Here is a 54,013-nt window from a genome sequence, read left to right on the forward strand (position 1 = left end):
CAGTGTGGGGTTACACTGCCCGCCTGACTTGCTGTCACCTCCTGTCCTCACTCAGGGTTTTCCTCCCTTTTGTAGGTCTCAGATCAGCTCCCCCAGCATCCCAGCTCCAGCTGCTTTGGCTGCTAGTGGCGCCCCTGTTTCTGACTGTCAGTACCCAGGGTGGTCTCCTACAGGCCATCCCTGTCCCCACTATCCCAGCCTCCTCCCCTGGGAACGCCCCTCCAGGCTTCATTTCCCCACATCTCTCTCTTGGGGCCCCTGCCTCCGGCCGCCCAGACAGCATGAGTGATAACAGAAACCCAGGCGCAAGCTGCTCACCACCACGGATCTCCCTAGGTTCACTTGCGGGGTGGGTGACAGGCTGCGTTTGAGGGTCAGGACCCCCTGGGTATGAACTTGCACTGACCATGGGCATTCTACTCCTAGCTGCCACCAGCTCTCCAGGGACCATGGTCTCAAGCCCCCATGTCACGCCCCTCCTATCTGTCCCAGCAGGTGGTAACTCAGTCCCCCTTATCAGGCACAGGGACAGCTGTCTGCAGGCCCTGGGGAAATCAAAGGCGGGGTACAGGCAGGGGAGGAGAGAGAACTTCCCGCTTTCTCCCAGAGACTGAGAAGGCTACAGAGGCCCAGACCTTTCAAGTTGCTTTCTTCTAGCTGCCAAAGTGATCTGTGGCTGGAGGGCAGAGGCACCGGGGGACAAAGCTGTGGCTTCCCTCCACTCTGGGGTCAGGGCCAGTCTGTGCAAAAGTCAACAGCCCCCCAAGCATTCCCACAGCCCCCCTATGGGCAGCAGAGAGGCGGAACCCTTCCTCGGCCGGAACTCCAGCAAGCGGTGAGTCCTCTGTGCATCCCCAGCCCTGACCCTGCCTGTGCCCGGCATGGTTTCACTTTTGCAAACATTTGTTTGTGCCCTTCGAGAGGAAACCATCTCAGCCTGCCGAGGGAAGCCTCCTTACGGGTGAGCGAACTTTCTGACCGACAGTAGTCATTTCTCGCAGTGAAGCCGGGGTACTTGGTTCTCTCTGACTGCTTGTTTCTCAGCTGCCGGGTTTTTTTTTTTTTTTTTTCCAGTGGGCGGGTCTTGTTTCTCTACCAAAAACGACTGTCAGCAATGACAGTTTCAGGCTGCGGGTTGTTGTCCCCTAACATCTAAGTCACTGCTCTGGGGACTGGGGGATGTGTTAAAGAAATGTTGATTTCCTCTTGGTAGACTCAGGGCTCTGAATAAAAGGAAGCATAGGGTGATTTCATGGTGTGAAAATAACCCTTGGGGTATAAGCGGGGGACCAAGCCTCTCTGAGGTTTCCTCTGGACCCAGGCAGCTGTCGTGCAGAAAAGAGCCTCTTATTTCTCCCACAGGTCAGCCTGCGGCAGATGGCTAATTACACGGCTGCGCCCGAGGATGAGTACGATGTCCTCATAGATGGGGACCTGGGTGTCGAGGAGGGGGACCTATGCGCCAGGTCTTCAGCCACCGTCCTGTCGGCCCAGCAGGTGGGCCAGGTCTGCGCTGCCCTGTTCACTGTGGGCCTCCTGGTCAACCTCTTAATTCTGCTCATCCTGGTCAAATGCAAAGGACTCAAACATGTGGAAAACATCTACTTCCTCTGCGTGGCCCTTGCCAACCTGTGCTTCCTGCTCCCCCTGCCATTCTGGGCTCCCGCTGCCCAGCACAGGGAAGGCCTGGGCCGTGCCGCTTGCACAGTTCTGGTGGGGCTGCACTCCTTGGGGCTGCACGGGGAAGCTCTGTTCAACGTGCTCCTGACCCTGCACGCGTCCCAGGTGAGAGAGCTGGCCTGGGCCTGCAGAACAGTGACCAGCGGCGTCGTTACAACACTGATAATGTGGCTGGTGGCCTTTCTGGTCACTTTGCCTGAGACAGTGTTTAATCTGCTGCTGCCGCAAGGCCGGAGTTCCAGGTGCTCCTTCAGCAGCCCTCACTTCCTGCTGGTGGAGGAGCCTTCCTGGAAGTATTTCCTGACCCTGAAGGTGAACCTCCTGGTGCTTGTGTTGCCACTGTCTGTTCTGCTATGCGGCTGCCTTCGAGCAAGGAGCAGGGAGGAGCCACCAGGGAAGTTCCGGCTGGTCTGTGGCATGGTCTCTGTCTTCCTTTTGATGTGGGCACCCTACAACATCGTGCTTCTCCTGTCTGCTTTAAAAGAGCGCCTATCCCTGCATGCCTGTGAGAGCAGTGGCAAACTGGACGCCAGTATTCAGATCACCAAGATCATCGCCACCACCCACTGCTGGGTCAACCTCCCTCTGTACTTGTGGCTTGACCAGACATTTCGGGGACACCTCTGTGACCTGTGCCGGTGTGGCAGGAGCCCGTCCCAGCCTGATGTCAGAGAAGCTACACAGGGCGCCGTGACGGGCAGCTGGGACCAGTCTACTCAACTCTAACACTGCATCAAGGACAGGATGAATAAACACAGACCTGGGTCTCTTTGCATGGTTGGTAGTAGCCTTTTATTACCTTTGTGTGTAAAATGGGATACAGGAAGAGCAGAGCTGGAGGAGCACACATGTGTGCCAGGCTCGCCACAAACCTGAGTGCCTTTGCTCTTGTGACTGGTCCATGGTATGGGTGGGTGCAGTCTCCCTCCTCTGAGCAGGAAACTGAGGCTCAGAGCCGCGTCTGAGGTTGCAAAACTAGAAAAGGAGCAGGATTGAGATGCAAAGCCAGGTATCATTTGCAGCAGAGCCCAGACTTTATTTAGCCGACCACCCTCAGCTTCCCAAAGCTGTCCAACAGAATGCACAAAATAAACTGTGCTTTAAGCAAACCAGTTTGACCATGCTCTGTATTAGAAGCAAGGGATAGGACAGCAGTTTTTCAGGCTCTTTTCCTTGCAGTGATAAGGATTGGCTAGCAGGAGGCTATGGAACTTAAAGGTGAGGTAGCTGGTTTTGTGCAAGTCCTGGAAGCTCCCCTGGCTGCTCGACACACCTTGGTTCACATGTGCAGCAAGCTGTGAGCCTCTCGAGGTTTCTGTGCATGCTCCGACTTTCTCACAAAGGCCACGGGATTATAGAAAGTCTATCAGCAGTAAACGAAAAATTATGTTTAAAAACACCTGATAAAGAGAACGCTTTGACCTTTTCAGTGTTGCATACCACAGGCCACACCTAGGGCTGGCCCACAGCCGATGTCCCACTTCCGTTCTGCAGCTGACTTCTAGACCACCCAGGCTCAGCCTCCACATCGATAGGCCAGCCCTTCAGCAGGGCCACATCCCCTGAGACCTGCAGGGGCGGCTCATCCTTGATCCTAAAGCGACTTCCTGTCCGTGACATTCAGATGCAGCCAGAGTCTCACTCACTGATCCCTAGAGAATCTCAGCCTGGTCCTTCATCGGTTTGAGACCTCCATAGGGGTACTCATGGCTGCATCCTACAGAGAGCTACAGCCCAGGGTGGAGATTTGCTTTCAGTTAATGAAATAAGGTGGAGAAAACCTTGCTTTCCAAACCTCAGAATTCCCCCACAAGCCACCTGGTCCCCACAGTGCGCCGTGTGTCAGATGAAACGGTTGAGACCCCTGCTTGGATGGTGGCTGAGACCCTCTGCTAGGGTTATTTCCAAAAGATGGAAAATATTAACAAAAGATGAGAAATATAAAATAAAAAGCGGCCTTTATTCTGAGAACACGGAGAGAGATGACTGGCACCCCCACTGCTGGCGTCCGGCGATCTCTCCGGCAGACACCTGGCGTGGGGGCATGTAAATAGCCTCGGTTTGGGGTGGAACCTAAGGCGGGCATTAGGGATACACAGGTAGCCCATTGGTCCTAGGTTTGGCACCATATGTAAATTTCCAGGGGCGGGAAGATGGCGTCACAGGTAACTTCCTAGGGGCAGGGGAGATGGGGCTTCCTGCTTCCGGTTGCGGTTTTCCTGGCTACAGTGTCCTATCTGGGCCAAAACCCTTTCACCCTCAAGGCACAAGCTGGAGAAAGGAGAGGCTCCGGCCTCCATCCCACACCAGCAGAGCTCACAGGGCCTGCCCATCACAGCCCTACATCAAAGCACAGATTGGGGGTCCAGGAAGGGTCCTGGTGGGACCCAAGGGTGGGAGACTGGTGGAGGGAAGCAGAGATGACACTGGAAGCAGTGCCCATGGGAGGGAAGGCAGGGAGAGGATGGAGTGACTCCCACAGGGGTCCAGTGTCCACTGAGGGCACTGATCACACCAGGCTCACTCACTCATGGCTATAACAGGGCAGGCAGGCTTGCCCGGACACACCACAGTGAGCAGAGGCATACAACGGGATACAACGGGAGACATTTGGGGTGCTGCCCCCATTCCAGGAGTGAAAGCGGGCCACCACTGTAGGAAAGCAGAGGGAGGGAGAGAGTGGGGGAGGGAGGGAGATGGAGGGAGGTGGAGAGGAAGGGAGAACACTTTGCCCCCAAGGATGTGGCACAATGAGCAGTCTCGCTCCACTGCTGGGGCGGGAAATGATGCAACTGGGAAAGTTTGGCAGTTTCTTAAGACACTACGCTGATGCCCACTCCCCTCCCCAGTGTTTACCCAAGGAAAATGGAAGCATAGGACCGTACAGAGATTCCTCCACGGCTGTCCACGACACCTGTCTTTCTACAGCAGCCACTGGAAACAATCCATCTGGGCCTCAGTGGGTGACAAGCAGCGGTGTAACCACGCAGCAGAATACTACACATCAGCCAAAAAGGAGTAACCTCCTGATTCCAACAACCACAGGCATGAAATCTCAGAAGCCTGAGTAAAGGGAGCTAGATTCCCTTTAAACGGACACTTAGGCTCAGTCGTGCATGCCTGTAATCCCGGTACTTGGAAGGCTGAAGCAGGAGGATTGCTTGAGTTTGAGGTCAGCCTGAGCTACACAGTAAAACTCAGTCTCAAAATAAAACAAAACACTACAAAATATTATTTACCTTATGGTCAATTAAGAAATGCAAACTAATTGATGTTTGCTGAGGGTGTTGGCATGGAAATGTGGGTTCATGGAATTGTGGGTTCATGGTGGGTGTGTTTACTATCCGGACCTTTGGTGCTAGTTTCATTGGCCTGTACATAAGTCAGGAACTTGTTAAATGGAGCTGTGAAATCCCAGATGTATTCTGATGAAGCCATCACTAAACAGCCTTGCAGCAACCTCTGGGCTGCATTAAAAGATTCGAGCTGTCTCGAGCGGTTGCTGAGGAGGCCCGGGCCAGGGTCTCTGCTACACCCCAAGCCACGTGACCACATGGTACTCAGGACATGCAGAGACCCCTTTCGCACCTCTGCCCTGGTCAGGGAGGGGCACTGCCAGGGAGACCCCATGATGACCACAGCCTCAACCCAAATGCCTTTAAATGGCAAATTAAAACACCATAAAAGTCAGCTGAAACCATCCCAGCAGGTAGAGGAGGAGATTAGGAAAGCGCAAGGAGAGATGGGGGAAGAAGAAAGATGACAGAAGCAGCCCAGGCTGTCCCTCCACTTCTAGGACAGTGGCGGTGAACCTACAGCACACATTGCAGTGGGCGCACAGAGCCCTCTGCGGGTGCTCGAGCCAAACCACCCCGGCATCACCCCAGCGGCCAGCTGAGCACTCGGGTTCAGGCCCAGGGCCGGCACTTACTGAAGTCAAGTGGGCTTTGGGGTGCAGTGTGGGCCCAGGGCCTCGAAAAGATTCACCGTCACTGTCCCAGGATGTGTAGGGCTGAAATCTCAGAGGAAGTGACTGCATCTTCCCACTCTCAGGGACACAGTGTGAGCTCAGAGAACCGCCTAAGCGGAATTTGCAGCATGAAAAAGTAGTGTGGAGAGAGGAAAGGCACAGAGACTCCCCAAACAGAGCACACCCGGACCAGACAGGAATAATCTACCCCAGCCTTCCTCCCCTCTCACAGCAAGGCGCCAGACAGTTCCCTAAAGATAAAAATAGCAAGCTTGTCCACTTTCCCCAGACACTGCTGAGAAGAATAACCAAGAGTGGAAAACAGAAGAAAGATAACCAGAAAAGCTGCTGGATTTGATTTTTACCCGCAGGCAAATTTCCAGTACAAAAAAAAAAGCTCCTATTACATCAAGGGAATTCTTTTTGTTCTTTTTTTTTTTTTTTTTGAGACAGAGTTTCATTATGCAGTCCAGGCTGGCCTTGAATTCACTCTGTAGTCCAGGCTGGCCTCAAACTCACAGCAACCTCCTGCCTCACCCTCCTGAGTGCAGGGATTACAGGCGTGAACCACCACACCCACCTAGACCAAGGGAATTCTTGGTGGGAACATTCAAGAGAAAGATCAAAAATCTCATGAGCTCAGCTCTCGTGTGTCAGTGGTCACACAGGGAAACCGCCTTCTGCAGTGAGTGGAGGGCACTGTGATTTCAAGTTGAGGAGAACGACAGGGTGCCCAGATAAATTCCAATTTCAGCAAAGTAGTAAATTCCTTTGGAGTACGAGTGTCCCATACACGACAGTTATTAGAGTATTTATTGTTTATTTAGCACTCAAACTTAACAGGCCATCCTGTGTTTTTCATGGCCAAATCTGGCAACTGTAATTCCAAATTTGCTCATTGTAATTCCTGTAATTTGCTCATTTTTTGAAAAATGCATCTTTTTTTGACCACCAGGCCTAGGGGACAGACAAGTGACTCTCGATCCCTTTCAACAGGTAGTGAACAGTGCCACATTGCGACAGGAGCCACCCCGTCCAGCCTCTCCTCATCCCGCCATCCTGCATTGTCACGATGGGGTAACTGTCCCCTGAGAACCCCCTTTCCTCCCAGGCAGCCCCTGCAGAGTTTGGAAAGAGGCCCTTTACCCTCGACCCCCAGAGAGTGAGACCCAGGGTCCTGCGGACCTGTGGGCCGTTTTCCCCAGTATGTTGACTGTGTTCTTTCACGTTCAGAAAGATTCCTTCCCAGCTGTGTGTCGCGTGTGCTGATGGTTTAGCCACAGTGGGCTCGGAAGATCCCTGGACAAACCTTGGCATATCTCCCAGACCTGGAAGGCATCTTGGATGCCCACACCCAAAACTCTCAGGGTCCCACCTGCACTCTCTGAGCCATGAGGGGACCAAGCAGAGCTCATGGGACTAGTACCCACTGCCAAAACATGGACTCCAAATGGTGCACCTGCCTGGAACTGCAGCCACAGAGGGTCGGGGTCCCCACCTCTCCCCTGAGCTCGCCTTTGGAGCAGCCAAAGCCAGCGGGTCTTAGAGAATTCAGGACACTTGTGGGACCTGGAAAACTGAATCACAAAGGGCTACCCCAGCAGCTGCAGACTCAGGCAGGGGTTCACAGCCAGGGCTGTCATGGCTTCCGCTGGCACCTGCTGTGCACTGAGTAGGGGCTTTGCTGTTTCTCTCTAATCCTACTGGCAAAAGGCACTGGAAGCAGTGGACACGCTGGACAGCAGCCTCAGTGTCAGATGCCTGGGGTGGGGGACAGCAGGCCTTCTGCCCCACCAAGCGACTCCCAGATGGGAGGGCGCTCCTAGAAAGGGCTCCCCGGTGCCCTCTGGATCTGGTCGTCCCTCTGGGCTACTTTACTCGGTTTTGTGTTCATGTCCAGTACCCACGGTCAACCTAGTGTTGTGTACAGTGCCTTCTAAAACTACAAGCAGCCTCATGGCATAAACCCTTCAGTGGAAGCCCATTTCACAGGCTGAGATGGCGCTTGCTGGCCCGACCACGGGCACCCCCTTCTGTACGGTATCTGCCATAGAAACAACTGTGACTTTTAACCTCCTCTCTTGGTGCCAGGCAGGAAGATGCCCTTGGTTTGTGGATCCGTCACATCCCGAGGGAGCAGTTTGTACACCCCGGGGCGTTTCACTGGGGACAGTGGGTCACGGTGTTTTCTACGCTTGAAATTTGAGGGCGGAAGAGGTTTTCCATGTGTGGGCTTGGTAGAGTCTTATTCAACATACTGGAAATCAAAGAGAAATTTTAGATGCTTACTTTATAAATTTTTTAAAACAATGAGTCTACTGTATGCTAATGTAAATAACATGTTTCTCTGGAAAAAAGAATGAGTGTTTTCCAAAAGAAAAAAAACTAGCAACAAGAAGAACTGATTTACAATGTTTTGCAAATTCCTTTCACGTCTGGCTTCATGAAGGCAGCTGATTCTCCACCTCCTTGTGCATCCACGCTGTGGGGATAAGAAATGTCTAACTGTTTCTGGAAAGTGTCACTCAAGGGCAGTGAGCAGAGTAACTTCCTGGTAACTTTATGCAAATCCTTTGGACTCGGACCCATCACAACCACCGCACCTGCTGGGCAGCCCAGGATATGATGCACCAGGGTGAGAGGAAAGTTCTAGACCAATTGAGTATCTCTGTGGAAAAACATGAAGGTTGACCTTTGCTTTGGGTCACCCATGGAGGCCTCTGCCCCAACATGATGTAGACTGGAAGAAACCAGGACACAAGGGTCTGTGCCCTTGTCACCCACCAGCTGAGGGTTCTCTTGCCCAGTTAAGATGGGAATCACCAGTGGGCAAAGTGCAGCTTCCATGCTGTTAGTGGCTCCAGGCTTGGACAGCCAGGGGCTCCTGCCCCTTAGCCTGAGAGCTCTGAGCAGCCCCAGGCAGGCTGTCGGCCCCTCGGCAGTCCAGGCTCAGAGCCCAGTTGGCCACGGCTCCCCAGCAGCCCCTGCTGCCTCTGTGGCACCCACTGCAGGTGGTCACCCATGTCCACTTATCAGCAGCAGTTGATTCATCTTATCTGTGCCATTAGTGCTGCTGGTCTCTGCCACCGGTCCCTGACAGTCTCTGCTGGTCTCTGGGACTCCTCAGGGCTCACAGTCTCACTAATGTGACTTGCTCTACCCATGCTTCCAGGGGCGAGGGTCACCTGCAGCTGTATAGGACTACAAGGGTGAGGCTTTATTTGGACAGCAGCTGCAGCGCCAGGGCATTAAGACACCGCAGGGACCTGCCTGAGAGCCTCCTCAGAGCTGGCAGAGGGGAGCAGGTCGGGACAGCCACCAGCAGGGGCATCAGGATGGAGTCAACACGGCCAGGTCCTCATTTCAGGCCGGCTGCAGCCAAGGTGGAATCACAGCCCAGAGCTCACAGTGCACTGAGGCCGTCACAGCACCCGGGAGGGCCCGCAAGGGCTGCAGGAGGAGTGGCTGCTGGAACGGCAGCTACCACGTCTCCAAATCGTAGGGCTGAAGTCACAACCATGGCTGCTTTTGAGGCGTCTTTAGTGGGGTTGGCTGTTTAGAGAATCGGGGATATCAGAGGCAGGTCCCAGCAGCTCCCCCATCTTTGTCCTGTCCAGTCAAGTTACCCCACAAGTCAGCCTTCCTTAGACACACACAGAATTCACCAGTCTGCTTGCTGGTCCACCTCAAGTCAAGTGGACATCACAAGTAACCACCATAGGGTGTGTGCATGTGTGCCCGCATGTGTGAAACCAGCCACACTGTCCAGCAGGCCGCACTGCCAGATGGTGGCTGCCCCTTCAGGGCAGGGCACCTCCTGGCACTTGGGGCCTGTGCAGAGCCCTGGTGGACCACTCGGCCACCCTCTGACTGGCCTGGGCCGGGGCCTGTTTACCCCAGGCAACTGCACTATCCTGACCTGCATGGGGCAAACATGGGCCTGGGAAGGCATGCTGCTCCCATGAGGGAAGCTGAGGGCAAGGACAGAGCATTTCGAGCCTGCGCGTTATCGCGTGGACAGTGTTAACCTTCAAAACCAAGTAATCTGGCTCTCCTTATCAGCTTCCTGCACTGAGCCTTTGGCTCTTCTACCCACTACTCCTGCCCACCTTGGGAACACACACGTATGCAGACACCTACATGTGCACACATGTGGAGGAGCTGCTTGTCACACCACACATGTGTGTGCATGATCTGGAGCTCACACATACCCACAGGCACAGATGTGGGCACACACACTGGTACATACACCCCCAGACAATCACTGGAGCAAACCAGATGCCTGTGGAGAAAATGTCCCCAACACCAGGACACTGGGCATCCAGCCCAGGGCGAAGAAGAAAGGAAGCACTGGACATGAAGGGCTGGACCCGAGCCCCAGGAGGAAAGGACCCAAGGCCACATCTGACCAGATTTCAGCACAACAATCTAGGAAAAAGGCACAAACAGGGAGAGCAAGCCAACAGTATTTCTCACTTTGGTTAGAAAGTTTATTTCTTCCTAAAACAGCAGCAGGGAGCTGTGAGAGCAGAGGGGCCGGAAACCTCCATCTTGGTGGGGAGGACATGGGCTCAGCATGCAGGGTTGCAGGGTGGGGGAAAGCAGGGGACAGTGGGCATCTCCTTGAGGTTCACTGGCTGAGGAAATCGCAGGCCTCCAGGAGTGCTGTGGACGCAATGCAGCAGACATTCAGAGACTGAATTGCTTTGTTTTGGTTTTGTGTTGTGTTTGAGCAGGGTCTCACTATGTAGTCCAGGCTGGCCTTGAACTCACTATGCAGCCCAGACTGGCCTCAACTCACAGCTATCCTCCTGTTTCAGCCTCCCGGGGGCTGGGATGACAGGCGTGCATCATCATACCCAGGTAAAAAACTAATTCTTTTTTTAAATCCATGTTTTACCCTAGTAAATCCAGGAGTGCACTTAAACTCGTCCTTGCTGCCCTCCCCACACTGGAAGTCAGGGCTGCCCTGCCCACATGCTCCCTACTCCCCCCTCTCCTAGCCTGCAGGGCCCCAGAACACAGGTGCCTCTGTTCCGTCCAGGCCAGGGTGGTCTCTTACATGGGCCTGAGGAACAGAACTGCCCATGCCCCTGTTCCTCAGAGGTTCAGCTGTTGCCCACTGCGTCCACCTCTGCAGTCCTGCCTTCTGGAATGCAAGCAATTCAAGGCCTGCCCGCCTACATCCTTCTCTGCAGAGCGTTGCTGAGCACCTGCTGTGAGGGTGACTCCCGGGCTGAGAGCTGGGGACAAGGGACAGACAGACCTGCGCTCCAGGGCACAGTCCTTGCAATCCAGAGGCCCAAGAATCAGCCCACAGCTGTGGTTCTTTGTGTGGGCACCACCTGCGTGCCAGTGACCTGAGATATGGCTATCACCGCGGCAACCTTGACATCTGGAGCCTGATCATAGCTCTTTTCAAGGGTAGAGGGGGTGATGGCCCCGCATTCCTTAGGAAGCATCCTACCCTGACCCCTGCAGCATCTCCGAAATTATGATAACCAAAGATGCTTCTGGACATTGTCACATGTCCCCTGGGGACAGATGACCCTGAGCTGCGAACAGGGGGAAGCGATGCCCAAGCCTGGAGACAGACCCCAACACCTCCACCTCCCTGAGGGAGGGACAGGAGTGGAGATCCGGGTGACTATCATGCCCGAGGGGCATGGGTGGTGTACGCTCACAGGTGAGACCCGCCACCAGTAGCCTTTCGACACTCGGGGAAGTCTCCTAAATATTTTAAAGGGTTAAATGGTGATCCAGGCCTTTCTTTCTCTAGGTTTTTGAGACTGGGCTCTCCTGAGATGCCCTCTGCCCTAGCTTCTCAGCAACGCCACCCTGTGTCCACTCACGGGAAGGGGAGCAGCGCTTCAGGTTGGTGATGGCCGCCAGGTACTCCCGCCCTAGGTACTCCTCGTAGGTCGTTTTTCCATGCAGTCTGGCCAGGCACTCGGTGTTGTCGTTGAACAGAAGGTTTTTGGTTTCAGACTGAAACAGGCAGAACTCTCCTGGGCACCTGGATCCGTTTCTTCCAAACCGAGTCTGGGTGAAATGGCAGAGGGTCAAGGAGTGGCCAAGGAGGACGGCGGCATGGGTGCATGGGGATTTCCTCCATCCTGGACCAGCCCTGAGAACACTGCAGTCCGGAGTCTCCCCAGAGCGCCCCCAGGCAGCACCAGACATCCCTGTCCCCCACTTGCCTTCCTTCCTGTCCCACAGAACCTCTTGCAGACAGCTGCATGACACCTGAGGGTTTTTGAGGACTGCTCCCCCAGAACAGATCCCGGGGGTAGCCTAACATTCCAGCCATGGGGGAGGTGATCTGCACAGGAAACCCCCATCCCCCACCAACCGGAAGATGACCAGGCAGGTCCTGGGAGGCCCTCCGCCTCCTGGAGCAAAGAGCCTTCTCCACACCCTGGCCGCTGTGACAATGAGGACGCAGTGTCATCACAGAGCAACTGAGGGGCCAGTGCAGAACCCCAGGTTTTAAGGGGACTTCAGGATTCCCTCCAAGTCGCAAAGATACAGCCCTATATCTACAGGCTGATCCTGGGCTTTGCTTTGTGAGGGAGTTTTGTCCAGAACCGGTTCTGCTGGGCCAGGAAGCATCCAAAACACAAACTGGTCCTTACTGGAGCCTGCGGGGGGGGGGGGGGGGCCGGGGGGGGGGGGCACCCCCTCTGTCTACAGCAACAGGAGGGACGCACTGGTTCTGGGCCACCAGGGGTGCAGGAGCACAGAAGTCATGTGAGTCCAGAGGCCATGGGGGCCCCCACAGCGGGCAGCAGACACTGACCCCACCAGCACCAGCTAGATGCCCCCGAAGGAGCCCCTGCAGTCGGGAAAGAGCCAGGGCCCAGGGGTCTGTACCTGCTGGTTGAGCAGCACCTCTTCCAGGAGTTTGGCCTTATCTTTCCGAGACACCACGGCGTGGTTCGGGGCCATGGCCAGGTGGCAGCTCCGGGCCTCCGTCACAGGCTTCCGGGTGCCATCGAGGCACAGCAGCTGGAAGTCCTCCAGTTTCAAGTTCTGGGCCCAGGACTCAGTGTTCTTCCCTGGGGGGACAAACAGGAGGCATCAGCCCCAGCCGCCCTGCATGGCCAAGGGGACTTTTCAGGGTGCGCTTGTCATTTAGCAAGAAAAGAGGGTGACAGTCATGTAAGGACATACCTCAGAAGCACATCACTATGAGAAGAAGCCGGTCACAAAAGACCGACAATTCTGGTCCCATCTGCATGACCAGGCTAACCCTCGGAGAGAGCACGCAGAGGGTCCCAGAGCTCCAGGAGTGGCATGGGTTGGGGTGACTGCTGCCCAAGCTCTTTCTGGGGTACTCAAGTGTTCTGGGGGGATCTGTTAGTGGATGCACAACTCCAAGTTTCCTGGAGACCATTAAGTTTTACACCTCAAATAGCTGGGATGGGTGGGTTCTATAGTATGCAAATTGTATCTCAATAAAGCTTTTCAAATTCTTTATTTTTTGAGATACCGTCTTGCTATGTAGTTCAGGCTGGTCCTGAACTCTGTGAGGCCCAAATCGGCCTCAAATTTAGTAGGCACCTCCTGCCTCAGTCTCTTGAGTGCTGAGATTACAGGTGTGCACCACCACATACAGCAAAGCTTTGAGTCTTTAAAAAAAAAACTATTCATCTATGCCATATTTCTAGTGAGTTCTAGAAAAAGAAAACAAGTTGAGTATGCTTTACCCAAAACGCTGGAACCAGAAGTGCTTTGGATTTTGGATTTTTTCCCATATTTCAGAATATTTGTACCTTCATTATAGATTCACTTAGTCTTTTCTGCGCAGTGTATGCAAGGAACCTGCAGTGAATTTGGGGTGATATTTCTAGTGACATGTGACTGACTCATCTTGGGGGCCAGGAATGAGGTTTTCTGTGGCATTTTGTCATTCTGGAAATTTTCCAATTCCAGATTTTCTGGGGTATGTTTTGTTTTGGTTTTGTCTTTTAGAGATAGGGTCTCATTGTGCAAATCAGGCTGGCCTTGAGCTCACTTTGTAGCCCAGGCTCATCTCAAACTTCAAGGATCCTCCTGCCTCAGCCTCCTGAGTGCCAAGATTGCAGGTGTGTGCCACCACACCCAGCTCCAATTTCAGACTTTTGAATCAGGTGTTACAGCCTGTGGCTGGCTTATGTTCAAGGAGAACTTGCTCTCTCCTCTCCTTTCCTTGCTCTTACTGTAACCACAGAAAGGACAGGAACTTCCACAGGTAGCACATGTGCCTGGTCAATTCTGATCAAACACCCTTGTAAGTAGCAGAGGAACTGAAAATTCAACTGGACACCATCCAATCCCTAGAGACCCGTGGCTGGCTGCTGTCAATTCCAAGTGCAGGCAGACACGACTGTGCGCCAGGCCGGGTCCCTGATTAGGGGCCCTGGTCCCTCCCCCTGCATCCCTGCAGCCTCCTCTTGGTTCCTCTGTGTGAGGCTGAGATCTCTCCACACCCTGAAGTCCTCGCCCTCCCCCAAAGCCGCGAGGACACCAGCGGAGTAGGAGTCTGCACTTGGGCTGAAGGGAGCCTCAACTTCCTTCTTTCAAAAGGGAAATTTTGTTTGCATTGTTTGGATTTCCGGTATCATCTACTCTTAGCTTCCTCCCAGCACATGTGATCTGATGTAAGCACAAGATGGATTTCTGCACGTGACCGCACAAAGCCAGGGTGTGTGTGTGTGTGTGTGTGTGTGTGTGTGTGTGTGTGTGAATTCAGCTTCATAAACCACTGTGGCACCCACAGACATTATGTTATCATGCCACCTCCCAAGGTTAAACTCCTGGCTTCATTCAAAAGTCAGAAACTGTTAGGACCCTTCCAGATGTAAACCTGGAGACCAAAGCGCTGGGGACGCGTTTCACCTACCGTCTGTGTTCTGCAAGACAGTGGAGTCTTTCAAGAAGGCCACCTCCCCAGCCCTCTCTGCCAGGCACCTAAAATGTTTTGGAAAACAAACACATCACAAGAGAAAAGAAGCTATTAGAGCTTTCACGGATATTCACACATACATTCCAAAAACTGAAACATGGAAGCAAACATACAAAAGATGACAATATTTCCAGGAATCTGCGGTTTTAAATGGAAGATTGAATGCATCTGTGTGCCCACCCTTGGTCCCCACAAGCGGCCTGCCAGGACTTGCCTTCCCAGGGAACAGAGAGTGAGTCTTTTCTGATCACCCAAGGAAAAAGTCCATAGATGCTAAACTTTTGGGGTTCACAATAAAATGACATAAAGCGGCCCTCACTGAGGCCCAGTACTACCAAGACCTGGCAACTGGTATCAAACCAATGGTCAGCCCAGGGTCTCCACGTTTTCATTTTAAACTAATCTAATGTCCTACTCTTGAATATGGACAAAGAGCCAGAGACCAGCTGACATTTGAAGAAAGACCATACAAAGTAGAGATCAAATCACTATATTCAGGACACAAAGACAAGATAAGGGAGAGAAGAGAGCTAAGAAAAAAGCTATAATTAATATTATTAAAAATAAAAAAGAAGATACAGCATTCACAAAACAAGAACAGGAAGCGCTAAAAGAGAATAGTCAAGATACAAGAGTTATTAGAAAAATGTTTTTAAATCTTTAGAATTCTTTAAGGTGATAAAAAGATTAGACTGAGAAAATAAGCCAGAAATTAGAATATAAAGAACAAACAATAAAAAGCAAATGAAGAAGCCAGGTGATGATCCAAGAGAATACACAATTTAAAAATTAAAATTTGAGGAGAAATTAGAGGAAGAGAAAGATGGAAACTGTCACAGAAGTAATAAAGTTTCCCGGGACTAAATCACTTGTGCTCAGCTGAAAACGCTCATCACACGCCCCATCCAATAAATTGGAAGCAGTCTCACTAAGTATCATTGTGAAGTTTCAGAACACCAGAGGTTTTTAAAAAAACATTGTTACAAAGCTCAAAAACTTTTCAAGACAAAGAAAATACCATGTAAAAGAATCATCAAGCAAGATGGTAACATTTTTCTCAAAAGAAATTCTAGGAAATACGAGACAATGGGTTACATCATTTTGATTTTACCGTATTTCTGTCTTGGCCTTTCCGTGCTGTGTTCTGGCTCATTTCCTAATGCCCCTCCTCGTTGGTTACACTGGTCAGCTGCAGTTAATTTCAACTGCCGCTTTTCCCTCTGTAGAAGACCTAATTGTTCACCAGTAAAATACTCATCTGCTGCTGTCTGCTGGACTTCTGCAGTTGCCAGCCTCGCTGGTTATTGTCTTGCAGCTGTACTGTCCACTATCACTGACAGTGCCCGAGGCGGGTTCTAGAGAAGTCACTAGTTTGACACTACTTTAAAAAATATTTACGAGTTGGGGGCTCCTGCCCGCTCCTAGGGGACACGAGGTTGAGTCCCAAATCTATTCCAGGACTGGTTATGGTCCCCTTTCCCAGCAGACGTGTTCCTTGCCATTTCCCACAAATTCAGGCAAACCCCACAGCCACCAGGGGTGGACACAGAAGCCACTCTGGCCACAGCTTTTAGGGACCAGGTTGTTGGAACAAGGACACATCTCAGGACCAAGTGCTCGTCCTCTGGGTTTTACCCTAAATGACCCCTTACCACTTTACCACTTACCCCGAGCTCCTAGGGACGCCTGTGTACAGAGTGTGTGGGGGGCAAGGCTTGGGAGGGTTTATGCCTGTCTGCGGTGCCAGAGTTTGGTCAGAACAGCCCCAAACTGCCTTTTCCAGATAAAAAAATCTTGTCAAAATTCCTAGCTTAGACTTCGTCGTTCACCCCAGCTATGAATCACTGGAAAGGAGGTTTGAAGACGCGCAAAGACATATTTCAGAACAAAGCAGCACCCCCTGCCCTCCCTTGAGAGCTGCAGAGAGCTGTGCACTTGCAATAAACCCAAGAAAGCTAAAGAAATAAAATCCAGGAACGGGCTGCCTGATGTGAAGTAAGAGATGGGAAGCCCAAAAGACGGCCACGGGGCGTCCCAGGACTACAGACACGCAGGTGGCCCGGCAGCTCCAAACCCTGGCTGCCGCTGAAGGACGGAGGTCCCAGGAGCGGCACTTCAGGAAAAGAAGAAACCAGACAGCGCCCCCTGTGCCTACGCAGTCTGCATGGTCGGGAGCCGCAAGCTACCGGCAGCAGGAAGCTGTGAATGTGTGAATTTTAAAAAGCACAGAAAATGAAGCAAATTTGCCAGGCTTGGTGGCACATGCCTGTAACTCTAGCACTGAGGAGGCTGAGGCAGGAGGATCTTGTAAGTTCAAGGCCAGCCTGGGTTATAAAGTCAGCTCAAGGCCAGCCAGAATTGCATAGTGAGACCCTGTCTCAAAAAAACCAAAAAAAGAAAAGAAAGAGAAAAACAAAATGAAGCAAATTTAAAAAGACATCTGTCATCTCCAGAGTAAACAAAAAATATGCACAATAAACCTACTCTTACCAAGCCACGTGTTGGTAAGAGGCTGTAAGAACGTAATGACGGACGTGTCCAGTGTCTGGTGAGCCCAGCGGCTGTGGGCAAAGCAGAGGCGCCTTTGCTCTCCGCTGTCCGAGGCCAGCAGGAAACAGCAGAAAGTCAGGAACCAAGATCCAGCCCTACCATGACTGGTGAGAAATCAAAGGATGAGGAAGACCCCTAGTTCAACTTTCAGTTATTGTAATGAACTCATCCGGTCCAGATTCCAGATAGCACTGGAACAAAGACGAAGCGGAGTTTTCTGGTGTAAACCGAAACGCCGCTGTGCAGAGTCTCCGGGAGGTGATGCCCCTGATGTCGGGAGTGGGATGGGGCTCACACGATGCCTTGGAGATCTCATCGGCCTGGTGTCTGGATCTAGGCCTCAGATATTTTAGTACACGAAACTAAGCACATTTTTGTCTGTTTGATTTTTATGACTCGCTCAAAATCGAGCAAGAACTAGTCTTGGAAAAGTTCCAAGGCACCAGCTGGACCGTGCACCGCGGTCCTCAGCCCCATGGCGCCACCTGGTGGCGAATGGGGAGAGAGCCCCGGGGAAGTCCCGGACAATGCCCCGCCCAGATGCAGGAAATTACACACGCAGGCTGTGGCTAGGAGCTGTGAATGGTGCCTCAGCTATCATTTATGAATTCTGCAAACTTTTTTGTGTTGGAAGTACTGGGATCAAACCCAGGGTCACTCTATCATATAGCTACATCCCCAGGCCTTTTTTTAAAAAAAAAACATTTTTTAAAAATTTTGAGACATAGTCTAAGTTATCCAGGCTGACCTCCAACTGGCAATCCTCCTGTCTCAGCCTCCTGAGAGGCTGGGATGAAAACATTTGGATAAGGCAGGGGAGCCCTCAGTGCTGGCCCTGACCCGGCTGTGCCAGGACACTCCTGGCATCTGAGACCCAACCTGTGGAGGCCCAAGACTCACCGGAAGGCGCCCGTGTAGCCGAAGTAGCGCTCCTGGCTGTTGGGCACACACTTCTTCTCCCCCTTGTCATTGCCCACGCACAGAGCACACAGGCGGGACGTGGGGTTGGCGCCCGGGGCACAGCTCTGACTGAAGAATTCATCTGCGGGGGAAGCAGGCAGTCAGCATGGCTACCTTAGTTCTCTCCCCCGATGCCGCGGCTGGGTCACTGGGGCCCAGGTCAGACAGCGCAGGCTGTCACAGAGGAGGACCGGCTGCCACGGACCAAGCCCACCAGAAGTCAGCAGTGCACCAGGCAGACTGCACACGGGGACCCCTTCCCCGTCTCCAGGGAGGCAGAGGCAGGCTGCACCTCCAGCTCTAACGTGGGGCATGCAGTGACTTGGTGTGGAATGACACCTCCCAGACATGGCACAGTTGTCCAGCCGGCTCTGGCTCCCCTTCCCTGAGGGAGGAGGATGCCTCCGTCTACACCCAGGCTCCACTCTTTGGAGGGGTGAGGGTGGCTCTGTGCCTTGCTGCTGACCCTCATCTGAACACTGCCCTCGTGCTGTTCAACCCAGGGGAGCAGGAGGCAAAGGGGACAAGAGAGCCCTGGGCACGAGTCACCCTTTGTCAGACCCCTGCAGCCCCTGAGGACAGCTCAGAGTCACCACCAGGGTGACAAGAGCAGCAACCACATGGCCGGCCGTACTGGGGAGTGACAGATGCCCCAGCCAGGACCAAAGCCTCGGTGACACTGCAGCCGGAGCCCCACTCCAGGAGACACCCTCCCAAGAGCACAGCCCCAGTGAGACTGCACCAGGCCTCTGCAGGCAGGCATGGCCAGCACTAGCCGTGGTGAGTGGGGCATGCAGGGACAGAGGCCAGCGGAGGGCAGGTGGGTAAGCAGTTGGTTCTATCCCATGGGGCAGGGTCTGTGATGAATTTGGTTCTGGAGCTCCAAGAGGTAAAAGGACTGGGTTTGTCCAGTACAGGAACACATTCTTTTGGGGCAGAGGGGTAGACCCATATTCTAATGGATGGGTGTGTGTGTGCCTGTGTGTGTGTGTGTGTGTGTGTGTGTGTCCCTGGGCATTGAACCCAGGGGTCCACACATGCTAGGCAATCCTTTTGGCACTGATCCACATCTCCAGCCCTTTTTGTTTTGAGACAGATACTTGCTCAGTTTCTTGGGCTGGCTTTGAATTTACAATCCTGTTTCAGCCTCCTGAGCAGCTGCGATCACAGAGATGCACCACCAGACCTGACTTGAGAACCCTGCCTTTATCTCCATTGGGTGGACAGGACCTGGAAACTGTCCAGCAGAAAGCCTTCTACTTTGTCTTGCCTGTGGGGCATATTTGGACAGGATTTTCTTCTGCCCAAAGACATTGCAAACCCCCATCCCCACCCGCCCGCAGGACCCCGTACCGAATCTGCAGGAGCGGGTCTGGTTCAAGATCAGGCCCATGGGGATGACCCAGCCTGCGGTCCTGTCCACGCCTGTGTGGCAGGACTTCCTGCCTCTCAGAGAGTTCCAGGTGAGGCTGGTGTCTGAGGTCCGAACCGCTGCCACAGCGAGGTATCCTGGCACACAGAAGACAGAGTGACCTTAGCCCCCGGGTGGCCTAGCAGCAGATTCCAGGGCACTGTTCATCAGCCAGGCCATGTCAACAGGCATCACCAGGGGACAGTTCCTCTGGTGACTCTGGCCATTGCTAAGCAGACCCCTAGTGCAAGCAGCTGCTCTATGTCAAGGGCAGGTGTGGGCTGGGCTGGTCGGTGACTGCCTTTCTGGTTTCCAGGGCCAGGTCTCTTTCTAGCAGCTTGCTTTATTTTTAATTCCCGCCACCACCTTGTCCTCTGGCAAAAGAACTTATTCCTGGCCCTGAATGCACTTCGTTCCACCTCACCTTCCGGCGGTCTGTTCACGCAGTCAGAGCCTGGTTTCTCCTGGGACCCTGAAAGAACCAAGACAAGCAAAGCATCGCTGGACACCAATTCACCGAGCAGCCGCAGCCCGGAGAGCCCCAGGATGCAGGGTCAGATACAGACCAACCCAACCTTCCGCCGCAGATCCTGAGGCAGAAGCCAACACACATCTCCATCACGACAGGGAGCAAGACAAGCCCTGGCCACAATCACCACCCACTGGCCAATCCCCGTCCGCAGGGACCTGGGGGGATAATTACGGTAGAGTCACACACAGAATCCTGCATGGCAGCAGGACTAACCAGGGGCGCCGTGTGCTGCACGACTCCTGCACTAAGCAAAAGCACAGGCAGAACCAGTGCGTGCGGCTGGAAGTCAAGAGCGTCACAGCCTTGGCTGGGGACAGCAAGACAGCAGGTGCTTCTGAGGCCTGCTGCGTCCCCATCGGGGCCCTGGAGTGCAGGGCACTGAGCCGGCTGCTCACATGCTCTTACTCATGTGCACAGCCACACCTATTAATATTTTTCAATTAGGAGAGGAAATCAGATGTCTACTGGACAGACCGGAAGCAGCTACCATCTGCTGCCTTGGTTTCCGATACGGATGCAAGAAAGGGACATCCCTGTCCCCGATCGCGCTCGGGCTGGGGCAGCTGAGACTGAGTAAGGGAAGACTCGAGGAACACAGAGAATGTCCTTGCCTCATGAAGAATCTGCCCTGCTCCAAAGAGCCTAAAAGTTAGGTCTTGGAGGGAAGCGTTGGAGGATAACCCTGAGCGACCTCTTCCGGGCGATTAAAATCTTTAAAAGCTTAAAGCAAAACATAAAAAGCAAGTCTGTGACTGTCAGGAGGGAGAGACAGAGACAGACACAGACCCACGAGGGCGAAGGAGGAGACATGAGCCAATCCTTGGATGCCAGCACACTGGGCTGCTCAGGCAGAAGAGCCCTTTTGTGCCTTCCCCGCCCACAGTCCCACCCAAAGGTGTCCACACGTCCTTCCTCCCCCTACCCCCGGGCCGGTGAGTGCCCACTCCTCCCCACACCCAGAGAGACTCCAGCTCCACTCACTCTGGTTCTCCGCCAGGACGGGCACCAGGCCGCACCTGCCAGCGCTGTAGATGAACCCTCCATCCAGGCTCATGGCATCCGCCTCACCTTTCTGCAGAGACAGAGCTGATTCAGCAGCTGTGCACAGCCCCAGGGCCGGCTTCTCCCCCTGAACACTTAGAGGGAATAAATGACTTGTGCCCACTGTCCCACTGCCAGCCTGCTTGCCTGGGCACTGCCAGCTCAGTTGGAACAACCAGGCAGCTCCCCCAGGGCTCTCACCCTCTGTCCTCTGAGTGAATCCCTTTCCACACTGGGAACTCTGGACACCGAGGTGGGGACCCAGCTACACCCGCATCAACACCCATCAGGCACCAGGATGGCAGAGCTCTCTGTCTACAGCCACTGAGAAATGGCTTCAGGGTCTCCACCTCAGGAGCCCATCGCAGTGACAGAAGCCGATGTAAAGGGGCAGGGTGACCACAACTAACCAGAACCCTCCACAGGGACGTTCTGGGCTGGGGACATGGCTCAGCGGCATAAGCACCTGCCTAGAAAACGCAAGGTCCTGAGTCCAATCCCCATACAAAATAAATAAATAAAAGATGTTCTGAAGTCACTGCTGGGAAAACGTTTCTGCCGAACATGTGTTCTCATGGGAAACACACATGACAGGCTTGCTGTCTAGAGACAAAAACTCAGAACTACACTAAAGGATGCAATCCCAGGACCATAAGCACACAGCAGTACGTGTACAAGGAATCCTGGGGTGCAAAATCACCAAACGGCACACCTGTGACCCCAGCACGCCTCCAGGCTGGGATAGTCTGAGCCCAGCATGGACAGTTAACACTAACCCTAAACATGAGTTAAAATCAAAATTTAGAAATGGCTGGGGATGGAAGTCGGTGCAAAGGCCCTGAGTTCGATTCCCAATCCTGAGAAAGAAAGAAAGAAAGAAAGAAAGAAAGAAAGAAAGAAAGAAAGAAAGAAAAGAGACTTTAATCATAGCTTTCTCGGTATTAAACTGGGTTTTTGGTTAGTGTGAGTGCCTGTGTAGAGTGTGTATGTTTCTATGGCCCAGATTATATACATAATCCTGATGAGTTCTTCTGGTACAAGGAGTGAAACCTCCACAATAAGCCACTTTTCCCACCTAACTGTGCCCCCTGGACAACATGCAGACTGCCCTGGGCCGATGTCCACCCCGTTCCCAGGGAGCCCCGCCCCCACCCCACGCGCCGGCACCCACCATGGTGAGCGTGATGCAGTCCTCCGTGGTGCGCGCCGCAACGCAGGTCACTTTGCCGCCACTGACGCCGCTCCAGCGGTCACACTTGCGCTTCTCCTCGGGGCCAATCGCGCACCACACGACACGTGAGTAACGGGCAGCCACATCGGCCTCCGCTGCAGAGAGGGTCAGTGGTGGGCATCGCCCCCTCCTCCCCCCCTCCTCCCTCCCTCCTCCCTCCTCTGTTCACTTCTCAGCTCTCCACCCTGCTCTGCCCCAAGAGCCTGCCTCAGTTTCTCCTCCTCCTCCTTTCCACAGCTTCTAACCCATCCCCCCATCCCCAAGGGCTCAAAGCCCAGCATCCTTACAGACTGGTGGGTGAGGGGACCTTGAATCCAGCCCTGACCTCCCCAGGCTTGCAGTCACCACCATGGGCGACAGTGGCCTCCGGTCACCCTGGCTGCTCCATAACCCACCCCACCCCCTAGCCAGGAAGCCTCAGGCTGAGCCAGGCTCCTGTGGCCTCGGTCCCTGGCCAAGGTCAGGAGCTGCCTCTCCAGCCCCGGAGTCCACCCTGATCCCATGTCTCACTTAACAGGAGGCCAGTCCCACCCAGGGGCACTGGGCAGCATGAATCCAGGGGCTGGGGGTTTTGGACACTCTCCTGGTGGCCCTGCCTCTGCTGATGAGGATGGAGGAGACCACAGTGACCATGGCGGGCAGGGTCACCCTACCCGGAGCGCACACTTACTTTCCTGCATGTTCCGGATGGAGGAGAGGTAGCCGAAGCCCAGGTACAGCCCCGCATCTACCCTCTTGGGGACCCTCACGAAGCCCAATGCAGAGTCCTTGAACAGCAGGTCCCTCTTCCCCCGGGGCGAGCCGAAGAGCTGGAACCCCGAGGACTTGCCCTTGCCGAACTTTTCCTAAGGAGAGGAAAATGGAGTTGTGAAGTCTGCAGGGAAGTTGTGAAGCTGGTAGGGAGAACACCAAACCCCAGGTCAGAAAACCAGCATCTGAAATCTCCGAACAATTCTGAGGACCCAGACCTGGGCCGGAAGCCTCCAGGGCTGGACTCCCACCATCCCAGGGGCACGAGCTAGGTGCCCCAGCCTCTGGGAAGTGCCTTAGTATCCTGGGGGAATGCCATGCCCCCACCCCCGCCTCCACTGCAGCCGTGAGCCTCCGGGGTCAGCAAGGCTACAGGGGTCCGGCCTTTCTGCCACACAGCTGGAGTGGCCCGAGCCAGGAGGGCCTTCTGGAGTCTCACAGTCTCCACCCCTCCCCCAGTTCCAAGCAGGTGGGGAGTACCCCACATGCGGCTACCTGTGCTTGGCGGAGAAACTCCCAGATCAAGTCCTCCCTGCCATTCACACTGCGGGCCACAATGGCATGAGAAGGGACACGGGCCAGGTGGCACTGCTTGTACTCGTCCACCGGCCTCCAGGTGTTGTCTGGGCAAAGCAGCTTGTACTCCTCCCGCTGGGCCTTGTCTGGCAGGTCCTCTGTGAGAGGAAGAGGGCCCCAGTGAGCCAAGGCAGGAAGCACCAGCCAGAGCCCCGCTGCTCCCCATAGAATTCAGGTTGGAGGAAACACACTGCCTGCCCCACGGACGGGACAGACTTGAGACAGCATGAGGGCTCAGATCCACAGTGGCTCCCAGAGTCCCCTGTGCTGGGAGGCAGAGCTGCCAGAGGTGGCTGGATCATAGTGCTGTATTCATCAGTGATGTCACCCCTGTGTGCATCCATGGTGGAACGCACCGTAAGGAGGCAGGGCCCGTTACAAGCCGGTCTCTAGGGTGTGACCGGGAAGAGTACATCTCCCTCCCTGGCTCCCCCTTCGCTCTCAGCTTCCTGGTTACTGTGAGGTGAGCAGCGGTCCTCCTCCCAGGCCCTTCCACCGAGCCATGTCTGCCTTGGAGCCAGTGACCGTCACCAGGGTTCAGAGTGAACCCTCTGTAAGCCAAATTATAGCTCTCCTACAGAGGGTGTCAAGTGTTCTGTTACAGCAGTGAGGAAGCTCACACATGGGATGAATCGGGCTGAGGGTGTGGCTCAGTGCTACAGCCTGGCCTCGTGGGACCCTGGGTTCCACCTCCTGCAGGAAGGAAGAAAGGATGGAAGGAAGGGAAGGAGGGAGGGAGAAAATCCTGAAAACAAAGGCATCAAAAGACTCTAGAATACCAGAGAAGGAAAGAGAGTCCCAGAAGGACCCAGGGGCCGGCAGAGCTGTGACCCTATGACCGATTGCATCCTGCAGCCCTGCTGGACAGTGTCCACACACAGAGCTACCTCACCCGCACATCCTGGAAAAGTAAAAACTGAGGAAAAGATTTAAGGCAGAAAATGCCCTTGAGTTGCTTTCCACACCTGGTGCAGCACAGAACAGAAAGGGTTTCCGTGGATGAATTTGGCCATATTTTGGAAGTGTTCATCTGTACTGTATATAAATCCTTGGAAGAAGGAAGAGGGAAATTTTGCCAAAGCAAGGATGCTTCCCATCCCAGTGCTAATGCAATTGTGTGTATCTGAATCACACAATTTATAAAAAAAAGAAAAGAAAAGTCCTCATCAAAGATGGTAGAATTATCTAGCTAGAAAAGCCGTGAAGCCACAGGAAACAGGTAAGACCCATGTTGTAAGATCAACCAGCAAAAAAGCAGCATTCCCAGTAATACCAAACAAATAATACAGACCGTAAGGTATTACAGTGGCAGCTAAAACAATTAAACTATTTTATAGGCTCACCAAAAAATGCATGATACCCATAATGAGAAGAATGTCCCACTCTATCAAAAGAAGTTTGATCAAATGGGAAGATTTAGGATTGTCATGGTTTAGACAACCCATCAATCCACAGATTGATTTAAAATCTGTAAAATTATAATTAACGTTTGATTTTTTTAGAAACCCAGCAAAATCTTTCTCAATTTTTAGCTTAGAAAACCTGAAAATAAATAGCAAAGTCAGGAGAGGAGGTCCCTCCCTCTATTAGAAGAGCTTCCACATGCCAGATAAAACAGAAAAACACGAACACAGAAGCAAAGCAAAGCTACTGGGGAGATGGTCGCGTGGATACGCACAGACTTGGGGAGCACAAGAGTGGAGTTTGTGCTGTTTTCCTGGAGGGAAAATCGCCTAGTCTGGGGGAAAATGCTAAACCAAATCCACACCCACTCCCAGGTTATTCACGTAGGCAACCATGAGGAAGTGGGAATCATTCATCTCGTTAACCAAAACCTTCACGATCTGGGTGTAAAATGAACACCTTCAAAAGACCACAAAACCACAAGTGAGCAGGGTAAAACTGACGGGCTTTAGCTTATTGGTTTCAAGACTTCCATTCTATTGACAGATCACCCTAAAATCCAAGTCCTACAGTGGTTTGATGTCTAGGTAGAGAGCTCTGCCCTTGAATTGAAACCCTGAAGAAACTCATCAAAGTTTATCAAATAAGAACGAGGAGGCTGAGCTGCAGCAAATATAATGAGAGAATCCACTCACGTGTCATGGCAGTGCAAATTAAACCAACAAGGAGACCATGTTAGAGCAGTCACGTGACAAACAAAATGAATGTCAGGATAACTCGAAATTGTGCAGAAATGAGAACACTAGCCAGGTGTGGTGGCTCACGCCTGAAATCCCAGCACTTGGGAGGCTGAGGCAGGAGGATTGTTGCAAGCTCAAGCCCAGCCTGGGCTACAAAGTGAGCTCAAGGCCAGCCTGAACTGCATGGCGAGACCCTGTCTCAAAAAGACAAATAACAACTAAAAAAACAAGAAATGAGATCACTGGAGAACAGATCAGAACTCAGATCCTGAGAGCACCATGAGCCTCCTGGGGACCCAAGTGACCTATGTGGGGCCCCTAGGGAATCAGCAGCCTGTCTGTACCTAGCGGTTGTGCCTCATCGGGGGACAGGAAGAGGACACACAATGGCTGTGTAGAAAGAGAGGAGAAGAGGGAACTCTGCAGTCTGTGGCAGGGGTGGTCCGATGTCCCCCACTATTCACCTACCCCACTATTCACCTACGCGTGCACACAAGCACAAGGACCAGTTCTTAAAACCAATACCAAAAGGAAACCCTTGGGAACAGTGTGGTTTCTGACACTCAGACAATGTGTGGCCGTAGATCACAGAGCCACAGAGCACCTGCTCAGTGTCTCAGGACTACACAGGCCTGGAGGGCCCAGCTCAGGCCCCTGGGCTCCGGCATCTGTGCAGGGGTCAGTGGGCGAGGGAGAGGACACCCGAGATCCATCCACACCATGTGCTGTAGTGAGCAGCACGGCCAGAGTTACACGAGGAAACAGAAAGTGGGGGTCCGAGGCACCAGCCCCGCCTTACCAAACACTGTGCTCGCCTTGATGAAAGCCACGTCTCCAGCGCCATCTCTCAGACACCTGTGAAATCAGAAGGCCCCAGAGGTCAGTGTCCTGGGCTCTGTGGTCGCCTCCCAAGGAAGTGGAGATCTGGGGTCCCTCCAGGTGAGGCTGAGGCGCTGCTGGGACCCTGACCATGGCTCTGGGGCAGACGAGATGTCGTTTTCTGTTCTATGTAAGAGAGCTTTGGAGCTGCTACGCTGGAAGGGAAAGACTTGGCTTCCCTGGCTGTGGGCTCTTTCTGGGGTGTAGGTCACCAGCATGCCCTGCAGCGCCCCTCTGCAAATGCTCAGTGGTCCCAGGAATGGGGTGGCAAGGTGAGTGTGGAGGGGCACATCAGCCAGGGCTGCCCCTGCCCTCCAGGGAGAGGTAGGGATAACAGCTGGACACAGCGCTGTCCTGTCCAGCCAGCCCCAGAAGACATGTCACCCAACAGACTCGTCAGCCCCTCAGTGCTCAGTGGAGTCAGCAGGAAAACCCAGGACCCTGGCTTCCCCTGGACCCGGCCAGCAGCTGAGCCCTCTGGGCCCTAGCAGAGGCCTCCTGGGCTGAGGCCCTGTGGCCCATGGTGGCACAGACAGTGTCACTCACTTGAAGGCACCGGAGTAGCCGAAGTACGGTTCCTGGGTGGAGAAGGCACATTTATTTGTCCCTGTCCCCGAACACTGGCGACACAGGCTGGGAAACCGCACTCCATCCACGCCGGGAACACAGCTGGCTGAGAAGAACTTGGCCACAGCTGGGGAACAGATCGGGACCACAGAGTGGGAGCCAGCCCTGACACCCCGGCTGCAGCATCACCCCCAGGGTGTCCCTGAGGAAACAGCCCCTTCCCCACACATCACCCGTGTCTCCCTGGCGTAGGCTGGAAACTCCGAGATGGGCACCTTAGCTGAGCTGGGCCAAGACACCTCTCCCTAACCCTAAGCCTAACCCTAACCCTGCCAGCCTTGCCTACCTTGGAGATGCTCCACATGGCCACCTCCTGTCCCCAAAGTGGCCTGGGCCCACAGTGGTAGTAGACGCCCCTGTTGAGCTCTCCCAGGAATCTCCGGGCATCTTACCTGCCTCAATGGGCTCAGGAGGTCCCCTCCAGTTCAAGAACGGACGGAGCACCCCTGTGGGGATCCGCCACCCAGCGGTCCTGTTAATGCCAGTGTGGCAGGACCGCAGGCCCTGCAGCTGGTCCAGCCGAAAGTTCCTGCTTCTCTTGGCCACAGCCACAGCGTAGTAGTGTGTCCGGGGATCTGCAAGGGGCGGGGCGACCTAGAAGTCATCCCGGCTGGAGGGAGGAGCACTGAACCCTATGCTGGCTTCAGCCCCTGTAAGGGGGGCCTCAGGCGTTCCCCTCTCAGGCCAGCGCCTCCACTCCCTGCATCATGGTGCACACCCCTGCCAGGCTTCCTCATGCACTGGGATCCCTGGAGCCCAGGCCACGGCCACCCCACCCTGAATCTCCCAAGCACTCACTGGCTTCTGAGCCATACACTTCCGCCGCCACAGGCCGCAGGTTGTAGGGGTCCAGTGCGGCCTCGTACAGCTGCCCACCGTCCAGGGTGATGGCGTCAGCCTTGTTCTCCTGGAGGAGGAGGGGTCAGGTCAGATGCGGGAAACCCCCTGAGCCAGGTGAGCCGGGGTCAGGGCTTCCAAGAGGCTCCATGGCCAGAAGGCGCTCTGAGGGACCAGATGGCCACAGTGTCCACTGTTGCAGGGGGAAGCACAGGCCAAGGGCTTTAATCCTGAGCTGGTGCCAGGCCCTGGACACACCAGCAGTGCCATTTGGGTTTCAAGCCATTGTCCTAGATGCCCCTCCCTGGCCTGGCTCTGTGCTTGCTGAAGTCCTCACTGAGCAGGAAGCACAGCTACTCAGACGTCCTACCGTGTCCCCAAGGCAAAGCCTCATCCTTCACCTTCACCACTGTTCTGCTGCTTGCCTCCTGCATGCCCCACGGTCAGAGAGCATTTTCCTGGCACTTAGGGCCTCTAATACTGCAGGCATTTTCTTTTCTTTCTTTCGTTTTTTTTTTTTTTTTTTTTTTTTTTTTGGTACTGGGATCAAACTCACAACCTTGCGCTTGCTGGACAGGCGCTTGTGCCACTGAGCTAAATCCCCAGCTACTTTTTCTTTTTTTTAGTACCAAGAATTGAACTCAAGACCTTGCACTTGCCAGGCTGGTGCTTATGTTGCTGAGCTAAATTTCCTCCCTTCTGCAGAGCCTTTGTGGATTCTGTCCACCAGCCACTATCTCCGGACCCCGTGAATGTCATCTAAGCTACTCAGCAAGTCCCCCAGGGTTTGGCACCTGGGTGATCTCTGATTTCACCTGTGAAATCTTTGCTGAAATCTTTTCCCCCAAAGACTGTGTCCTTGGGAGAGGCCAAGGGCAGGACCAGAGTGGGAAGGAGTTTGTATCTGTGCCTGGGCACTGCGACAGCCCTGCCTTCTGGAGGATTCTCAGTGCCGTGGGGTAGCTAGGACCAGCTGCACACAGCGTGGCCAGCAGGACAGGCACTACCTGTGACCATTATGGAAAATCCCAGTGCTAACAAGCTGCCCAGGTGTGGCCACTGAAGACAGCAAATGTCACTAGGGCTCCATTCCTGTCATTTCTCGTACCTGAGTCCACCTTTCCTACCGCCTGGCACTGGGTCTTCACAGGGTGGGGATGGCAGTCATTCACCAGCGCTCAGCAGTAGCTGTTCACTGGCGCTTCCTCAGCGTGGGTCTGGGTGATTTTATTAGCTATAAATTTCTCTTAATGTATTTTAAGGTGTCTTTTGTAATTTAATTCAAGCAAACATGTGAAGGCACACATCAGACCTCTCAGCACGGGGAAACGCAAAGGACCCATCTCAAAATAATAATAATCTTAAAATAAAAGCTGACATTTATATTCCCTCTATAGTTTTTGGGTAGCCTGTGCCCAGTTTTTCAATAATACAAATTTTATTGTTAACCATCTAATCTGCCTCGACTTTCTTTGCTGAATGGCAGGGGTACTAATTTCAAGTGGAACTAGTTTTGGGGTTTCCTCCACCAGCATTCGGGCGGAATAGGGCAGAACGGGACCTGCCATCTGCGCTTTGCACAGATGGGAGAGGGCAGTGCCTTGGTCAGACAAGACTACTCTAAGAACCCGGCAGGTTTCGTTAGCAACTTAACACCAAGTACAAAAAGATATTTGCCAAGTGAATGAGCAAACATTATTTTATATAAAAATTAGCACATCTTGATGCACCAAAGGAATCAGGGACCACGCACACATCACAGTACTGACGGTATCGTGGACAAACATCTTCCTAGGGCCACACACACCCTGTGCCGGTGACAGGACAAGATGCCTGTGGTTCCCTGGGCCTGTTTTCAAGGGTGCAGAGGGAGGGATTCTTAAGTTTTCACCCTGCAGGGTGCCCGTGACCTTCACCACCTACTTCAAATGTGGGCTATCAAAGTAGACGGTGGATGTTTGCATCTTTAAAATTGTTGCAGGAGAAGTCGCAAAGCTATGAACGCTCCTCCAAATGCTCCCCGTCACATTAACTGCTCTCGTGTCCTTTCTGAAGCGGCTCTGCAGTCCCTTCCTGAGTGTCTGCATGAGGTGTGATCAAAAATACAGGGCCGTGCTGCTGCCACCGAGAGAGCACCATCCAGTGGAAAGGCAGCTCACAAAAACTCAGCCTTGCATCCTCCTCCCCAGAGTCCAAGTGACTGGGCTGAGCACCGTGGATTGATTCAGGACCTCGAGGCAGCCAGACGGAAGGCAGCAACTGAAGGAAGCAACACAAAAGAGGACTGGCAGGGCCGCTTGGCTTCGGAAATAGGGGACGGGGGCTCAAAGACAGGGAGAGGACTCCCCAGGGGATGTGGTCATTCGCCTTTCATTATAATTTTTTAAAAATGCAAACATTCACCATGTTTCAGATCAGATCTCGCTTGATTGTTTATGCTTTTTTTGTTGTTGTTTGTTGTTTGTTTTTGTGTGTGTGCAGGGATCGAACTCACAGCCTCAAGTTTGCCAAGCAGGTCCTTATACCACTGAGCTAAACCCCCACCCTATGCTTCTTCTTTTCTGACAGCCATTAATAGCAAGGTGTGAGGTCCCACTCGCTACACAAACACACACACACACACACACACACACACATACACACACACACACACACACACGTGGCCTCTCAGCCTTAGCTGGTTTCTTTCTTTCAAAGAACAGTTTTCCTACGATGAGGAGCAACTCCCAGCTCACTGGCGCCCCAGAAGGAAGCAGAGGGACCAAGCACAGCCCCCCAACTGAACTCTTCCTGACACCTCCCCTTGCACCTTGGTCCCCCTGACCCACTGCCAGGTCTTACCGAAATGGCCTGGAGACAGTCACGGTAGGAATCTTTCTTGATGCAAGAGACGGGAGGGCCCCCGACTCTCTTCATGTTCTTCTGCAAGTTGTAGCACTTCCTTGCCTCATCGGAGGAGATGGCACACCAGCGCACGTTCCCCTTGGGGATGGCCAGACACAGTCCTGGGAGGAAGAGGGCAGGGTCAGGCCCCCTCTACTGTCCTGGAGGGACCACCTCACCTCCACAGAGGTCCCAGCTGCCCTGTGTCCTCTGTACACTGGTTGATCCTGCCCTAACCAGCAGGCCCTAACAAGCAGGGCCTCTGCCCTGTCTGGTGGTTTTCGAGTTTTGATAAACTAAGGACTCTTTTCCTTCCAGTGACACGGCCATTCATTCGGCAGGTCTTCAGATCAGCCTAGGGTGCTCTTCCACCTGCTTGGCCCATTTGAACCTGGGAGATGGGGAGGGGCTGGAAGGCGGCTTGGCTCTTAGAGCAGCTGACCACTGCAAGTCCAGCCAAGAGTCCCTCTCTGTGGGTGCCCAAGCACCTTGCAAGGGTTCCAAGGAGTAGGAAACATACCAGACTGCGGATGCTGTAGGAATGGAGGGTCGGGGGCGCAGCAAGCCCTCCTTGTCCTCCTGCTCTGGTGCTAGAATCTGCCATTGGGAGAGGGCTGGGTCAGGTGCTCACCTGATTGCCAGGTGGACTCCATCTAAGCAAACCCTCCAGTGAATGGCAAAGGATGGAAAGCTTTCTGCACGAGCTCAGGAACAGCACGGGGGCATCCAGCCTCCTCTGTTCCCCCCTGCACAATGCTGGGGCGCAGGACACAGCAAAAAGGTGAGAAAAGCAAATAAACCCCTCCCTGGGGGCCGAAGTGCTCTCCACAGCCAATGGAGAAAACCCTACTGCATCTGCCAAGCATAGGAGCTGGCACAGCAGGGCCACGGGACACCAGCGACACCAGATTGGGAGACAAAAACCAATCATATCTTTGCATGGGGCACGAGAAGCCTAGGGCTGAAATGAAGACCATGGCTCTGCTTCCTAATAGTGTCAGAAAAGAGTTAAATGCATGTGGGCAAAAGATCTCAAATTTCAAGAAAGGAGACAGATGGCCAAGAAGCACATGCAACTCTGTTTGACATCACTGATCAATGAGAAAATGCAACTTTTAAGCCCAGGATGTCACATGGCTGGTGTACATCACATATCTGATCGCAGCTGACGTGGGCAATAACGTGTCAGCGAGGACGCAGGGAAATGGAAAGATTCCTGCTCTGCTCTGACTGTGAACTGGGGCGGGCACTTTGGAAAACAAGCTGGCAGCTTTGCAAAATGTTAAATCAGAGCGACCCTGATGGCCCTGCAAGTGAGCTTTTAGAAATAAAAACGTACATCTTCGCAAAGACTCCCACGAGTAATCATAGCGACATTATGCAAAAGAGCAAAAACCTGGAAATACCCTGAGTGTCCAACAATTGGACAAAGACAGAGAGAGGGAGTGGACAGCCTGCACAGGGACTTCACGGGATGTGGAGGACCAGAATGGGGCAGTTGGTGTCAGAAATCAGCCAGGGAGCAGATAGGTTCGGGGAGCTCTGGGGAGGCCAGGGGTGGGGCAAGCGGAGAACAGAGCTCCTTTCTTCTCCATCCTCCGGGCAGGCAGGCCAGGCCCAGGGGAGACCCCAGGCATATGACCCAGCCTACTGGAAACCTAAGGGCATTCCCGGCAGGGCTCCTCCACACCACTTGGATCCAGCTGGCCTGACCCCCCTACCAGCCTGGGAACACCCTCTCTCAGGGTCCAGAGCAGGAACCCCAGGACAGGATTGAGTGTGGTAGGGGTACAGGTCAGCTCTCCGTGGATCTTTCCTGCCCCATCCAGGTGGCCCTGACCTGTGCTGTGTGTCATGCAGTAGGGAGCAAGGGGGGAAGAGGATGTGGAAGTGGGGGGATGGATGCCTGATGTCAGAGGGGTCCGGAGAATGGGCCCAGCGATGCACTCCTGCTCCCCTCCCCTCTGGCCCTGCAGGAAGCCCTACTCACAGCTCCCACCACTGAAAGCGCATCCCTGTGAAGTATCCCAAGCCCAGAAGTTACTCCAGACCTGGAATGGGGCCGTAGCGCAGGCCCGGCTCTCCAGTCTCCCCAGTTTTGTCTCTCCTATTCCCAGGCACATCTCAAAGGGGAGATCAGTCCTTTCCCTCTCACAGCCCAGGACACAAGGGCAGTCACCAGCCTTGCACGCTGCTGCAGGAGGTGTCACTAATTTGTGTCCAGCCCCAGGCATGGGACAGCCCCCCTCCTCCTCTTCCAGGCTCGGGGGTTTTTAAATGAAGAAACTGAGGCTCAAAGAGACTCTCTCATGCCAGAGTCATTTGTCACACGGTCCTTGCAGGAGCAAAGATCAAAACTCAGGTGTGTCTTCCACAAATTGCTCACTCTCTCTGAACCAGGGTGACCAGGATGGGTACTGGGGTCCCAGAGGATACCAGGGAAGCAGAAGTCTCCTGGGAGCCCTGGGGGAGGTGCTGGCGACTTAGTTGTAGCCCATGTGGCTTTGGGGAGCCCTGGTCCTTTCCCATCCCTGAACCTGTCCCTGCCTGGCTGGGCACAGGACCTGAGGTGCTGGCCAGGTCGTCCCTGGATGTGGAGCACTCACCAAGATCCCCAAGGGATAGGGACAGCAGGGCTGCTAGGAGGAGCCTCATATTGCTTCTTGAGGTGGTGACCCAGCCAGCCTAGGCCCTACACAGCCCTGCGACCCTTTATCTACTGTGGCCTCCTGGGCTGGCCCCGCCCCATTACCCCATCAGTCCCCGTTGCCTCCCTCCCCCCACCCCACCCCACCCGGTTTCCCTCCTGGTATGTGCCCTCCCCTGCAAGTCCAGTTTCTGCTGGGCTCACTGCCCAGAGGTACAGCACAGAGCAGGGGTCTCTAGGGACAGTGAGGTGGACGCTCCTCAGGAGACAAGGTGTGCATGGCTGGTCCACCCCCAGGGCACAGGGGACAGCTGACAGGGACAGAATGGCCAGCTGGAGAGAACATGGGCTTCCAGGAGAAGTGACCTTCTCAGCCCTGCTGATATAACTGGGCTCCCAGAACAGGTGCCAGGGACCTCAGAGAGGACTGTCCACTCCCCAGCACCAGTCCTGTCCCCTCATTGCCAAAGAGGGAGATGCCCTGCCACTTTTCTTTCTTCCTTCTTCCCTTTCTTTTTTCATCTTTCTTCCTTGCCTTTCTTTCCTTTCTTTCTTCTTCCCTCCTTCTACCCTTCCTCCTCTCTCTCCTTATTTGACTTTTTGGAACAGTGGTAGGGGACAAGAGATGGGAATTCATGGGCGATGCCATTTTTGGTTACAAAGCTGGTTTCGGCTTCCAAGGTTAGGTCTGTAACACCAGGGGCTCCAGAATGAAGACCCTCCGCACGGCCCACCTTGTGTGTGCCGATAACTGATTGGAAGCCAACCACCTGCGGCCCTCGTGTGTCCAAGGCACTTCAGGGCCTCCGGGGCACACAGTGGCCCTGTCCCTGCAGGTGGGAGCTTGACCCAGAGTCACCAGGGGAGGCAGGGAGACTGCAGCCCTCAGGGAAGTCCAGGTCACCTGGAGTTCTGCTTGTCCTGAAAGACTGGTCTTGGCTCTCTGCTCAGATCACTGGGTGCCCAGGCAGGTAAAACCTCAGGGAGCCAGAGCTGGCAAAGGGGGGCACCAGCAGGCACCATGCCCTGGAGAAGCTCTCAGCCCTGGGAGGCCCTGGAGGAGGTGCAGGGCTCTCCACCACTGGGCGTAGTCCTTCCAGGGCCCAAGGGACTGGTCAGGAGTCCTGCTTGCCTGGCACGAGTGGGGGTGTCTGGGGCTCAGAGCTAGAATCTCAGAGCTAGACGGGTCAACTGGGAGTGACAGGCCAGGGTCCCTTGTTTGGAAACAAGATATCGCAACACTAAAAATTGCTCCCATGGATAATCGCAAGAAGCCATTTCAAAAATGGTGAAGAAATACGTACTTGACTAATTCTCAAGGGTGCTAAAGCATCTTGGGACAGCACCTGAGCTAGCAACCAGGCCGCACCTTTTTGTGATTAGAAAAGAATGAAGAAATATCACAACCCAGGTCTCTACAGGAGAGTAAATCACGAACAGGATGCCCTGGGAGGTCGGGACCCCTGGGCCCCCCGTATGTGTGACAGTGTCAGCAGGGACACAGAACCGGGACCACAAGTGGGGGCACCTACAGGTAGGGCAAGATTCCAACAAGGGAGCCTCCAGAGAGAGGCAGAGCCCAGCAGAGTGACCAGTGCCTGGGGACCAGGGACAATGAAATGTCCCTCTGTGCTGGCTGGGAAGTTCTGCTCTGCCCTGAGCTCCATACCATGTGTCTGTCTGCCTCTGGATAGCTCCCTTCGTGGGTCCTCTAGGCACCTAGATTTCTGCCCCTGAAATGTATCACCTGCTCCTCCACCCCAGGGTGCTCCCCTCCCCTCACTTTCCATCAGACCCCAAACACAGAGCCATGGAGGCACCTGCCATCTCTCACCAGTCATCTCTGGCCATGCAGTAGGCGAAGCTCATGACCAATTGAAGGAACATGAGGACGGGCTGTCCTGGAGGTTTAGAGTCTGAAGAAAGTCAAGGGCAAGGCTGGCTGAGCTGGGCCTCCCAGGGCCTGTGTCCATGGACTCATTTACCTGCCCACAAGGAAGCCCTGCAAGGAATTAGAATGCAGGTTTCCAAATACTAAGACAGAGTGTGCTTGCAGTGTAGCCCACCACACAACAGCAAGTGCTGGTATGTAACAAGCAGGCCTGGGGGACTGGCACCCTCACACCCTGCAGAATAGCAAGTCGGAGTCCTCCTCCGCAAGGAACTAGGTTCCTCCCAGACTGTAAGCCCTGTTCCTTCCTCTAGGGGTCCTCTAGGAGAACTAGGAGGGGGCTGGGCAGCCCCAGCTCCAGATGGGACAAATGAAAAGAGGCCTCCCCGAGGTCTCTATCTGAGCTGACCAAAGGGTCTCCGGGGTCTACTTCCTTGTGCCTGCCCCTGGTAGGTGGTTTCTGGGTTTGAAAAGAGCTACTTTTTAAATTTTGAGGGATTTTGTGGTGAGTTAACCAGCAGGGTGGCTTTAGTTACACTGTAGGAATCAGCCAGTGCAACCACCCAGCACAATACCTGGAGAGCCAGCACCCCTAATGGCTCAGCCCATGTTGTCAAGGTGGGTGGCCCGTGGTGCCCAGGCTGGGTGGGCAGGTATGAATATATGCAGCTCCACCATCCCACGCATGAAGACAGACATCGTAGCCCTAGGGATGGCGCTTTTAACTCCACACAGAGCAATCCGTGACCACCACATGAGGCTCTAACACCAGTCCTGCCATGACAGTCACCATCCCCTTGTGGCTCGAAGCAGGACGGATACCAGCAACCAAAGACCCTCTGGGAGCTGGGCATGGTCCAGCGCCGTCCACACACCAGCTGCTGTCCTTAATCCTAGGTGCGCATGGCTCAGGTTCCCAGGTGAGGGGACCCGTGATCCCCTGGAGCACTTGGTGCCTTGGTATCAAGCATTCCTTTGCTGTGGATCAGAAGAGAAGAGCCGAGAAGGGGAACGAGGTGGATGGAGAGCTCCCTGCTTCTCTACCACCAAGTCCACAGAGATCCCGCCACAGAGACACTGATTTCCAGAGGCCACCAGGTCCTGTGTTGGCCCCAGAGGGGAGCCGAAGGCCCTGGCGGTCAGGGCATTTCCTGAGGGTGCAGAGGTAGGGCCACCACCAGGAGGAAGCGTGGCCGAAGGGCAACAGGTGGGAATGCTTGCCATGCTGTCTGCTTGCCAAACGTTGCCCAATTCGCAAAGGACTGGAGAGACAAAGAGTGCCTGTCTCCCGGGCCCAGCCCTCTTCTCCCACTTCCTGTCTTCCCAGCCTGCACCTCCACTGCACTCGGGACCCTCTCCTGGCAGAGACAGCCCCCAGGGGGCTGCCTGTTCCTGAGAGTTGCTGGGTCCCCTGTGAACTGGAGACGACATCTCGGGTGTCCTGCTCCTCCCCCAGGGCTGTGGTGCCCATGCTCCTGCCGGGGTGGCACCCTTCATCCCTGGCAGAAATCCCAGCCCTATGGGCACACAATTATCTCATCTATTGAAACGAGAATGAGCACAAGCCAGGCCGGGAGACAGCAATTCTGGGAAGGAAGGTGCAGGCGGGCCAGCCCGCAGGGTGTTGGGGCTGGCCCCGCACCGGCCACAGCTTCTTCCCAGAAGGAACAGAGGCCTCAGGGAAAGCCCCAGAGAGGAAGCAGCTAAGCCGGGCCTCACTGTCACTCCATCCCGGCTGTCTGGATCCCTGCCTCTTCCCGCTCCCCCTTCCCTCCCTCTCCTTGGCTTCCTTCTCCCTGCCTCGCCTCCACCTTTCGAAGTACTGGAGATTGAACCCAATGCCTTCACGCTGAGTGGCCTTCCCAGCCCATTCTGTATTTATTTGGAGACAGGCTCTCACTTTAGTGAGGTACTGAGTGGCCCAGGTGGGGCTTGAATTTGCAACCCTCCTGCCTCAGTCTCCCAGAGTGCTGGCATTATAGGTGTGCATCACCACACCTGGCTCCCTTGAGCCTCTGAAACACACCTGTCTGTAGGTATGGAGGGCTGAGCCTTCTCTGCCACAGTGCTTATACCTGCTCACTTGTCCTCACCTCCCAAATCTAAGCTCCAGAAGGAAGGGCTGTGCCCCCATCCCCACACCCCAGGGCCCACTAGAGGGTCTCACTAGAGAGCTAGCTGACCAGCTGAGTGTGGAAGACAAGAGATGAGAAGCTGAGAAGCCCCAAAATCCTTCATTTACAACTGTGATTGATAGCACCCTTCTCCTTCTCCCAGGACTGGAGAGAAACTGGGCCATGGAAGATCCCAGCCCCAGGGGTGGGCAAGCTGGACCCGCTTCCCTCTCCCTTCCATGCCTGGCAGAGGCTTCCCAGCCAGTGTGACTGCTGGTGTTGTCCCTGACCTTGGGCAGGAGCAGGAGCAGGTGCAGCTGAACTGAACAGGACCCCAGACCTCGCCTACCGGAACAGCGAGTGTCCCCTCTTCCTGATCTGTCGAGCACAGCTCAGTGCTGACTGGAGTCTCCCCCAGACAGCATTCACTTCCAGAAAAGTCAAGATTAGAAGGTCCCACAGGTTTGGCCATCTGGTTGACCCTCATGGACTTTGCTCCCCAGAATAAACGCACTGACCTCCCTGAGCAGGTGCCATTGGAAGACAGGATTGAGGGGAGCAGATTTTCAGGAGACCAATGGCTCTGAACCAATGGCGTTGCCAAATGTTCCCCTATTTATAAAAGGAAATGGCAGAGAGCTTTTCTCTGCCTCTGCTGTCCTTCCTGGCTTCTCCACGTCCTCCTGTGCCTTTCTAGAGCCTCTTATCTACCAGGGTATCCCCCTGCTCACGCCCAAGGGTGTGGCAGACTCAGTCTCTGCAGAAGGAGCCTTGCAGGGTCCACTGCCCCTTCTCTCTCAGTCCCCACCATGAGCCCGGCCCCTGCACATCGACCCCCTTCCTCACGGTCCAGGCCCACCCTTTCCTTTCCATCCCACGGTCATAGACGATCCTGGACTCACACCTCAGCTTCCGGCCACTCTTCCTACCCCACTACATGATCATGAGCTAGCAGGAACCCCAAAGCATCTTTCTTTGCCCCTCCTGTCTCCTTCCTGCGCTCTGTCCTGGGGAATCTCCTTTCCCTCCCTTCCTTCGGGGTGTCCCCCTCTGTGCTGAAAACTGCTCTCTCCTGGACCACTCCAAACACATGCATGGAGCAGCCCAATCAGAAGTCCCACCTGGCCCGGAGGCCACTGCTCACCTCCCAGTTCTGCACCAAGATGGAGATGGAACAGCTCCCTGTGTTCCTTCCGATGAGCAGAGATTAAAATCCCAGCAGTCAGCGTCTTCAAACGACAAAAGTTTATTACCTAAATTCTAAAGGCCAGAGTTTCAGAATCAGCCACATTGCACAGGGAGGTGCAGGGCTGTGCTCCTTCCAGAGGTTCTAGAGGGAAGCAATCCCCTTCCCTTTTCCTGCTTCCAGACTCGGACCACACTCTGGAATTTGTCCCCAAGTCATTTCCCATCTGCTTCTACCCCTCCACCTCTCTTCTGATGCTCTGACACTCTCTGGAAGGCCGCTGTAGTCGTGTTGGGGTCACAGAGGTAATCCAAAAGAATCTCCCCACCTCAAGATCTTCAACCTTATCTCATCTGAAAGGTCCCTTTTGTCTTGCAAGGGAACATTGTATAGGTCCTAGGGATTAGGGCACGAATACTGTCAGAATCGGTTACTTATTATGTCATGCCACTAGGTTGTGATGAATTCCGTGTGTACCAGTTAATACCCACAGCAGCCAGGAAGTAACCTCTGTGACACTAGATCTTCAAAACCACTAGAGATGGGTCTAAATGGAAGTCAAAAAATGGGGGGGGGGGGCCTGGGGATTTAGCTCAGCGGCATAAGCGCCTGCCTTGCAAGCAGGCAGTCGTGAGTTCAATCCCTGGTATCAATAAAAACGAAAAAGACCAAAAAAAAAAATGTGTGTGTGTTTGTGTGTGTGTGTGTGTGTGTGTGTGTGTGTGTGTGTGTACTCAGAGGACAGCAGGAAAAAGAAAACAGTGAAATGCAAAAGAGAACATACATAGATAATAAAATGGCAGATATAACACTAACATCAAAAATTACATAAAAGGCAAATAGTCTAAATACTCCAATTAAAAGTCTGGGCTGGGACGAGTAAACTAGAAAACAAACCAGCTCAAACCTGCCACAAGAAACTCACTAAAATAGATAACAACCTAGGTAGCGTAAAAGCAAAAGATGGGAAAAATATAAACATCAAGAGGAGAAAGCAAGCTAGATGTGGTGGCGCATGCCTGTAATCCCAGCACTTGGGAGGCTAAAGCAGGAGGGTCACCATGAGGTGAGACCTTGTATCCAAAAGAGAGAGAGAGACAGAGACAGAGAGAGCAGAAACAACCCTATTGACAATAGATAAAATCAAATCCAGAGGAAGGAAGTCGTTAGAGGCAGGCATAGTTGTTACAATGACAAAAGCATCACTACACCAAGAAATCACAACAACCCTAAGTGCGTACTCACTTCACAGAATTGCAAAGTCTATGAAGAAAGCGTGGAAGAGCAGAAGGGAAATACACACCAACGGTTACACTTGAAGACTCCCAACCCTCTAACAGCAACTATACAAAGAGATAACCAAAATAAGCAAGAGGGAAGAATTCCACAGCCAACAGGACCCAAAAGACATTTACAGGGCGTCACCCCACACAGCACCCACTCAGGTTCCCGCAGAGCATCTGCCAAGATGCTCCATGTCCTGAGACACAACACAAACCTGGGTGACTTTGGGAAAATTGAAATCACGCAAAATGTATTCTCTGATCAAAATAAAATCCAACTAGATATGAATGACAGATAGTGGGAAACTTTCCAAAGATTTAGGAACTGAAACATCACACTTCTCAATAATCCACAGGTCAGAAAGGAAGTCTCAGGAGAAAACATATTTTAATTCATTGAAACATTTAATTCAGTCTTAGTGAGCAAGAAAATATTGCAAATTGAAATCTGCAGGCTGCTGTTAAAACAGTGCCTAGCAGGAAACTTAGAGCACCAGATGCTTACCCTAAAGGAAGAAAAGATTCATGTCTTAACGGTCACCGTGACACAGATTTAGCAAATGGGATGGGGCCAGATGAGGAAGAGGCAGGGAGGGCAGGCACGTGGGACAAAAGAATTGGGCGCGTGCTGTACTGTGCTGAATCCTCATCAGGAATGTGACCATTGGGTACTGCAAACATGTACAAATAAAAATCCAAATCAAAAGTACAGAAATATGCTGGGTTGTGGTGGTGCACACCTGTGATCCTACACCCCAGAGGCTGAGACAGGAGGATCACTGTGAGTTTGGGGCCAGCGTTAAGCCCTGTCTCCAAAAAAAAGTTAAAAAGTAAGAAAAAGAAAAGCAAATAAACCAGAAAAAGAAAGAAAGCAATAAAAATAAGAGCAGGAAGGGAAGGGGATTTACCTCAGAGGCACAAGCACCAGCCTGGCGAGCACAAGGTCATGAGTTCAATCCCCAGTACCAAGAAAAAAAACACCAGAGCAGGAATCAGTGCGCTGAAATGCATCAGGTTGGGGAGACTGAGCCTTTGAAAAGATGAATAAAATCTTCAAAACCCTCACAAGACTGAAAAACAAACAGAAATTTCTAATATGAGTGAAACCAGAGCTATTGGCACAGACCTCGAAAGTACAATTTGGGCTATTTCAGGGGCCCCAACACATGTGAATTTTGGTGACTTACGTGAAAGATGCTAAAAGAGTCACCACAACCCAGCCAGGTGGGCTCCATCACTTGAGAAGCCACCACTGAAGGAATGAAGTCACAGTTAAAAAGGATTTAAATCTCCAGACTCAGCTGCTCTCATGGTTGGATTCTACCAAATAGTTGAAGAATCATCACCAATTTGATGCAATCTCTTCTTCAAAGTAGAAGAAATACACTCCCACTCATTTTATGGGGCCTATATATTATGAAAATTGTGTACCCCATTAGTCTTTGGAGCAAACCCCAAGAACATCAGTCACTTCCTTTGTTCTCCCTCCTAGCATACACACACACACACACACACGCACACACACACATCCCACCTCGCTCCAGGACTGCCACAGTGATCTGACCACAGTCCTTTGGCTTGGCTGTTACCGGTCACCTAACTCAAGCTGGACAAGTAATCTCTAAAGAAAAAACTCTCACAGAGGAAGATATAAAACACAAATGTACCACTGAGGAAATCACCCCAAAGATGAAACTCACCCACCTAAGAGAGGAATCACACTCACACTCAGAAGCCCCCAATGCCCCCACAACCTCCCCACCCCAAAGAGTCTCCCCTGGAAGCTGAACCCAGCAAAGTGCCCAGTCCTGACCCAGACACCTGTCCCAGTGATCCTTGGGCTCCGGGCTCCCTCGCCTCCCCTGTCCCCATTCTGTCTGGTTATCTATGACTTTGCACTCTTTCTCTCTCCCTTTCTCTGCCCTCTCCCTCTTTCCTGGTTCTGTGAGCTGGACCCAGAGCCTGCACCCTGAGCCATACCCCACTTTTTAAAATATATTTTTATACCGTGACTTTTATATAGTGACTTTTTGCTAAGTCACTAAGTTACCCAGGCTGGGCTCCAATCTGTAACCCTCCTGGCTCAGCCTCCCAGAGTGCTAGACAACAGGCTCATTCTTCCTACTTCCTGGCCTCACCTCTTTCTCCAGATCTCCCTTAGCCCCCCGCTCTCTGCTCCTCTACACTGTTCTGCTGTCTTCCTTGAACCCAGGCAACCAGCTGGGCCCTGTCCCAGGACCTGGAGGTCACTGTGCTGGTAACTGTGCAAGTGACAAGCTCAGCCTCCCCGCAGCCCACCCTGGGCACAGCAGGATGGAGGGAGGGGGAGCCCAGGGCTCCCCACAACCAGGAAGGCGTGGCCCAAGAGGAGGCAGCACAGGGATGACAAGGTGGCCAGGTGGCCAAGGTGAGGGCCTGGGACAGCGGCACCTGGAAGAAAGAGGAACCAGGTGCAAAGCAGGATCCCCAGGCAGGGAAGCAGAACCTGTGGTTATTGGGAAACAGGAGAACACATCAGGAAGGAAGCAGTTTACACGGCGTTTGGAAAGAGTCTGGCCTGCGATCCCGCCTGCGAAATAACTTGACCAAATTTTTTAAAAATCAGACACTGTGGGCCCTGAACGTGTCCTCTGCTGCCATTTTACAAAGGGGGGCTCTGCTGCCAGGCCGGCCACTCTCTAGAGGGGACCCCAGCTGCATGATCTGAGGAGCGCTCCCCTAGATAGGAATGCTCTCATGGGCATTTGCTCTAGGCCAGGTCAGGTACCAGGTCAGATGTGGCCCCTGCCACCAAGGGCAACTGCTTCTGCTCTGGGGAGGAGGGACCGAGGTCAAAGATGGGCTGAGAGAAGGGAGCATGGGAGGTCAGGGTGATTGTGGCGGCTTCGGTCACAACCCAGGAGGTGCCCTAGCCAGGCTGTGGCCCCAAGAAACAGTGAGGCAGGGTGAACCTCAGACAGGTGGTAAAGGCAGGCATTGTGGGGTTCACATCCATGGTGGGACCATACGGCAGGAAGAAGAGGGAAGAGGGGACCACCCCAGCAAGCGGCTTGAGACACTGACTGAAATGGGGAACCCTGGATAAACAGAGCAGGGAGGAGGTAGGCCAAAAGCCCATTCTGGGCATGGTGAGACTAGTGCCCTCAGATATCCAGGAGAATCAGACAGGCACCGGATTCACTGTCCCTCTGAGTGGCACTAGCCCTATGGAGTCCAAAGGACAGGTCTGGAGCCTTTGGAGCCATGTGTCTACTTCCTCCCTAGGACAATGCAGATAGCCATTTATATAAGGCTGTGTCCCACTTCGGGGTCACGCAGCATCCTGTATCACGTGCCCCATCTCACCTACAGTTTGAGAGCCTGGGTCCACCTCTCCTAACCCAACTCTGACCTCTGGCACCCCTCAACTGTGCCTGTGATTGTAGCATCTGTGGCCAACCTCCCATTGGAGCTGTTGGCACAGGACCTGTCACCTACCTGGCCTGCTTGGTGGCCGCTTCCTTCCTCACCTGTAGACTCAAAGGACCGGGATTTTCCTCCACATGGCCCACATCTGATGCTAAGCTGGCCGGTGGGACTGTCACTGACCAGAGACCACAAGGTGGCCTCTGTGCATGGGAAACAGCAGGAAACCGACGTCCTGGCTTGAGGACAATGGGCTCATTTAGGAGCCCAGGAGGGACGGGTGCTATTTCCAACTCTGTTTGTTCATTATTTTACAGCCCACTTGGCATTGTCACGGATGTCAGGGGACAGAGGATCTCACCAGGCTCAAGGCAAGCCATTAGGGAGATGAGAAGCCTGGGAAAGGACACAGCTCTTCACACGAGGAACAGCCCGTGCAGGTCCCTTTCCGGGTGACCATGGGGCTGGAGCACAAAAACAGAGTCTGGGACACCTGTCCTCTGCCCCTGATGGTGGGCACTGCCAGCCAGACACACCCTGGCCCCACAGTGCCCATGCTGACCCTGCCTGGTGCTCACCCTTAGGGCCACCTGAATGCATCCCCTCTGATAAATGGAGAGTGACATCCACATGGCCACCTCCTCTCTGCGACCTGTTGCCCGGCCCAGGTTACGCCTTTGCAAGCTGCCCTAAATAGGAGGCACTTTCAATGGGACCTTCCTTTGCTACCAGCCAGGCTGTGTGGGCTTTTGTCCTTACTGTGGGTCCTAGTGCAGAAATATCAAGGCCAGATGACCTAGGTTTTAAAATTCCCTAACCTATGTGACAGCTGGAGAGCCATGAGGCAGCATCAGAGAAAGCAGGACCAGGCTCTGAGAAAGCCACTCGGCGTGACAACTGTAAACCTGTCAACTAAAGCCCTGCAAGAATCAAATCGAGAAACACAAGTGTTTCTGCTGATGTCAGAGAGGAAGGTGCGAAGGACTATGGCACGTGGGGTGGTGTGTGTCTGCTGGGTGAAGGGCTGGCCTGAGACTTCCCCTGAATCAGATGGTAGATTTCCAATGCCGGAGCAACATCCCCCCAATGTTCTGTGCTAGTCACCATATTGCAGCGGAGGTGACACATTTTTAAGTTTAATCTGTATTACTATCAGCATAGTCTCCAGCACTTTCTTAAGTGTACTTGAGGCAAAAGCTAAGGACCGATGGGTGGCATTGGCCAGTCCCTGTGGTGTGGAAACTCAGGGATCTTTGCCCACCGCCCTGTTTGGTGCATGGTCCCTTCCTCACATGGGGTCACAGAGGGACACGGAGATTTTACTCTGCACCTGCCTGAAGGAGTTTCACAGCTTAAACCTGTGACCAATTGATGCTCACATGATGGAAAACAGAGCACATTTATGTCCTGGATTCCAGGATGACAGGCATAATCACAAGTTCAGGAAGGATTATTTTTCATTTTCCAGGCCGCGGGGCATTGTCCACAGGTGTCAAGGAACACGAATTTGTCAGGTTTGGTGCGAGCTGTGAAACATGAAACATGAGAAGCTGACGGGTTGCTCTGAACTGAAATTGGCTGTGATTGCTGAATCAGTCATTGAAAGTTCCCATAGGAGGAAGAAAAGAGAGAAATCAAGTCACACATCCCGCCCAGGCTGAGAGCCAATCAGTGGTCTCATCTCACCGCCACTCCCACCACCACCTGGAGACAAAGAGGTCAACTTGCCCCCACCAAGGGACTGAAGAAAGAGGCTGACCTGACCCTAGAGGGAGGCCCTCCTGGCCAGGCCCAGTTCACCAATGAGGTGCATACCCAGCCCTTCTGCCTAGAGTGGGCACCCTACTCCCTCCCCCATTGCTGAGCAGATCCTGGATCCGGTCGGACTGTGGTCCAGGATGGCAGCTGGCATTTCGGAGAACAGGGAAGCTGGCAGCAGAAAGCCCAGGGTGCAGCCTGGCCACACCAGAGGAGGTGTCTGGAAACTCTCAGTCAAACTGGGTCCCCCTCCTAGGAAGAGCCTGTGGAGGAGCTGCCCAGGCCAAACCCTTTCCCTGCCAGCCCATGCTCCGCTCAGCCCCATCATAGTGACCAGCTCCTGGGCTCCCATGGAAGTTCAGGTTCCTACCTGTGATGTCCCCTTCTTGGGCTTCAGGGTCAGGATATTCCTGGTGTGCTGCTTCTTGCTATCAGTAGCTGGTCACAGAATGCAACGTCCTCTGTGCATCTGTCATTGTTCAGTCTGTGATGAGACTTCTGAGACAGCTGAGTTTAGGGACATCCAGGGACACAGGGCAGGAGCACCCTGGGCCACAACCCAGGATGCCTGTGGGAGCCCATGCTCTTTGTCCCCAAGGATCTTACCAAGCTCACAAGCCAGGCACTTTGTTAAAGAGAGAGTGTTCTCACTACTGTGTTCTAGGAGTAAAGTAGATGAAATGATACATCACTGGAATCATCATAGAGGGACAGAAGACAAACAGATCCCTGGGCCCTTTACCTGTGATGCATTACAAACATAGTTTGGGTTTTCTTCTGATGAAGTCAAGGGCACAAAGCAGTTTTGCTAAAACCCATAACTTTTAACCTGAGCCTACAGACACTCAGTGGGAAACTGAGGCAGGAAAAAATCTTGGCATCTCTGCCTTCCTTTCATATCTGTGTGTATTTGTTTGTTTTTGAGACAGGATCTTACTCTGTAATTTAGGCTGGCCTTGAACTTGCTACGTAGCCCAAAATGATCTCAAACTCACGATCCTCTTGCCTCAGCCTCCCAAGACTAGCACTATAGGCATGTAACACCGTACCTGGCTTATCTGTCTCCTTGTTCCCTTAAAACTTGGATCAGATCCCTGCTGGGTTCCGCGTGTATTGGGGTTATTCATTTAGCGAGTGTCTACCAAAAGCTGGTGATGCATGGCTTATTGACCCTGAGTTTGCCTGACCTATCTCATTCTCCTTCAAGACTGAGGACACAAGATCAGAAAAGAAAGGAACATCACCTGCCAGCTTTAACCCTTGGAGTGGATGCCTCCAAGTGTCCAACTGTTGCCATAAACTTGTGGCCACCTGGGTGTCTGCAGAGGCTTCGCAGAACTGAGATTCCTCCCACCACCACCACGAGGAGGGCAACCCATTTCTCGGAATGTAAGGATTTCTCTGGAGCTATGAAACCAAGCCTAAGAAAATGACCAAACAAGTCCTAACCCCCTCAGCGACCCTGTTAAATTTTGTGCCTCAACCTTTGTTCACCAGCCAGCGTGCTCTTGATCAGAGCGGGGCTACCTTCTGCTCCCCAAAGCTAAAGCCCTTTCCCTACTTCCCTCATTCCCCGACAGGGCTGCACCCTTTGGCTCTTCTTCCCTTCAAGCTAAAGCCCCTCCTCACTGGCTTTTAGTTTGCCGTTAAAGTTTTTGCCTGCAAACCAATGCTGGTGCCTGTTTTCATGTTCAGTATCACTGAAGCAAGGACCCACACGGCTGTGACTTGCACTCTGCCATTGGGCACGAGCAGGCTGCAGACCACACGGGGGCGCGCTTCTCCTCAGGGCAGGGTGCTCTGCAGAAAGCACAAGGCCAGAACTGCACCGGTGCCTCCCCTAGGAAAGGGTGCGAGAAGGAGCCTGGAAGGAAAAATGTCTCAGAAAGTTTCCTTTGGAGCCTGGTTGCTCTGGAAGGAAAGACATAAAGGTGAAACCAGAGGAGGCTACTGTCCTTAAAAAGGGACAGGAGTACGTCACTAAGCCGGACTGAGACTCCCTGCCCCAGACTTAGAGCCACAGGTGTCTCAGCTGGAAGCCAATGGCAGGAACTGAGCATTGCGGCTGCTTCTGAGCCCACAGCCGAGGAGAAGTTGACAAAGCTCGGGGATGAGACACCCTGGCCCATGGGCAGGCCACTTCTTCACGGGGCTTGCCTGACCTGGGACAGTCCAATCCCATCATTCAACAGGTAGAGAAACTGAGGCTCAAGAAGGAGAGCTTATCTATTCCAAACACATTTTTAAATGTATATTTTGAGATTTTCCATATACCCATCCTCTGGTTCCCCCATTATTTCCATTTTGTGATACCATGGTACATTGTCCAAACCCCAGGATTCATTTGGATCCTACAAGGACTTCCATGAGCACCCTCCTTCTCCTCTGGGATCCCCATCCAGAGAACCACGCTGTATTTAATATTAGGCCTCCCCAGTTTCATGACCCTGACAGTCTTTGGGAATTCTGGTCAGGCATCCTGTAGATGCCCCCCAGTGAGGCTTTTCTCATCTTTTTCTCATGATTGAGTTAAGCCTACAGGTTGGGGGCATGAATATCACAGAGGTGAAGCCCCCTTCCTGTCACAGTGTGCATCTTCCTCCCCGGTGCTATGGTTTACATCTAGATCTCCCCCAGAGCCTCCTGGGATCATGGGCGGGTCTTCCAGAATGTGATTGGATCATGGAGGCTAAGAGCTGACTTCCTGTTTAGGAGGTGGGGCCTGGTTGGGAGAGGCAGGTCACTGTGAATGTGACCCAGAAGAGTTTCTCTCCTCCCTGGATCTCCACTGATTCTGTTTCCTGTCTGCCATGCTGTGAGCAGCTTTCCTACACCAATCCCCTCTGCCATGTCATCCTGCCTTGGAACCAGCTGACCATGGATGGGAACATGAGCTAAAATAAATCTCTCCTTCCTTATGCTGTGGGTGTCAGGTATTTGTTGCAGCAACAAGGGAAACAATCAGGACACCCGGGTTAAGGTGTTGTCTTCCTGCTTCCTCTGCTACCAAGCTTCTGTGATCATATTTCTGTGTTCTTGTCTATGGAAGGGAGTCTGTCTCACCTGGGAGGAGGGTGCCAGGAGCCAAACTAAACCTCACTTCCTAAAAGGAGAACTATCTACTATATTATTTGGAATTTTCTGCAAAGATTTGTCTTTCTCTGTGTGTTCTATTATTTATCGACTTATATCCATATTGACTGGTGTATACTTACTGTATACACTGGGCTATAAGTCAGTGCGGCCTAATTTATTTTATTGTTCAGACCACTTTAGCTTTGGCATTCAGGAGCTCCTTCTGATTGGCTCCTGGCCTTTGGACATGTTACATCTTTTTGTTTCTTGAGCAACTTCTTCTCTTTCTGGTATACCAAATGCTCCCGGCTGTTCTCTTCTCCCTGCCCCAGCCCTAGAATCAGCCACTTCCCCCCGGAAGCCTTCAGTTCCTTATAGAGCATAGTACTTAGTGATTATTATTACAGCAGTGCTGAGGCTGCTGGCCCCTCGGTGTTACAGACCAGGCAATGTGTGTGTACGCTAAGTCTACACAGGTCTGCCTTGCCCCTAGTGTGTTGTGGAGTACTGAGCTTCATCTGAGGTTTCAGAATTTACCCCAAGCTTCTTCGCTTGCTTTTTTCTTCTCTGGCAGTTGTACACAACGTGGCCCACCAGCTGGCATTCAGTTAGTATATGTTCCACCCCTCAACCCCGTTCCTCCTGTGACACAGCCTGAGATCCCTACCCTGCACCCCCATGGAAGTAAGTTTACCAACTGTAAGAATTTCCAAGGAAAACAGTTTTCCAGAGTCATCTGGGCGAGCACTGTCTGCTCCACAGCCCCTATTAGTGCAGGTGTATCACGCATCTGTAATAAGCTTTGCTTCCTTTTACCAATGCACTGCATCCTGGCTCCAGCTATGCACTGCAGTAAAATGTATTCATGCATCGCAGAAACAGTTCCGTCAACAATGGGCCTCGCGGGCTGCCTCTGTGGTCCCAGGAGATTGTAACCGAGCTGAACTTTTTGTATCACCTAGGGACGTTGTAACTGCGGTAGCCGCTTGGGGCACTACTGTGTTTGGGCGGGTGCAAAATGCTCCAGGCGGATGTCCTCTGCTGGGAGCACGACGCTAAGATTTATCGGTAGAGGGCGCTAGAGAGCCTTCGCAAGAGGAAAGAGCACGCGGGAGCCTGCAGTGGCCAGGGAAGGACTCGCCTTCCCAAGGGCTGATTGTGCTGACTGACAGGACTGCAACCCATCCGGGCACCCTGGGAGGCTGGAGCAGCGTGCCTTATGCCTGCCCAGTGTCCACATCTCTCTCTAAGCCTTGCCTGGCCTGCACTCTCAAGGCCCATGTATCCAGCTGCCCGCACCTCCTGCCAGCACCCGCAGGCTCAAGGCTAGGAGCCCTTGACCTCCCTGGACACCGCACTCTGGTTCCTGACTGCCTGAGGGGGTCTCACCAAGCTGCTAATGCTCAGGCTGGAAGTTGCCCTCCTCCTGCCTCAGCCTTCCTTAGTGCTGCGATTACAGATGTGCACCACCATGCCTGGCTCAATAATATTTCATACAAGTGTCTAACACTAAAATGGGTATCATATACTAAAAATTGATTTGTCACTTACCCGAAATGCAAATTTAAGTAGGCATCCTAGCTTTTGTTTCCTTTGCACAACCTGACTGACCTGTTCAGGGGACTTTAAATGGGCCCAGTAGATGCTTCAGAAGACGCTAACTCCAAAGTCATGTGTGTTTTGTAGACACGACAGAACTTAGGAAATGACAAAAAAATTAAGAACATTTTATAATAACGATAATTAAAGAAGAAAGGACCTAAAAATAAATCTCACAAAAGACATGGAAAGTTTTTATGGAAACATTAACTTCATAATAGACATTTAGCAAGGATCCCAGAAGAGAGCTATGCCAGGTCTGTGGATGGGAGTCCTAAAAACCAGGACCCTCCTTCTACTCAGTGTCTCTGTCAGTGGGCTTGGGCCGGGCCACAGACCAGATGTCCTGTAATATGGTGTCTTTTTTACTGCATTTTGACCCAGTTTTGAGCCCGGGTAGGGGTAGGTGAGTTCCTCCTCTGGAGCAGCTGATTGGCTCCTCTCCCAGCGCTCCTCCTGAGCCCAGGAGGCAGCCAAGGCAAAGCCTAAGAAAGAAGGGAGACTTTCTGGACAGGATCCATGTAAACGCTGGCCCAGAACAAGCAAGTCCAAGTGCAATGGAAAAACACAGCTCCCATGTGAAGCAATGAAGACTCTCTACCCCCTTCTCCTGAAATCTGCAACCTTGGCCGCCCCAACCCCCGTGGTCTGTGGGCACCATGACAGTTCCTCCATGGGCCACAGAAGGTGGAAAACTCCACCACCCTGTCGAGGAGCTGTTCAGGCCACTCATTGGTGGGGGCTGCACCTCAGACTCAACCTCCAGGCCTCCCCAGGCCAGCACCTACTCTGCTGAGTGAATCGTGTCTTTTCTCCTTCAAATAAGTCTCTGATCTTGTTGCTATTCTTGGATGTCCTGTTCAATTCTTTGCTTGGGACATCAGAAACCTGGGCAAGCCCCCAGACCTCTGGTAACATCAGGGCCAGGCATAGGACAAGTAGGGACAAGTCCTTACCCAGAGCCCTCAGAATTGTTCAAATTACTGATTTCGGATCCCAGATAACCCTACATCACTTGCACACAGAGTTCTTATCACCTGCTGTCCTCTGACCCCAGATACTGAGAAGTCCCACCTGGTAACCTACTCTAGTTCCAATCTGTAAGTGGGTAAAAAAAAAAAAAAATACTCTGCATTTCATCCACCTTCGGGTGTAGAAACTTCAGGTCACCCAAACTTAACTCAAGAACCTCCAGGGCATCTGCAACGACCCACATTCCCAGTGCTGTGGAGATCCCAGAGGCTTTTTTCCAGGGTCTCGGGGGCCTGAACCCAGAACTGGACAATACCCACAGGAGAGGCAGCAAGGGTGTACATTAGAGGAAGGCGGGAAAGACGTTTGCTCTGCAGAGTGAAGGCAGCGGTGAAAAGGCTTACAGCTGCTCTGCTGATAAGGGAGAGGGGTCTTTTGCGTCCAAGATTCGCAGGTTATCTCCCTCTCCTGTAAATAAGGCACTGGGACAGCTGTCCCAATTGAGTGACAGCTGTCACTCATTTGGCCTCAGGCTATCTGCAAACTGTCCCATCAAGAAACTTGCTTGGGGCTGGGGATTTAGCTCAGTTGTGTAAGCCCTTGCCTGGCAAGCGCTAGGTGAGTTCGATTCCCAGTACAAAAAAAAAAGAAGCTTCCTTGACTTCCTGGTGGATGCTAATGAGGGATCAGGAATTATGCCTTTCGATTGGCTGTGCCCACATGCAAATGAGGGGTTGAAAAACTCATCTTCTGATTGGCTCTCTAATCCAGAATTGAAAATAGAATTTTGCTGATTGGTTCTGTGTCTGGCAGTGATAATGTCACAGCCTGGGGAGTGCCTCTGTTCCTGGGGTGCTGCTGTGTCTCATGTAGGGCTACGCTTTGGGGTTCAACTCCCAGCTCCCTCTTTGAGGAGATCCGTAGCAGTTCCTAACCACCCACTTAGGCGCCTGGCAGGTGAAAAGAGTGGAACTTTGATTTTTGGCCTTGGGACATAGATGTGAGACAGAAGATGGCAGAGGGCCCAGGGACCCTGGAGGATCTAGGACCACTAGCTCGCTGCACCAGGAGCTTGTGGACAAAGGCAGACGAACCCAACTGTCGCTGTTCCCCTGACTCTCTTATAAGGCTGTCTGGATCCCCAGCCATTCTCCTAAGGGAAACAGAGTTCGTCTCCACCAGACTCTGGTCATAGTTCAGTCACCTGATCAAACCATGACCTCAGGTTGTTTCTTCTGAAAGACTCTCTGGTCAGAACATACCATTAGTTCAACCTTGAACTCATAGCCTGCAGCGCAAACCCCGCTTGAGCGAGGCTCACGAGGCCCTGAGGGCTTACATGGCTTACCTGGCGTGCACATCCTCCTGGGAGACAAGTCGCTGCGCTGTGCTCTGTGGAACCTGTTTGAGCATCAGCCTTGCATCTGCATTAGACCTTGTTAGACACTCGCCACCCGCAAAACACACAAGGAAGGGGCGGGGGGGGGGGCGGCAAAGGCCAGCGCGGAGGAAGCCGTGCCTGTTGCGAGATGAAATAGAGCAGAGAGCAGATGGAGGCAGCACAGAAGAGGACATTTTGAAAGGGGAAAAATAACCCAGAAGGGAGACATGGAGAGGGCTCCCCAAATGTAGTTAATTTATAACCAAGCAAACACAGTTAAGAAACTGCGTTACTGGGGGCAGGGGTGGGGGCGGGCAGGGAACTGGACAGCAATCACTGGCCTCCAGGACAGATGGGGAACAGATCAATGGAGGGGAAAGAGACTCGGTTGCCAAAGGGAACAGAAAGTCCCCTTCCCTTCCTTCCTCCGCTCAGGGGAGGGTGGGGCTTTCCTCCTGGAAAGTAGCCAGGGGCGCAGGTCAGTGTGACCAAGGGACAGGAGGACCCACCCTGCCCAGGACGGGCCCTTGTGGTGTGGACACGCGGAATCTTGCTGCTTTCCTAGGGGCGTGGCCAGCTTCAGCTCTGCCACTTCCTCTGCCTTTTCCTTTTCTGCCGCTGCTGAAATGGAATGATCGGAAAGCCCCTCTGCACAGGGAGGGTGCCCCTGGCCAGCCACTGGCCTGGGGACGTAGTGCTCGTCCCCTGCCCACACTCTGACTGCTGCAGAAAGACATGGTTGGGGGTTTCCACCCTCCTTCATACAGCCAAGGGTCCAGAACAGCCCAGGGACCACCGGATACTGTCTTCCTGAGTCTGGGCCTGATACAGTGATCTGGGGATCCCCGAGGGCCCACGATGGCTGCATCCTCCTTCTCACACCGGACACAGATCCTACAGCTTCTACCTTGGTGCTATTGTGGTAGAGGAAACCATAAATTATGAGTCTTTTGAGATTCTTTGTGGAACCTCCTACCACTCTGTGAACTTAGGAACAGGCTCAACTGACCTTTGTCCTTGGGCCACAGGCTGGTCTGTAGTCCGAGTCCAGCCATTGCAAAGGAGAGCAAACAGCCTGAGCCCTCGCTGCTGCAGCCCTGCCGTGGCCCAGAGACCCAGGCCACCCTGGCCACACAATGGCAGCCACCGATCAGGACATGGAGGAGTGGGAACAAGTGTTCCAGGAGTTAATCCGGGAGGTAAAACCATGGCACAAGTGGACCCTGGAGACAGACACGGACCTTCTTCCTGATGTCCTACAGCAGGGCTGGTCACAGTACCAGCAGAGGACCTTTGCCAGGTGAGTAGAGAGGTGAGGGGCACATCCAAAAACTGTCTCACTGTGCACACCCGGTACAGGTTACATGCTGGGGACAGGAAGGAAGGAACCCATTGCCGGGGCAGGGACAGGATGGAAGGGGATGGACGCTCACTTGAGGCTGCTGCATTCTCTGGCTGTGGGACCCCAAGTCCACCAGGGGACCCTGGAAAAGACCCTGTATAGAGGAGACCTTGGGGAAAGGCTGGAGGAACAGGGCACCAAGTACCTCGAAACTGCCCTTCCTGAGCAACAGAACCTTTGTGAAATAGACTCAGAGTTCCACAGCATGTCGCCTGCCTTTTCTCAGGTGGGGGTAGAAGGGTATGGAGGGTGGAGGCCTCAGGTCCATTCTGCCTGCTGCCC

The 54,013-nt window shown here is 53.3% G+C and overlaps 3 protein-coding genes across 5 annotated transcripts in view; 2 read left to right on the forward strand and 1 right to left on the reverse strand.

Annotated features, from left to right (window-relative positions):
- LOC100719164 (chemokine C-C motif receptor-like 2) overlaps positions 1-2,789 on the forward strand; it is a 3,444-nt gene extending 655 nt beyond the window's left edge. Inside the window, exons 2-3 of one of the 3 annotated variants that reach the window (XM_063261055.1) lie at positions 658-835; positions 1,363-2,789. In XM_063261055.1, the coding sequence (XP_063117125.1) occupies positions 658-835; positions 1,363-2,406 (1,222 nt within the window). In that variant the 3' untranslated portion in view covers positions 2,407-2,789. Of the gene's footprint in view, positions 962-1,362 lie in introns of all 3 variants that reach the window. The other 2 variants (XM_063261054.1, XM_013160050.3) reach the window with 2 other exon arrangements.
- A 7,327-nt stretch (positions 2,790-10,116) lies between these two features.
- On the reverse strand, positions 10,117-33,750 carry Ltf (lactotransferrin). The gene is made up of 17 exons (XM_003476887.5): positions 33,625-33,750; positions 30,977-31,140; positions 28,097-28,205; positions 27,691-27,873; positions 27,218-27,365; positions 26,592-26,647; positions 23,568-23,746; positions 22,993-23,167; positions 22,263-22,417; positions 21,032-21,122; positions 19,943-19,990; positions 19,461-19,616; positions 18,048-18,189; positions 14,535-14,602; positions 12,524-12,708; positions 11,503-11,692; positions 10,117-10,315 (listed from the first exon to the last, which is right to left on the reverse strand). Exons 1-17 carry the CDS (start codon positions 33,671-33,673, stop codon positions 10,281-10,283), a joined length of 2,133 nt encoding a protein of 710 aa, XP_003476935.2. The 5' UTR covers positions 33,674-33,750; the 3' UTR covers positions 10,117-10,280.
- A 19,067-nt stretch (positions 33,751-52,817) lies between these two features.
- Rtp3 (receptor transporter protein 3) overlaps positions 52,818-54,013 on the forward strand; it is a 4,217-nt gene continuing 3,021 nt past the window's right edge. The window contains exon 1 of the mRNA XM_013160360.3: positions 52,818-53,629. Within this exon, the coding sequence (XP_013015814.2) occupies positions 53,466-53,629 (164 nt within the window). The 5' untranslated portion in view covers positions 52,818-53,465. The remainder of the gene's footprint in view (positions 53,630-54,013) is intronic.

The sequence above is a fragment of the Cavia porcellus genome, unplaced genomic scaffold (genome assembly GCF_034190915.1).
Source record: "Cavia porcellus strain 051 isolate PalLab524CR breed Dunkin Hartley unplaced genomic scaffold, mCavPor4.1 scaffold_14, whole genome shotgun sequence".
In the NCBI taxonomy this organism is placed as follows: Eukaryota; Metazoa; Chordata; class Mammalia; order Rodentia; family Caviidae; genus Cavia; species Cavia porcellus.

What these genes read in the sequence shown, in the direction of transcription:
- Ltf (XM_003476887.5), bottom strand. Translation starts at nt 33,673, where the DNA reads ATGAGGCTCCTCCTAGCAGCCCTGCTGTCCCTATCCCTTGGGGATCTT. An exon ending in AGTTTCTCCGCCAAGCACAG is followed by an intron (nt 23,168 to 23,567) that starts GTAGCCGCATGT and finishes TCCTCTCCTTAG; the next exon opens with GAAAAGTTCGGCAAGGGCAA. An exon ending in TGTCTTGCAGAACACAGACG is followed by an intron (nt 12,709 to 14,534) that starts GTAGGTGAAACG and finishes TTGTCCCCCCAG; the next exon opens with GGAAGAACACTGAGTCCTGG.